Below are 71,216 nucleotides of genomic sequence, written 5' to 3' on the forward strand. Positions count from 1 at the left end.
TCCGAACCCCGAAAGGTTGCTTGCCTCCTGTTTTCCATTAAAGCCTCATGCCCGTTAAACATACGCAAACAAATATCCTATGCGCTTGCTTACAGCGTCTTGGGGTATGACCGGTATTGATAGTTTTTTTCTTCTGTAACGCCTTCTGGAAAAGCGAAATCAACTGCGTATAGAAATCGGTTCTTAGGTCTGCCCTGTTTTTTTTTTTTTTATTGTTCAAACAGACAGTGCCGTTGAAATATATTTGGTCATACGAACATTGTATACTGTACACGTCTCAACGTCACCTTCGCTTACGTGATCGTTTGTTGTGCTGAGTATCCGCACTAAGTACGGTGAGCGGTGTCGCGTACTTTTTATGTCCCTTCTATCCTCAACACCCTTCCCTCCGAGCTGTCTTCTCTTAGCACCCGTGCTCGAATTAGAGACGCTGTTCTTGAATTACGTGGTTGATGTATAGGTTGTTGGATGTATTCTCTGGTGCTTTTTTATTCCCCAACTACTTTTGGGCACATTCTTCTTACTTTATTTTTTCTTTATTCTTTTTTTTTTCGTTTTCTTTATAAATGGCATAACGTTTGTATCGCTACGTCCGTGATGTGCAGCAACTGCCGGGCACGGCCCCGCAAGCCTTTTTTTGCTTTGCTGGCCCATACATGTATGTAGGTGCCTTGAGAAAATAAAGATTATTGTTATTCTCTCCTTTGTGCCCGCTCCAAGCTGTTTGAGACAGCGCTTCACAGAGTCTTATCAAGTTCTGTACAAAACGTCCTTATACCTAACCTGCATGGTTTTATATCGGGAAGGTCGACAACAACAAATCTCGCCTGCTTCATGGAGCAGGCCTCCGCTGCAGTTTCAGAGAGGGGCCAGTTGGACGTTGTATACTGCGACCTGAGGAAGGCATTCGATGTTGTCGGCCACTCGTTGTTACTTAATAACCTTTTACTGTCTGGTATTGATGCACCACTCGTGGCATTGTTGTGAAGTACACCAGGAGCTGTACATCTCATATGCAGCCAAGATGCCATGTAAGTGGCAGCATAACTACGTTAAAGAAGAAGGGCGAAATCACCGATCCCTGAAGCACTCCACGGACGGGCGTAAAATGGTCATAACTAGCTCCACCAATCCGTACTGAAAATGATATTTTAGTCAAGAAGGTCCGGATAAAAGAGCGGACGCGGGACAAGTAGGCTTTGGAGAACTTCCAAGATAGCACTGTGGCTGACGTTATCATATGCCTTGTGAATGTCCATGGCAAGCAACCTCCGCACTTGGCGAGATCGGCCGCCAAGTAGCACCATTGATGATAAATGCTCAAGTCCATCCTCTGTCCCCAGACGAGGTCTGAACCCAATCTGTGCCGGGTAGTACCCCCGGTAAGTGTCCATCCACCACTGAAGTCACGTATACTTGCTTCTCAATTACTTAGCTCACTGGCGAACTGGCAATGATAATTTCAGAATGCAAAACTGCCATCAAAAACTTTACCAAAGAGGCTATTTCCTCCCTCCAGGCATTCAAATTTCTCTTCCAAAACGCTTCTACCACCGAAGTGGAATTGATCTTATCTGGGGAAGGTGAGATTCGTCTATTGTTTCGTCGAAAATTATGCTGAAATATTCAGCGCCAGCTCAATTGCTTTGAATCTTGACAAGAACTTCGTACCCGCAACATGCGATTAACCCGTTTTGAATTGGCCTATAAAATAAGTAGCTCTCGACGATGCTTTTTTCAGGTGGCTTTCCAGGACCTTGTCTCCGGACTGGGTTAAAAAAGCAGCAATTCACTAACGTTTAATTTATTAACTGGTATCGATACTGAAATATTTTGACGCTTGTATACTAGGCGCGGAAATAAGTTTCAAAGAGAAATAGGAGAGTATTTTAACACTAATATATCATGATCCCCGAGATGCAGAAGGAGTGGTTCCCTATTGCGTGGTCAATTTTAGGGTGAAGCTGCTTAAGTGAACCTCTCACTATAGCAGGGTGTTACAAATAGACCAGTGCGCCACTGCGCCTCGGTGCTCTGCGCCGTCGCCGAAGTCCCCAGTGTGGGCACGCCGTCACTCCACGGGAAGTTATCGTTTCTCCCCCTGCAGTAAATGTCTCTCTCGGTCTCCCAGCGGTGCTGAGAAATATAATTAACATCCCTCCTCGGGGGTAACTATGGGACCATGCAGCAGCGGCATCTGCAGTCTTTCAACGCGGGCGGTCTCTCACAAGCGCAGCCCGCTTACAGACAGGAGAGTTCCGAGGGAGCGATTAAGCTTTTCTGGAGTTCGCTGAATGTGCCACAACTCAAGTAGAAGCCTCTACCTACACGCGACAGGCACTCCGGAACGTTTTTGGGAGAGGGGAGGGGGAGGCAAGTCGTCTTTGTATGTTGTGTTCATTTTTTGTATTCACGTTGTGTTCATGTATTCGCGCCTTCAAAAACCCTTGGTCTTTTGAAGGCGCGAGCCAACGCCTCGCTGGCTCCTTGCACGCAAGCAACCGGCGCGCGTTTCGAGGATCCGTCGGTTAATGGTTTATGTTGATGACCGTCGTAACGTGATCCCATTCCACCATAAAAGGGAATTATACTTCCTGCCTGCGATCAGTTACTCTGCTCAGCCCGGGGAGATGTCACTGGTGGTCGGTCATACCTTCCTCCTCCCGTCCCCTGCTCCCCCGTCCGCACCACTAGGTTCCCCTTCAAAAACATTGCGCCTCCCTCTGTCTCTTTTTATTTTTCCGGGGGGCGCAGTGAGGAGTACATGAGCAAAGGAGTACGTCGATGGTGAAAACCATGGGGGAATGCCGGCGTGTGTGCTTCTGCGCTGTAACCCGCTTGCGCCCAAATCACTTAGGGATTCCGTGGTTTTCGGCGCCACTGAGTCGGTGCAACAGGTCGGTGAAGCGCGCATCTCCGGCGGTCACAAAAAAAAAAAAAAAAAAAAAAAAAACGAAAGTGAAGAGGCACGGGAGTCCACGTCGCTGAAATGGGATAACCCGAGGACCTCTTTGGGGGGAGGGGGAGGGGGGGGGGTTGATCGCCCTGTTGCTTCCCCCCCCCCCCCTCTAACTTGGGACCGCCACTGCACGACCCGAGCAAGACCCAGACATGTAGCCCGATCAGCCCGCGACAGCTTATTGAGCTATCAAAAAATTACCGCACATTACCGCACATTACCGCTGCTTCCGCCGAATTTATCTGCCAGCACATCGGGATCTTACTAACGCCGAAGAGCGTCTGTCATGTCACACACTGCCATGTCGCTCCATACTGCACCTATTCATCATCATCATCATCAACAACAACAACAGCCTACTTAGGCCCACAGCAGGGCCTATCCCAGGGTTATCCCATTTCAGAGAGAGAGAGAGAGAGAGAGAGAGAGAGAGAGAGAGAGAGAGAGAGAGAGAGAACCTTATTTCGCAAGTCTGGTAAAGTAAGTGCGTTGGGTGACTGGCAGCCGCAGCCTGCCGCTGACCATGACCTGCAGCTTGTTCCGCAAGACTGTTCTGAGTCTGCAAGTCCGGGCTGCCAGCGTCGCATCCCAGAGCTCGACTGAGGGGAAAGGGGTCTTCAGGTCTCTCTCTCTCTCTCTCTCTCTCTCTCTCTCTCTCTCTCTCTCTCTCTCTCTCTCTCTCCACGTTTCTTGCCGGTTAATAAAATTACCTAGCCCCACCCTGGCTTCCCTTGCCTGACCTGACCTGAACTGTGCTGACACTTTAAATGTACTGCAGAAATTTTGTGCAGCCAAAAAGGCAAGTACAGTCAAACCCGGTTATAGCGAACTGTAATATGCACCGTGATTAGTTCGATATATCCAATAATTCGATATAGCCGAACCCGTAACGATTTTTTTTTGTTACGAGTTCGCAATACGCGGGATTCACCCCCCCCCCATCCCCCCCCCCCTGCCATTCCCACACAGCGAAACGAACACATAAAGTATGCTATTACCTTACACAAAATAATCCGTTTATTGCATGCAATAAAACTACTTTCCGCCTTACCTGCCTACTTCGCAAGAAAGGGGGGATTTTTGTTTTCACTTTCGTTTTGGCGGCACCAACCAGCACTGCATTCTCTACACGAGACATCGTTTGCACCAATTCAAGTACGTGTCCTTCAATATCGAAGCAATATTGGCGGAGAACATAGGCTGGCAAAAGCGCTTCATAAAGCATCGGACGGCTTTACGTTGTGATATCCTCAGTCTCTCCAGTGCTTTCAGCAGCACCAGCAATGTTGGCACCAGCTGCCATGACATCGGCGACGGTGTGTGCGCTCGAGGGGCTCACAATGACGGCAACATCATCGTCAACACTCAGGATATCCTCTGAGGACACACCTTTCGGCACAGCATCTGGAACGTTGGCGAGCTCTTCCAGCAGTTCGCCGATGATGCCATCTTGGTCCTGACTCGCTGGCTGGATGGGCTCCGTCGTGAAACCCATGCGTCGGACAAACAGTTACGGAAGGTGTCGGGCGTCACGTCGGTCTATGCGAGGCTCAACATCTCAATCATGGCCAATCAGCACCTCAATCGCCGCTCCGAGACAACGCATTTCGGTGGCAATTGTAGGCGCGCCGAGTTCGATATATCCGATGTGAACTTCGTTAAGGAATATGCTTCGCATGCATTTCCGTAACAGATTTGCTTTTGTTCGATATATAGCGTAATTCGCTCTATCCGGGCTCGTTATTATCGGGTTTGACTGTATAGTCGTTATAAAGAAATCGCTCCATTCGAAGTATCGGTTGACACCAACGTTTGTTGACACAAAAACGTTGGTTGACACAAACTGTTTTGTGGTACCACTGCAGTGCACCTAGAACAAATCATTCCCGCCTTTAGCGAAGTATCGCTTGCAACAAAACCGAATGCCTGCCCCGGGGTCTTCGTCGTAGCCAGTGTTTTACTGTTTTGTATATGGTGATTAATTTTGTCATTAAATGAAAATTTTCATTATTTTGTTCATTTCTAAGCACACTGGCATGCGCTTTGTTCAGCCAGTTCAGCCACGATCGCTCGGTGCAAAGCAGTAACGTTTATTTGGTGCAAACGGTGTTCCTTTCAGTTGCTGTAGTTAGCGGAGTTCGCACGACCGGACAACAACAATGGGAGCATGGCGGCGTGCGTCGTCTTCTGTTGAAAAGCGTGGATACAGCGTGGACTCGCGATTAAAAAAGTTGTGGCTACATCGCTACAGTTCATAATCCGACGCGTAAAAGATACTCAATAATGCGCAATTTGCAGCTTCGTCATGCGTTAACGCAAAACCTGTCGCTGTCAGGAAAAAACAGTCGCATATGCTCCGACATTGATTCTGGTAACGTTTACGTCGTCAGTGGAAACATCATTGTTACGATCGGAAACGATGGAGATGTACGTCAATTGCTTTTATAATTATCTAAACAAAGAAGCAACGTTTCTGAAGTATCTTGCTCGAATTGTTCCGTTCCTTTTATTTTTGTGCAGGTGACCGAAACTGTTGTTGGTGAGCTAAACAACGAAGGTGGAGAACTACTGAGTCTCGTTTTTCTTTCGGAATACCAATCACTCTGCATTGGAAAGAAATCGGGGGATATTTTACTCTACGATGTGTCCAGTGGCAAGGTCAGTGCGTCTTCAAACCCGTTTTAGTGTTGTTAATTATATGGACCTGACCCTTGGCTGGTTGAACCCAGCTTTGGACACCAGATTTTGAAACGGGGACTCGAAATGACGTCGGCGCGTCCATTAATAATAGCAATATATCGTAAGACAAAAAAAAAGTTCCTTCATGTGTTTAGCCTCTAGTAGTGGGTAGAATGATTGTCAGCCGTAGTTTATGATAATGACAAGTACCGTCTGAAACAAGTTTTAGGACGGAATTTTGCAGTACTGGTGATGATGTTAATTCGCAGAACATCAGAAATGCTTGCTGCAGCGGAGTAAGTCAGAGTCCATTAGAAGTTCCCACAGCACTGAAAACAAACAAACAAAAATATTCAAGCAGTTTGGTGTGAACGTGATCAGTTTATCGTATTTGAGTTGTCACAGTTAATATTCCTGGACTTTATAGATTATTGTCATTATATTTCCATTATGCATAGTTTCGACTTATGTAACCTTTGCAAAGTACAACCTGTGATGCTTATTGTAGTTGCCCACTTTTCGAGGTATTGACTCTTGCATATGTTCCTTCACTTCCAGGTTGAAGCGGTTGGCTGTGTCTCGGGTGGCATTGTGGCCATGCAATGGAGCCCAGACTTCGAACTTGTTGTTATTGTTTCAGGTATGTAGAAGTTAACGCTGGAAACCTCTTTGTCAGATGGTGGGAGGCAGGGGGGAAGGGGGAAGGCTCGTTAAATTGCTTGTGGGGATATCAGCCATAGACTCTGTTGTAGCTTTGGATGATGATGCTCTCACTCAGGCAATCATTTGGTTAGGGTTCGACTACTTGAGCCCAACTGAGCACCAGATGCAGCCTTCAGTAAAACAAGACCGTCCTGGCAAAGTTGTCACGCCGTAACAAGAGCCACCTGGGAGGTAATGACTGGTGTTGCTTCAGGATGCTGATTAGGTGCATCATCATTGAACTCTATTTCGGATATTTCAAGCTTGGAAGGATGCAGGTGCCGCCCGGAAGGGGCTGTTTGTAAATAAAATAATTTTCCACTGCCAACTTCTTTCAACCTGTGTGGACGTCGCACCCGCCATACAGCAAATTTTCTCTAGGTAGTGTTAACTATCCCAGTGCACCGTCCAATGAGTTGTCAACGAAGATAATGCGGGGAATGCACCCTACCAGGTTTTACAGGGTGCAACAGGCGATATTCAAAGTTTCAGTTGTGGTTGGACTGTGCATTTTGGTATGGATGATCCCCCAAAAAAGTCGCGAATAGGGTTGTAGCAAACTGTTAGATTGAGTTCTGCCTCCTTAATCACTATTTGCACAATGGCCACTGTGCGTATGTTCCCAAGTGAACAAAAGAGAATGCAGGATATGAAGGAAAGTCTGGTGAGTTGCCCAACACAATGACAAACAAAGAACGGTTTGCAGGAACAGGGACATGTTTCTTCTGGACCAGGGCAAATTTTTCTTATACTGCGAAGTTTCTGAGAAGGCTGTATAGCTTTCTTTTGCAGCCGTACAGCTGCATTTCAGACGGATGTGAAATTTTCCCTCACAGAAACTTATTCCACCATGGGGATTTCCCCTATATTAGTTAAAGTAACATAAACAACATGATTTTTTGCATTATACAGTCAAACCCGGCTATAACGAACCCGGATAGAGCGAATTATGGTATATATCGAACAAAAATATTTCAGTTACGGAAATACATGGGAAACATATTCCTTATAACAAAGTTCACATTCGATATATCGAACTCTGGGCGCCTAGAATGGCCGCCGAAATGCATGATCTCGGAGCGGCGATTGAGATGTGGATTGGCCGCGACCACGAAGCAAGAGCCGCGACTGAGACATTGCGCCTCGCACGGAGTGACGTGACGCCCAATACTTTCCGTAACTGTTTCCGACGCGCGGGACTCACGACGGAACCCGCCCTGTCAGTGAGTTCGGACCAAGACAGCAGCATCGGTGAACTGTGGGAAGAGCTTGCCAGCGTTCCCGATGATGTCGCGAGTGAAATCCATCCGACGCTTATAATGAAGCGCTTTCGGCAGTCGATGTGCTCCGCCAACGCATCTTAAAATTTTTGAGGACGCGGACTCGAACTGGTGCAAACAATGTTTCGTGTAGAGAATGCTATGCTAGTTGAAGCCGCCAAAACGAAAGTGAAAACAAAAATCACGCTTTTTTGTGCAACTTAGGCAGTTAAGGCGGAAAGTAGCTTTATTACTTGCAATAAATGGATTATTTTGGTATGGTAATGGCTACTGTACTGTGTTTGTTTCTGCATACGCGGATGACGGAGTTGGTGAGAAGGAGGAGGGGAAGCGGGGACGCTCCCGCGGATTGCGAACTCGTAACAATAAGCTCGTTATAGGGGGGTTCGGCTAAATCGAACTATTGGATATATCGAACTAATCACGGTGCATATTGCAGTTCGCTATAAATGGGTTTGACTGTATAGAGTTCTAAATTAAGCTGTACAAGATTCATTCAAGTAACTAAATGTCATCATAAGCATCAGCTCATGTCCACTGCACCACAAAAGCTTCTCTGATTGACGTCTATCAGCGTGGCTTCACCCAAATTTATTCCGTGCACTCATATTTTCGTATCTCGTCCCCTGTGGGTAGGTGAAACTGATGGTATGTAACACCTTTCCATCAAACTTTAGGAGAGGAAAAGCTTCTGCTGATGACAAAAGACTTCGACCCAATCTCCGAAAAAGGTCTTCATCCTTCAGAGTTCGGCGAATGTAAGTTTCCAGGGTCTTTTTTTTTATATGAATGCTGTCCGTTCAATCTTGTGGACATACTTACGTTGGTTTTCAATGCTTGTAAGGTCTCTAGACTTCAGATAGATTTTACAGAAATTTTTATGCAAAGAAGTGAGACACCTATAGTGTGAGAAGTTTCAAGAGCAGTAAGTGTACCCTTCAGGACAATAGAGGTTACTGGTGCTAAACATTAGGTTTGGTGTTTCATTCCACTGTTAGAGGCAAAAGCAATACCTGGCACCCTTTTTTATATAGCCCTACTGTTGTAGGCATCAAAAAACTTGTAATCATGCCATGGACTTCAAGTGTCAAGTAAAGTCAAAGAAAGCTTTAGAGCAGTACAGTCGACTGATCACAAAGTGTCATTAAGCTATATATGATGGCTTAGGAGCGTAAAAGGAAAGCTTGCACGAAATCATTATTATTGTATTTTGTTCTCCCTGTAGGCATTCCAATCACTGCGGGCTGGGGCTCAAAGGAAACACAGTTTCACGGGTCAGAAGGAAAGCAAGCAGCGAAGGTTGAAGCTAGGGTGAGGTTGCCACACTGGTTTGACTGAACTAATTCAACGCGTTACTTCAGCTAATTTGAATTTTGAGCATACTCTAAATACCCAAGTATAGTGTTGCAGCCCAGCTGTTGCTAATTGCTTTTTTTTTTCTAATGACTTCCAGCATCGTAACAATTGTGTTGGCAGATTAACTGAGGTGAACTTGAGGTCATGAAGTTGCTTTCTAGTAACCGTTGCTGTTCTCATTTGGGTGAAATACTGAAGTGTGGTGAATGCAAGATGACTATGCACTTCGGAGAACTCGTGGGTTGGGATGAGAGAGGGGGACTCCGGCGATCTGCGAGTAAGTGTGCACCTGCTTCAAACCAAGCCGCAAAAGCGTCTTGATCTCCCATGGAGGACGGGAATAAAAATGCAGTTGCACATATTTTATTCAGTAAAGAAAATTAAAAGAAAAAAGAAAGAGGACAGCCTCGTGCGCCTCGTCCACTCCTTCGTCATTAGTCATATAATGTACGTGGCTGCCTACCACAACTGGCGGGTCACGGAACGCAACAAGATCAACGCGCTAATACGCAAGTCTTACAAGACGGCGCTGGGCCTCACGGAGACCACGAGCACGGCACGCTTACTTCAACTCGGCGTGCACAACACCCTCGAAGAGATCGAGGAAGCGCAGCTGACTGCACAGCTAGAGCGCCTCTCAGTAACCAAGACCGGACGCCACATACTCAAGACCCTCTGTTACAATCCCCGAGCACCAGACCGGCAGTCGAGCGACATCGGCGAGGACGCACGGGCCCACATACGAGTGGACCCGATCCCCAAGAACGTTCACCCAGAATACAACAAGGAGCGGCGAGTGGCGCGGGCCAAGACCCTCATCGAACAACACGCCAAGGACGAACACGCGCGTTACGTCGACGCGGCGGAGTGCCAACAAGAAGGTTTCGTCGCGGTGGCCGTCAAGGCTACCACGGGTACCACGACAGCGGCAGCCAGCGTGCGGTGCACGGGCGCCACGGACGCCGAGGAGGTCGCCATCGCTCTGGCGATCTCCGAGGCTGAGTGTCGCACCGTGCTCAGCGACTCAAGAACCGCCGTGCGCAACTTCGCCAAGGGTCGATTGTGCGCCCAAGCGGCCGCCATCATCAGAAAGACCAAGCTTCAAGACAGGGAAGTCCGCATCAAGTGGTTCCCGGCGCACATGGGCGAGTGCGCAACTACGTCCAACCACAACGAGACGGCTCACTCGGAGGCGCGTGCACTTACCTTCCGCTCCCCCGAGACCGACCGTCCGTGGTGGTTCGAGAGCAAAGACCGCCTAGCAAGCTACACCGAAATCACCAAGGCTTACCGCCTAGCTCGACGGGTAATGCCACCCCCCCACCAAGGACTGAGCCGGGAGGAGGCCGTGTTGCTACGGCAGCTCCAAACCGGATCCATCCTCGCGCCGGCAACGCTGCACGTGTTACACCCAGGACTTTATTTGAGCGGTCTGTGCAAAGTGTGTAAAGTGGGTCTGGCAGACCAGTGGCACATCTTCTGGGACTGTGTCCGGTTTCCAGACGAAGCCAAGTCAAGGACTTATCCGCCGAAACTCCAAGAAGCAGTGCGCAGTAACGACAAGGACGTTCAACTTTGGGCCGTCCAGCAGGCCCGGGGTGCGCTCGAAAAACACAGACCAGGCGACCCGGCAACGGGGTGCGTTGGCGCTGTGCAGAGTAACAGCAAACCCTAGGTCGACGCCAGGCCCGCGTCGCGGCGAGTACAAACCGTCGTTTTGCAGGCAACAATAAAGTTATACCTAACCTAACCTAAAAGAAAAAAGAAGGTGCACAAGTGCAAATTTACTTAGGGCTCTTGGCTACAATTGCTTCATAACCCTGGGAGCAGCTTTGGTTGTTTAATGTAATAAATCAATGCTGCAGGATTGCTAGCTGTATTAGGACGGGGGTTTAAAGGAGCCATGAAGACAAAGTACAAGTTTTTTTTATTCAAAAGATTTGGTGTTTTATATTGCCCCCGGCACTTGTCCGGCAGAAAATGATAGTTTATTCACTAGGAAATTAATCGATTTATGTTATAATTTTGATTCTCCCGCCAAATCCTGTGTAACGTGAGGTCGTCTGCGATGACGTCAGAAAAGCAGGTCTTGAAGTGAACGTGAATGCGGCACGAGGCATCCAGTGAACTACAGAGCCTTGTTTACCGTCAGTCCTCCCAGATGGCGTTACCATACCGTGGCTGACATTTGTCTGCCTTTGCTTTGTTCTTGACCGTATTTGCACCTGGCTTGTTTTTATTACGGTAAAAAGTACTCGTGTTGTGAAACATGGGGTATACTCGACAAACAGGGTCATGTAAGACAATGTCGCTTGCGCTAATCTTCCTGTGTCGTGTCAGACAACCCGAAAGCGTCATACGGCTGTACATCTATGACAAGCCAAGTGTGCGCAGTACCAACAACAGCACGCTCTGGTACCTCAATGTTTATGTGTACCATTGTAGCTTCCATGCTTACCCCACCATTCTTACTTCTATAAAATGAATATATGCTTTACATTCAAGCGAAAATATTTCGTAAAGGAAGATTATAAGCACTGCATAACTTGCATTTGCTTTTGCGGCCTCCGCCAATCGCAGAGCTGTCTGGTATGACATCATAGGTTCTGTTGCGGGAAATGAGCTAGTGAGTCGCATGGCCATTGCAGTTTTTCCTAATTATGAAGCTTATTTGAGCGAAGTTTACGTTAAAAGTGGTGTCAGTATGATTCTAAGGAGGCAATCTTTCGAATGAACCAAAGTCGTGTTCTGTCTTCATGGCTCCTTTAAGCTCTGTCTGTGTGGATGTGGGAGTGGGTGGGTGGGCTTAGACCTCTGTGCCTGTCCTTTGTTGCAGTCAACACCTGACAAAACTTCCAGTTTGCACTTTGGCATGTGGCACTGGCTGTTTGTAGGTGCTGGTTTACAAGCATTAGTAAGGGCTGATGCGACCTTGCAAGTTTTTTCCCTGTTTCACTCTGTGCAGCCCCCTGATCCTGCCTTCCCGTGGGACGACAAGCTGTCCCGGGTGTCATGGCGAGGTGACGGACAGTACTACATCACTTCCTGCATCAGCCCTGCAGGCGGTATGTTCACCTGTTATGTTGTGTTGTGTTATTTTATGTTATGTGCTGGTTCGCACAGGCCCTATTTCCGGCCCACAGAGGCTGTGATTTTTGGGGGTGGAGCAACAGGCTGCTTGTATGTATGATGTTTTGGGGCTTGTCTTCAACCCCAGGGGGCCTCAATTAATTGATACGTTTTCCTAACAGCACTCCTGCTATCCATGTACAACCTTTTGTGGTGATCACTGAAGAGTACACTAATTGGCTTCATTTGGAAACCTTTCACGGAGTAGAAAGATTTTCATTTAGGTCCTTAAAAGTCCTACAAAGGCATCTCCGTAGCCAACTCACTCAGCTACTCAAATATTTGCAATAAAAGAAAAAAAATTGTGTTGGCCTAATTATTGAATCTAGCTTAGCATTGAATCTAGAGGCTATTTCAAGGAAATCATGTCTGTAGGTGTTCAATAATAACTGTGCTGAAACAGTGCCATTTTTTTTTCATGAACACAGGGTTTTTGCTGCCCAGATTGACGTAGTGCCAAATGTTCTTTTAAATTAAGGGATTACGCAGTTCACCGACTTTCATTGCAGGAAACCGTAAGCTGAGAGTTTGGAGCCGAGATGGCAGTTTGCAGTATACAGGGGAGGATATGAATGGCTTGGAGCAAGCACTTGGTTGGAAGTGAGTACTGAAATTTTCATTGTTTACATCTTGTATCTCACCAATGCACTAAATTTATCATGAGGCTGTTTGCACTGTTGTTAAAGGTTGCTATAAAATGTGTTTTGATCATAGTGACACACTACTGCTATGTCTGTTAAAAATAGACACCCTTTTGACGACCTCTGTTTGCCAAAAGCCATTCAGAAAATGGCGAAATACCCGTGACGGTGTCATCCCAGCACGACCAAAAAAGTGGCTATTAATTGCAACGAGCTGAGGTCGTCAAGATCCCTTAAAAGGGTCTCGGCCCGGTGTGAATCATCTTGTGTGTGTGCCAACTCAATGCAAGCTGCAGTTACTTAGGCAACGTTGTGTGCATGAAATTGATTGCTAAAAAAAATCGATAGGCCTTCGCAGAACACCAAACAACATTGTGTCTACACACTGCTGGAAGCATTGCATGATTGTTCGGCAGAGAATCATATTTTTGGAGTTGTATTGAGTAGTATTTTATATTGTGCACATCGCTGTCGCAAAAAGCGGAAAGTGAAGGCTGTGATATCATGATTGTGCTCAATATGAGCGCTGAGCACGAGGATGCGGGTTCGGCGCCCGGCCGTGGCGGCCGCTTTTCTGATGGAGGCAAAAAGCAAAAACGCCCGTGTGTATGAGATTTCAGTGCACGTCAAAGATCCCCAGGTGGTCAAAATTAATCCGGAGCCCTCCAGTACGGCGCGCCTCATCGCCTGTGCTGCACCGGCGTGTTAAACCCTGCAATCAATCTATCAATCAATCAATAAATCAATCAATCAATATGAGCGGGGGAAGGGCTCGTGTTGAGCACAGTAATGACTCTGCAACCTCTGCTGCTTTCTATGGAGTAAAACGGCGGAGAGCTCCCCTTGAAGAACGACGAAAACTGGGCAGTGGGAAAGTCGTGTTGTTACTTTTACGAGCGATTTCTGTGCTGTGGAAAGTGTAGTGTGGTTGCCGTGTCACAACGGTGGGCTGGTGCCACAACATGCGTTGATCTTGCTTTGAGGCAGCAGCTAGGGTAGTGGAAACACGGGGTGGTGTTGTGTCACACCATCTACTACATTAACAGGAGGGTGGGGATTGAGGGGGAGCGGTTGTGTGTTACGTGTGTGTGCATTTTTGTGAATACACCCATTGTCACATTCTATGGTCTTGCCATTTGCTTTTTTTTCTTTTGTTCTCATCATTAGACCCTCTGGAAGTGTGATTGCTTCAACTCAGCGTCTCCCAAACAAGCACATGGTCGTCTTTTTTGAGAAGAATGGCCTCAATCATGGAGGCTTCCAGCTGCCCTTTGGGCCAAAGGAATTTCAGGTACCATATACCTTGCTCAAGGATGGCTTTTTTGTATGTGAATGGGGAGGTCATCTGGCGCATTTCTTTGAAGGTGAAAGAAGTGTCCTGGAGCCCAGACTCAACTGTAGTGGCTGTGGTTGGGTCAACATTTCCTTCTGGAGATGAATCTGTGCCTTCCACTGTCGACATGGGTAAGTTTGTAGCTGCACAGTTCAAGATGGGTGTGACACACGATCGATTCCCTGGAGTTTTTCTTTTGTTCTGTTTTTCTCTAAGTCTAAATAAAGAAGAAAAGCTTAATTGAGGGCTTGGCAAGCTGCATTTGTCTGGACCAGTGCTGTGTAGAGACAATTTGTGCTTGTCATATGGCCACCGAAGTCAAAATACAAGTTCCTCTATATCGCTAGATTAGCTCACCAAGAACATGAATGTACCACTCGCACATGAAGCTTCTTTTATAAAAAATGAAGGAAGCTCAAGCTAATGCGTAAGACTTGAAGGTAGCTTAGCTGCACGTGACCTTCACGACCATCACGAAGGTTTAGGTCCACGGTTGCTGCTGATTTGCTTCTTCTTTGCTGCTGCAACGATTTTTACTCCCTCGTCGTTGCTACAAGTGCGAGCTAGCTTCTTTCATTTTTTTTTGAAGTGGCAATTATTGGACATCACCTTGGAGGGGCGTACGCTATGATGTATCTTCCTTGTTCAGAGCAAGTGGTGCCATGATTACGGCGAACACTGAAGCTTTTTGGCCACTCTTGGCCCAATCCCCCTAAGTAACTATGCTTGATTGGACAAACATGTGCCAGGGATGCTGGGAAGCCGCCGTGAAGCACGCACAGAGTGCTCAGCATTTTCTTTGTCTTTTTTTACTGCTGGGCGGTCACCACAATCTTGATAATTTCCCTAAGTAGGTATGCTTGGCATGAAAAACGTGCGCAGGGGATGCTGGGTGGTCGTCGTGAGGCACGCACAAAAGTGCACTAGGCATCTTCTTGGTTTTGTTAACCGTCAAGCGGTCGCACGAGGCCTGTGCTCACGTGCATGCGCTTGGCAATTTCTTGGTATATTTGAACTGCGGACACGAAAAATTACGATTTGCTATACCGCTTCGCTGTTAATAAGGTAGAAAATAGTGAGAACATGAAGACCGTGCAGCCGCCACTGGCTAGATGTGCCACTTGCACCGTCATCTCTTTCCTGGCTGCCGCTGGATGGCACTACTCGTCCTAGTTGAGGCAGCGGTACCTCTTTTCGAGGATTTGAGCGAGCTACACACAAGCAGTTGCTTCGCCGCCAATATTCACAGGGCCTCAAAAGGGCAATGTTTCCTTAAGCGTAAATGCTGATCACGGGTCCCATGTGGGAACATGTTTCTTAATCGCCCGGAGCTGCAAAGGGCGTGGGAGTGTGGGAAAGCACGGCTGATTTGACCAAAACTGACCGAACCACTCGGTACATGGTAGCATTGTATTTGGTTGCTTCTATACCACTCTACATCACCGCTGCCTTGCTTGCTTCCGGTTCATCGTGATACAAACAGCTGCGTCACATTTGATCAGAATTTGAGTGGCGATTTCCCAGTATTTTAAAGCATCTTTCGGCCCCGAATCAATGCTAAAATGGGCTAAGGGAAGGTCAGACTTTCGTCAGACTCTATATATATGCCGAGGTCAGACAAGACCTGAGCATATATAGGGATTTGGTAGAGAATTATATTCAATTATAAAAATAATTGTAACTGCTTTTGTGAGTACATGGTGCCACCAATATTTTTATTATATTACATTTTGATTTAAAAAAACTGAGGCAGTATTGTGGAAGATCTGCGTTCTAAGTGCATAGGGGCGTGACCTGCTGTAGGGGCTTTCACGAATGAATGTGTACGGGGACTGCTATATTGAAACAACTCCCATTTGAAAGTTTGACCAAAAATTGCACAGAAGTAGCATGCTTTCCACCATTTCAGCTCAGTTCATCAGAATATTTGAGATGTGCCAAACCTTGCAGTGGAGCTTCACATCAGATGTTCCATGCAGTTACACGACACATCTGTTAGGATCTAAAACTCGACGAACCTGTATAGTTCAGAGTTCTGTTTCCATTGCGCAACCAGGTTTGTGCCTGAGTAGTACCAAAAATGAAACTTGTGTTTGTCGGGGACCTGCTCGTAACCTCTTGTGGCCCCTGCATTGTGATAATTGTTCCTCTGACTTTTTTCCAGTGCTTCTGTACACAATGAAGAACTACCACTGGTACTTGAAGCAGACTCTGCGCTTTGAGCCAAGCACCCAGGGGCAGCTTGCTGACCTTCACTGGGATGAAAGCAGTGCCCTGACGCTGCATGTCATTTCTGCAGCTGGCCAGTACTGGCGATACGCCTGGTCTTGGGCTGTCCACAGGAGCCAGTGTGGGACAGAGGACAGCACGGCCGGTGTAGCAGTCATTGATGGAGGTAATGGCTTTGGGCCTCTATCTGGCATCTGTCCATGGATCCTGATCCCAGTTTCGCCCAACCAGATTATGATGCAGTTTGCATGGCAAACTAGTAACTGTGCTTGTATGAGGAGGAGCGTGCCTGGTCTTGGCTTACCTCCTTAATATCTTGCTAATGGCAGACCTCTGCTAGTGATCCAAGTTGAACACACAAGAGAGAGAGAGAGAAGGCTCTTTATTGGAAAAGCAGAGTTTTGCCGGCGTTTGCAAACACCTACATGCTTCTCTGCTAGGTTTCGGGGATGTAGGGAAAATAGGCCCCAGAAAGAGTTGGGCAGAAAGAAGAAAAAAAAGGAAAAGCAACACGAGATAGTGGTACTTTATACAAATATATTTATTTCTTTTTTTGTGTGTGTTTGTTGCTTCCTGACTTTCCTGCTTTTTATGCTTGCCCCCCCCTTTCGTAGACTGCGTGCTGGCAACCCTCTTCAAGGTGGCTGTGGTGCCCCCTCCAATGTGCAGCTACAGGCTCAAGACAGCGGCAAACATTGACCAGGTGGCATTCGGAGTTGGACAGCGCGGAGATGACTTTGTCGTTGCGCTTCATGACCAGAGGAGTGTGGTGTTTGTGCTCCAGGACCCAGGTGTGTTGTGCTTTCTTTTCCTGCCCTTGCTTACTTGCAGTGCGGGTATGCACCTGGTAAACACCTTATTTTCATGGATATTTTCTGTTATTTTATTTAATTAGAAGTTGCATTACTTCGGTTACACCTTGTTATGTTGCGCTATCATTACTCGCATAATTTGTTCCATTGAACCTTGAACACAGATATCTTTTCAATTGTTCCCTCCCTGCCTCCGTATCCCTCTTTTTAGGGCGTTCATGCCCCCTCTGACAATAAAGATATTCCTCCTCCTTGACATGTAATATTACATTCACTTGTGTATCACTTGGATGACTGTGTGCACAAAGTTAAGAAAAACTGATAATAGTTGCAGTGAGAATTTCAAAGAAGTTACCTTAGGCATAACGAGGTTACAGGGTGGCGCGACGATTATTGGAACAATTTAAAATTTTTTCCTGAGCAAACCGCCACTCTGTTCGTGCTCAAACTTCACACGAAGGTCGCATTTTGTGGTCTATTTTGTTTGACACCGAGGGCAATGACAATACTTACCTATTTATTCTGAAAATAAATAAAAATGATTTTCGCCTACGGGAAAATGGCTGTCGATTTAAACGTGCGAGCCAGCACAAGCTGATCTTGGAACGACTGCACCACCTGGGGTATGCATAGCGAAACGCACGTTATGGATTCATGGTAGGAAGGAGCCAAATGATGTAGCAGACGATCAGAAAATGTCAGAGCAGGTGAGGAAAAAAATCCAATGTTTATTGCAGGGGTGAGACAGCTGGGCATATTGTGCATTTTTGATACAAAACTGCATTCCTGCGCCAAGCTGCCCGAAATGCCTGAGAATTCCGAAAACTGTGCTAAACTGCTCCAGAACAGAATGTAAACCAAGAATTTGGGTGCTCTTGTCAGTTTCAGTAAGGAAAAATGCCAACTCGACAACATGCTTTTCCAGCACCCCCAAGGTGATGCTGTTTTTAGTGGTTTGATTGTTGATCAATTCCTCAATAAAAAACACACGTCAGTAAAAATATCCCAGAAATATTTCTGAAAGTCACATTTTCGGGTTGCACATGTGATATTCTGTGCATTTCTAAAGTTTTTTTGTTAAAAACCATAGCAAACTGCCGTGGAAAAATACCTCTGTCAGCTGAAGTGACAAACTATACGTTCAAGTTGATGAAAAAATGGCCCTTTTTGCAGCGTTTTGTAAATTACTATTGTGGTGAAATGGGAGGGATTGAAATGGAAGGCTGTTGTGGTGCAGCGACCGTAATTTGGCTTTGCAAAACTTTTGTCCTGTCTCTACACTTCTGAATGTGTGTACAACAGTCTGGGATTACCAAAATAATTTCACCATTCAAATGATAAGAACGCCTTATAATTGCTTAGTTTTGATTGATTGATTGTAGGGTTTAACGCGCCGACGCAACGCAGGCGATGAGGCGCGCCGTAGTGGAGGGCTCCGGATTAATTTTGACCACCTGGGGATCTTTATCGTGCGCCGAAATCTCGTACACACGGGCGTTTTTGCTTTTCGCCTCCATCAGAATGCTTAGTTTTTCAACTGAATACGTTGAAAGGCACTCTACGCTGTCTATGCATAAAGCCTCAGAATTTAAAAAGTTTGTGAAAAGGTGTGGCTTTTCAAACATTGTGATACTAAGATAAACATGCTCCTAAGGCTGTTTCAGTGTTATGTATGTTCAAAACCAAATAAAAAATGTATTTGTCCTCCCAAGTGGCCAAAAATGTAATTTTTTAAGGCTCCTAAGATGACAAAAAATGTCGTTAACTGCTCCAAACCAAGCTTCTTCTGCTCCAAAATCCAGATTTTGCTGCTCTGAAAACTGCGCCCAAATCTGTTTCAGCTGTCTCACCCCTGTTATTGGCAACGATGAACCGTGGAAATATTTTATTATGATTGGTATCAGCTGTTATGCAAAGATGTGGGATAATCATGAACTAGGGACAAAAGAGATTTTCTGATCGTCTACTACACCATTTGGCTCCTTCCTACTGTGAATCCCAGACGTGCGTTTCGCTCTGCATAACCCAGGTGGTGTTGTCGTTCCAAGATCAGCTTGCGCTGGCTCGCACGTCCAAATCGGCCGCCATTTTCCCGTAAATGAAAATCGTTTTTATTTATTTTCAGAATAAATAGGTAAGTACCGTAGTTTTTTCAGGTGCCAAACAAAATAGACCACAAAATGCGACCTTTGTGTGAAGTTTGAGCACGAACAGAGCGGTGGTTCGATCAGGAAAAATTTTTAAAGTGTTACAATTATCGTCGCACCACCCTGTATAAAGGCCATGAGTCTGTAGCGCCTGCCGTGGGGGTGCTCTTCGGGGGGGGGGGACTACTGGAACAAAACATATCAGTTGGTAATGTATTAGAGGGGTCCACTGTATTTAAACCAGCAGTACAAGGGCACATTATTTGTCTGTTATAGTACAGCTAACTTGGTAAAAATTCTTGAGGGATCATGAAAGCCACTTTGTTTTTTTTTTTTTTTTTTTATACCTATAATAGTAGACTGAAGGAAGCAGATTTGAGTGCATATGTGGATAGGCAAAAATCATATCAAGCTCTTTTTTTTTCTTTCGTTTCCAGGGAGCTTTGTGAAGACTCCCTCTGAAAGCTGCACGTTTCAACTAGAGTGTGCGGGAGGACATAATGGCTTCACGGTTACGTCCCTTACTCCAGAGCACTATGGCCCTTACGGGTTTGTACCCTTGTGTTTGCTATGCACTTAAAAAGCCGCACCCTGCATTTGAATTGGGAAATTGTGTTCTGTGATATTGAACGCAAGACTTCGTGTTAGCCGTAATATTTTCATAAACTGTCCTGACCAGCAGCCCTTCTTAATACTACCTCGCCACGTATTGCACGGGTGTTTGCCCATGCTTACTCAGCGAGGCATTCTTCTATTGGGCAAGAAGTCAGAGGCTTTATTCCCAGTCAAACGATCCATATTTCTAGCAGTCAGTCATTGCAATAAACATGTCTTTCGGGTTGTTGTTTAGGCTGCTGGAAGACTTCTGGGGAGGAGATTTATCCAAATTGCACTGCTAGAATGAGCTCCATAGTCCTGGTGCGGTATTCTGAGTTTGTCCATTTTGAAAACGTCCATTTCCCATCCATTTTATTGTGATGTACATCCCACTGTAGGCTGGCTTTGGATTGACTTTTGCATAACTGTTTTTGCAAACAGATTCTAAACAACTAAACCTATTTTAAGCTATCTTTTATGTGTTTATTTGAACGTATTTTGAAAATCTAAACAAACATGACAAGATTTATATAAGATGAAGTTGACATTTTTCACCACAAGGGGACGAATGTCGAAACATGGCAGCTGTGGCCAGCTATTTCCTGTGGCAGTAAAGCGTAAACAGTGCTACGGCTGCTCAGCTTCTTTGCGCTTGGACCACGATTTGTATGTCCGATACAGTGACCGGAATAACCCTCTGTTACGTATTTTGGCATCGACGCACTTGTGGCCTGCTGACTCCAATTTTTCTTGGGGTTGCTGCGGTACTTTCCGAGTGAAAACCTGCATGAGTGGTCGGGATTTTCGTTTCTTAACTACGGGTCTTCTTCGCGTCAATTCGACAAACAGTAAGCTGGTATGTGTGTTCAAGTACCAGTAAAAGTTTATGAGTTCCATGCCTAGTGCTTGTAAAATTTTGTTCATCTGCTCGGCAGCTATCAAGCTCACAGACTGTGTGATAGTGACAGCATAGATACACCGGCTCAAGGAGGACTGCAACAGTTATATTGTGTCTTTGTTACCAACTGCTGACGGAAAAATACATACACCAGTAGCGAAGAAACAAAGGGCGCATATCACTTAGTCCTTGACACTGAGCCTACGGTGCCGCCATCCAAGTTTGTCTCGCAGCTCGTCGCACAGACAGTGCACAGTCCTCTTTGAGAGGCGGAATGCTTCTGCAGGCATTTCAAATGGTTCAACATTACTTGTTGTCCTCCTGTTCTGCTGGTGAGCCAACAACAAGGCGATGACCGGTACATTGATATTACAACTGCCAAAATAAATAGTCTGCTTTATATCGTCTGCTCCGAGAAGCCGTGGCTCAACACAGTAGCTCTGTGCTTGCTTGCATTGTGTCATATCCAAGTGTTCGCTGTTAGCCAGTCAGGGCTCGCTCAAAACGGACATTTTTGAAACGGACACAAAACGGACAAAACTTCAGAATACCACCCCTGGTGTTACGTTGCACATTAAAAGGGCTCACGAGTTAACATGGAAGGCCACCGTGGCCACAGATTGTAAAATATGGTGCTAATTTTTTTGTGTGGTTTGTGGTAACCCGAGTTCATTATGTAAAAGAGGGTGTGTCAGGGACACATTTTTTTTACTTGCGCCTTCAGATTTTGATAAATGTCTCAAAATACAGCAAAATAATTTAGCAATTACTCCTGCTAACCTGCACAACTGGTTTAATTCTTCTGTAAAAATAATAATGCTTAAGCAAGAATCTGTTTGGTACGATTCTTGCTTACATTACAACTAGATAAATTTACTAGATAAATTTAGATGCACAGCATCCAGAGATAGGGTAGTGTTGAATGAGTTATAGCTTTTAAAGTTTTTGTGTGTTGGTGAACCCTTTTAATTCACTAATGATTTAAAATTCTCTCTTGTGTTCACATGCTGAGGTTTGACAGATTATTTTAAGTTTAAGGTGCACAGCAGATTTTTTTGGCTGGGAAACCTTGTGTGTGGTCAGATTTCGAGGGTAAAGTTAGCAGAAAATCCACCTTACAGTTTTTTTTTTCCATCACGGGTCATTTTAACTACCTCAAATTGAAACTGAAAGTACGTCAAAAGCTCCTCTAACATACATGCCAGACCATGGTGGTTTTCCCAATTTCGCTGTCTGTACGCTTTCGGGCGAACATTCACAAGCCGAAAATAAGGTGTTGGGCAAACATTTTAGGGCAATTCCTTGTCAAAGTTAATGCAGGCCAGCTTGCATTTGACCTTTGTCTTTACAAACGGTGCTTATTACAAGCTTATGTGCAGGCAGGAAAGGAAACAGTATTCCAAGAGCTGTCTTTTACTGCATTGAGGTAGTTTCTGCACCCATGGATTAGCTTACAAATGTTGGTAACGGGCAGTTTTCGATGGCACGGTGTGCAAGTTGTGTGCCCTTATTAAACAGTTTTCCAGCCTTTTAGAAACAAAGAGATGCTTGCTGTAATTTTTTTTTTTTTTGCACACGCTTTTGTTAGCAGTATCAAGTGCTGTCATGCGTGTGAGTGCAGTTTGTTCAGCAGATGCCCACATCTCTCTTTAAAGGGGCCATGCAGACAAAATATGTTTGTTTTGTTCGAAAGATTTCGTGTTTTGTAGTGCCCCCAGCACTTGTCCGGAAGCAAACGATGCTTTATTCACTGAGAAATTAATCAGTTTAAGTTAAAATTCTGATTCTCCCACCAAATCGTGTGCTTTCGCAACGTCTGCAATGACATCACAAGAACCGCTCTGCAGCCGATTGCAGAGCCTCATTTACCATGAGTCAACCTAGATGGCGCCACCATACTGCGAAGGGCCGTTTTCTGCCTTTGCTTTGTTTTTGACCGTATTTGTACCCGGCTTGTTTTTGTCAAGGTATCAAATAATTGTTTTGTGAAACATGGTGTTCGCTCAACAAGTATGGCCATGTAAAACACCGTTGCTTACTCCAGTCGGCCAGTGTTGTCCAAGACAATCCCAAAGTGCTGCAGTGCTGTGCAGCTAAAACAAGCATAGTGCGTGCAGTACCAACAGCAGTACACATCGGTACTTTCGTAACTTCTGCTTTTTACCACACCATTTATACTGGTATAAAAGGAATGTGTCCTTAATTTAAGCGCGAATAGCTCGTTTGGCAAGCTCGTAAGCCCTGTATAATTTGCGTGTGCTTTTGGTGGCCTCAGCTAATCGCTGAGCTGTCGCATATGACATGATAGGTTCTGTTCCGGGAAATGAGCTAGTGGGCCGCATGGCCATTCCTTTTTTTCCTAATTATATAGCTTATTTGAGCTAAGCTTGTATTAAAAGTGGTGTCAGTATGATTCTAGTGAGGCAGTCTTTTGAATGAAAAAAACTTGTGTTTTGTTCTGTGCTTTGATTGTGAGAAGCAGGACCCGCGGCACTATGTGGCGCAATGGTTCACTCTTTGCAGGATTGAATTTGATGGGATCGAAGCACCTGAGCACTCGCTCAGCCTGCACCATTGGACGTGGCCTTCTGAAAACTACCTGCTCTGTGTGTGCACCTCAGAGGCCTCCCATCGACTTCTGCGAGTGGACATCAGTCATGGAGAACAGACGCGTCTTGTTGCCAAGTAAGACGTCTATTACTAAGGAAGAGGGAGAGGAGGAAAAAAATTGGTGCCCCTGCTTTGATTTGCTTGACAAACATGCTGTCATTCTGCATGCATGCTTTACTAAGCCGATGTTTAGGTAATTGTTAGCCCCTGTTGTGTAAAATTGGGTAAGGGTTAGTTGCATACTGCAGCAATTCAGGATTCACGTGAGCAACAGTTGAAAACTGAGGTGCTTGCTGAAGTTTTCTTGGTTGTTTTTTGGTGCGTTTAGTTTGGCGCACCTGTATGCATTCTTTGTGTCTATGTACTTCGTCTTCGTCTGTTTATCACCCCTTTTATTCTTTCCAGTGAACATGAACCAATTACCTCAGCAAGTTTTTTTTTAGTTTACAGATGCGTCAAGCCTAGTGTTACAAGCCTAGCTATTTCTTCCACTTTGTTCTTAATGCCTTGGGTCAGGCTAAATGTCACGAAATTTGTAACAGAAGTGTAAATCAGATGCATTGTTGTAGTGGCCTTCGTGAACGGAAGGGTATGGGACTGGAGCTGACACACTGATATAGTTTAGCAAGGGAATGGAAAATGCTGTTGCTGTCTGTTTGAGGTTGTGAGCAGGTCACTTGTAATGCCAAACATTCAGCAGGGTACAATGAACGTGGCAAAAGCATGTTTCATTACATGCATTCGCGCATATTTTCGTGCTTGCTTTCAAAGGTTGGCCCCATCTAGTTTCTCTTACTTTGAAGTGTCTCCCAATCCCTCGTTTTGGTTTATACATGCACTTTGCAACATTTACCTCGTTTTGGTCTATATATGCACTTTGAAAAGTTTATTTTTGTCGGGTAAGAGGAGGAAGAAGTACATAAGAAAAGGAGATCACTTCAGCTGTACTTTCATAAGGAACAGTGCTGTAGGCTGTGGCTGCATGGAGCCACCAAATGGTGATGTCTGTTTGGACGTTGTGGCTTTTGTCTCACAGGGCTATGACTATGACTATACTTGACTATGCAGGCTATTGTGCACCTTGGAGGACTCTGTGCTTACGCTGTGCACAAGTCTTGATGGGTCTGTCATTTGCCTTCAGTATCAAGATGGCAGCTGTGCCACACTAACTGCAGGTACGTGAACAGGTGGAAACTTGTACCGTATTTTTGCGCATATAACCCGCCCCTGCATACAATCTGCATCCACGCTTTCAGCCCGCCGGAAAAAAAAAAAAATCCTTGCGTATTGCCCGCACATTTGATACAGGAAAAGCTGCACCAAAGCTACTGCTCAAGGATCACATACTGTGTAGACAGAAAAAGCATATATTTAGCAAGTAGAATACACTGATTGCAAGACAAAAGTCACAATTCACTAATAAAATTCAGTTGTTGAGTGTGCTTGTCCCTGTTTTTTCTTGCGCAATCTCTGCCATGGAAGGCTTAGTCAGTGTTAGTGCGTAGGAGCTTCACGGCACTACGCGCATTGCCGTGAAGCTGCGCTAAAGGAAAAACCCCACGTATTATCCACACCCCTACTTTTCTACTGAAATTTTCGCATTTTTGGTGCGGGTTATACACACGAAAATACGGTACCCAATGTGTAGTCATCCACTGTATATTACTGTGGTATAAATTGCCATTTCAGCCCTTCAAACAGATTCTTCAGAGTAAACTATGGGATTGAGTGCATTTTCACAGCTGCCTCCGTAAGCTGTATATTTAGAATGTGCCTTTAGTCATGCTATAAAGTTTATTTTAATGAACACATCTCAAAGTCTCATCTTTGTAAAAAAAAAACCAAAAAACCAGTGAAACGAGTGCTCATCCTGTAAGTTCTCTGTCATGTTTCAGTGTTCTGTTTTGCTATTTTTCGAAATTACTTGGGAACCTTTCAGCAGCCTATTCTGCCTCACTTGCATCAGAAGCAACATGTATGTACGTGGTCTTCCATGCGTTCTAGAAGTGCGTGACTGGGGGATACCGTCTCAATGCGATCAGTTATCACAAAAACCTGGGCTTGCCATTACCGTTCAGGCAGTGTGTCAAATTGATGCATATGACCATAGGACTTGTGTTACTTTATTTACTTTGTTAATCTTGGCAAAGAAAGACAAAAATTGTGCATAGTTTAATGAGAGATTGTTTGCTTTCGAATCTATGTTGTCTAACTTTGGAATTTATGAGCCTTCCAAATCTGCATCAGTAATCAGTCGCCATTCCTTGAGTGCATTTTTGCAGACAAGAGTGTGTTGTATTTTGTACTTAGCATTGAAAGCATGCTGTGACTGTAGGTGCTCTGTGCACAGCCAGGCTGCTGCAGTAACAACTCCTTGTATGCGTGCAATGTGGGCTGTCTCGATGGCCACTGGATTTGTGCATCCCGTGTGTTTACTGTGGCAGATGGTACATTGGCTCCATGGCTTCGTTCAGACGGCACACAGCTGAAGCTTCCAAAGCCTTGCCCTACAGTTGCTGTCTGTGAGGTCCTGAAAAGGGTAAGATGAGGTGGGGGGCATGTTGGCCTGCCTCTGCCTTTGAACCTACTTTAAAGGTGCATGCATGAAGTTTTTATAGTTAATAGTTGATTATTATTGATTTGAATCACGTTCACGAATAATATCGTTTAAAAATTACACTGCATGTTTGTCGTCCTTAAAAGTTGTCGTCCTCAACATTATTGTAGGAATTGGCAACCTAGGAATTTTTTGTCAAGAAAAGAGAGGGGGGGGGGGGCTGCTGCTGAGTGTGATGATTGACATGCAGTAAATAGCAATGTGACTGTGGCAGGTATCGGCCACGGGTAACCACTCTACTTCACCATGGAACACTTTGACGCTTAGAGGTTGGAGACTGTTTTGGAAGTAGTGTTTTGCTGCTCTCCTCTCTCCTTTCCCCAACAGCCGACGGTGATAGGCCTTTCCCAGCGTTTCGAGTTGTTCTGCAACGACGTGAAGATCTGTGATGACTGCACGTCGTTCAGGCTTCACGGCAAGTTTCTGCTGCTCACCACGCACAGGCACATACTGCGCTGCCTGCTGCTGGACTTTGACCTTGCTGGTGAGTCGCGAGTTGCCGTTATGGCAGCGGAAACTGAGTTCCCATTATCATATTGAATGCAGTGCGTGCTTCTTGGGTCTGAGCGAAGATTTGCTTGTATGACACAGTGCTTCATCGTCATCTTCGTCATTTTATCATTTGCTCCTCACTGATATCACAAGATGGCGATGAGTGGGGCGTAGGGCAGTGATCTTTGTGGGAAATAGTGGCAGATGAGCAGATAACTGAGTGGGAGGATGTGGCATTTCACCTCCTGACGAGTTGTTTATCCACTCACCTGAAGGGTGTGTGGTGAGGAGTGGATGGAGCAAAAGCTCGTTGGTGTGTTTGCATGCGTGTGAATACACACCCATCACCTGTCATCGTATTCCAAGCTGTTACTAATCCCTTTAAAATTAACCCTGCATTTTGTTTTTACGCACTGCAGGCAGCACTGAAATAAAAGGTGACGTTGGGGAATGTAGGCCTGCAAAGCGTGTTACTCGATTGAAATCTCGTCAAATTCTGGGTGGCTGTGAGTTTTACATGATGCAGTTCAGTCGTAGGTCATAGCATGTAGCTCGCGCACAGAAAAACAGCGACTATTATTTTGTCAAATTTACGGCAACATTGGAAAGCTGTGCTGCTCTTCATGCTTTGACTGTGGCTTTGCTAGATGTTACCATGATGTTCATTTAGTTTCGTGCTTGCTGCAAAGCTTCGTTCCCACAGAAACTGACGAGATTGTAGTTGTCGTATGTGTTGGTGTGAAGCTACTCACACCACATCATTATAGTGGTACTACAGAAGGCATGGGATGCCTGTGTTTATACTGTCTGCCGCTTGGTGACGAGCCTGTCTAGACAGGAAGGCATTTGTGTGTGTTTTTTGTTGTTGTTGTTGCTGTCTCTCATAGTGGCTCCATACAATATCTATGTCCCGCATGTGTCTACACCTAGCTTGTGTAGGAAGCCTTATGGAGGCTTTGCTTTAGTCACGTACCTCATGGAGTTAAACGTACAAAAGCACACTCGAGCAGGGTCCTGGTTGCTGGTAAGTGCTGCAGGGTCCCTTTAAAGGCATAGATGCCAATGGGTACATAGTAAAATAAAAAGCTCAATTTTTCACCCAGTTTTTCAGTCCACATGGAGCGAAATGTTATTAATAACATGGTTTCGTAACTAGGTGACGTAGTATGCTAGTCTGTAGGCAGCAGCTCAGCATGGAATCTCCGTAAGATTGGTATGCACTTTGTAGGCCTTCTGAGTGGTGGATCCATCGAGGCCTTGAATGACGCCCCTCGAGAGCTGGAGAACGGCTCGCTGTTGGTGACCAGCGTACCAGACAACGGCCGCGTGGTCCTTCAGCTTCCGCGTGGGAATCTGGAGACCATTTCACCAAGAGTGCTTGTGCTGGACAGGGTCTGTGAGCATCTGGACAGGTTGGTTGGATTTTTCTTCCTTCCTGTGTTTTTTTTTTTTTTTTTTTTATTGCACAACATTCTCTTGCTAGTAAACGGGGCTTTTTTTTGTGGAGTCAACCCAAATTTCCATCCCTATTTTTTTCGTGGTGTTAATGCATTTCAATGCATTTTCTACATGGAGAGGAAAGGCAACAGGTGCGATGGTGTTGTAATACCCAAGAATGACGATGTGATGCATTTTACTATGACCGCCTTCGAACGCATCCTACTAACAAACGATGCTGAAAACACAGTGAGATGTGGACGATTTGTGTATGCCCGAAATCAAATACAGAGGCATTAACGCAGCTCTAGTATTTATGTGCAGTATATCCAAATTCCAATTGGAGAATTTGTGTCGGTGGGTCTGATGGAGGCTGGATTCCGTGTTACGGCATTCATGGCAGATAAACGCAGCAATCATTGTGCATGGAGACTGTGGCATCAGCATGTATAAGCCGATGAACCGCTGTAGTAATTACACTCAATTATGACGTCAGGTTTAGTGTGTTATACCATTGATTTCATTGGTCCTACTTTAGACTGTACACATTCATGTAAACTGCTAACACCTACAAAGAACGCTCCGCACTACATGGCAATTCCACAATATATGCCTCAATTTTTTTTTTCTCTGTCTGCTTGGACTCGGTGAAGTTGTTTCTATGTGTTTCTTGCACCTCATACTGTTCTTTGATTACCATTTTTCAGGGGCGAGTATGGCGATGCATTCCTCCTGATGAAGATCAACCGTATCAACCTAAACCTCCTTTGTGACCATGACCCTTCAGTACGTTTCCTCTTTGAATTTTCAGTTCAGGGCTTACTTTAAGAACGAAAACAAGCTATTCCTTCTGTGTTAGAAAAGAGGCGAATAATCGTGCTTTGTTGGGCACATGGCTAACAACAGTTTTAAGAACTGATTTGTGCTGATTTTATGCTATGTGTGTGACTTTACCCATACATCCTTTAGTGTTGTTGTAGCAGAACTTGAAGTTTCCTATGGTAAAGATGCTCTGCATTTATCAGCAGGAAAGTTGTATGTTACAGCAGGAAACACTAGAAATACTTGGCAGCTGTATGCTGAAATAATCTCAACTTTGCCTGTGTGCCCCACCAACAAGCACGTAATATTTCTTCTGCAAGACTTTGCCAAGATTTTGGCTGCGTTCCAATTCTCAGACAGCACAGAAAGCAGTCTAATTAGACATCCAAATAGGTGTAAAAGCAACGAGTATTGGAATATACAGCCACACCGCTGCAGGCGAAAACATCAAAAACACTGTAACACACATATCAGTAAGTGCAAGCCAAATTTTTGTAAGCAAAAAAAAACCATGAAACTAATAAATGCAAGGCTTGAAAAAATAACTAAAAGCAGTTGAAAGTCAAGTAAATTGCAAAAATGTTTTCAGCCTAAACAAACCACATTGTTTACATTTTACATATAAAGCTGGCACTGGCGTCGTTTTTTAGTTGGGCGGCAATGTAAGCAGCATTTTTGCAGACTTGGGACAGTGTCTTCTTGAGCTGCCTACCTTGATGTCTTCGTGAAAATTAGAACAGGGCTCAAGATGGCTGCATACCTTACCATCTATTAGGGTAAATGGATTACACCGTTAGGTGGTCCTTAAGTGTAGCACGTGGTTTGTGATGCACCAACAGTCACGCTACTTCTGAAGTCTCATCATGTTGTGTTGTAGCTGCTCATTCTGGAAGTCTGTGCATGCAGCATGCGTAATGTGAGAATCATTTGTTCCCACTTGGTGCTCCTTGTTGATGCAGTCAGTTGTTCTGTTTTTTATAGGCCTTCTTGGGAAACCTGACAGAATTTGTGCAGCAGGTGAAAGAGCCTACAGACCTTAACGTCTTCCTGTCGGGGCTGACGTAAGTTCACTGTAAAGCTAGCTACTGATGAATAGCAATGTAAATTAATCTTTCTCGTAACCTTTTCTTCCAGGGACAAGGATGTCTCGGTCACGATGTATGCATCAGCATATCGAGCTCGAAAGCGAGTACCTTTCGCTTTCAAAAGGAGCAAAAGGGATGAAGTTTGTGATGCCATGAGAAGTGTTCTTGAACAACTGGACTATGACAGGTAACATTGCTCAGTCAGCAAGAACCCTGTGCATTCCTCGCAATCTGACAGCCAAGAAGGGAGAAATTTGTGGGGTGTTTAGAGAGATCGTAGCACAGACTAACCAGGCAATTGTGCAGGGTCGCCAATTCTGTCGTGTGAGGCTTTATCTTATAGCATGTTGACAAGCAACTTTGCTTCATTTGTACTAAATTTATGCTGCTTTTTTGTGTTTTTTTTTTTTTTTTTTTCATTTAAGTATATTCATCTCGCACCTGTTTCTCAACTGTAGGTAATGCCATGAGCATAATGTGCGAGCTTACCTCAGATATTTAGATTGCTTTTTTTTTCTGTAGATATATCTCCAGTAAAAAAAAAATAATGATACCCTAACTATAGATTGGGTATCATCTGTATTGTTAGATTTTGGTTATTGTTGCACCCTTCTTGTTAACACAGCAGCAGCATTGGTCAAGTGATCACCCATAAGGTAATCCCGCAGCAACCACGGCAAGGCAGGAGTGTACAATTAACAGCTGCGCTATAAAAATGTGCCTTTGGGATTAAATAATAATGATGGTCACATGCTCATAACTGGCATGCAAAAATGCTCCCATTTGTTCCTGCTGTTGGTGCAAGTAATTTCTGCTGCCAGGTACCTGCTGTCGATACTGACATGTCATGCCAAGAAGACGGAGCCGGAACTGGATGAAGCACTCTCCAAAATCTACAAGCTTAAAGGTAAGTTGGAGTGACATCACCCACACTTATCATCCTTTATGCGAGAAAAATGGATTCAACAGCAATTCCCAATTGTTTTAATAGACCACCAGCAAATTTTCAGGCTGCTGGCTTATTACCTTCTGGTGTGTACGTTGAATATCGTAAAGTGACATTTTTGTCTTGTGTGTTGTGCGCAGGTGCTGGAAACAAAGCAGGCATAACGTGTGAAGCAGCTCTCAAATACCTCTTCTATCTGGTGGACACAAAGGACCTGTTTGACGTCGCTCTGGGGACGTACAACTTCGACATTGTTCTCATGGTTGCTGAGAAATCTCAAAAGGTACTGATCAGCAATGTAAAATAAGAAACATCATATACTGCTGGTCCAGAGCTGGCGTAAGCTGCATTTGATCAGTTCTGGTCCATGTTTAAGTGCTTCTACATTTGAATTTTTAGTTACTGGGAAGCAAAACAAAAAGACAAATAGAACTTGAATAGCCCCACTTGTGACACCCATTCCACCATTTTTTTTTCTTTTTTCTGCTGACAATGTCACTGCACATTGTGTCACAAGATATGAAAGAAGAAGTTATTTCATTGTGCAAAGCACATCGAAAATTCCTTCAATTTTTGCCATGGTATTGGGTGGTCCGGTCAGCTTATATTTGGCTGAAGTTTACATGCACCATGGTGCCAGGGTTGTGTACCAAGTTGGTTCAGCTATGTGCTGTGGAGTCAGGGCCGTAGCCAGAGGAAGGGTTTGGTGGTTCGAACCCCTCCCGAAATCTTTTCCAGGCAGCACGTGAGCAATACTTACTGTTGCTTTCGGCAAAACTACCCCCTACCCAAAATCCATAACGCCCACTGAAAAAAATTTCTGGCTACGGCCCTGCGTAGAGCTGAGTCTATCTGTGCCAAGGACAAGAAGAGAAGACGAGGCTAGGATCAGGCGTGCTTTGTGATCGGTCTGAGCATTACCTTTGACTGTGCTTGTAAATATATTTAAGTATTACTGAGATCTGTGAGCTTCCTACCAGCATCTTTGGTACAGTATTGAGCTCAAACTTACAGATGAGAAATAATTTTTTCCAACTGAAAGGCATAAAAGAAGAAAAAAAAATGCGTGGGACATCAACCCTAGTGTCTGTCTCTTGCAGTGAATTCCTGGCTTGTGCTAAAGTTAGCAACAAGACCCACAAGAGCATCAAATGCTCAGTGGCACCTGAAATAAAAGCTGAAGTGTATTCTGTGCCGCAGGGGACTATAGGACTAAAAATATCCATAGGAAGAATGGCTGTAAAGCTTGGAAGTAGTTGATTGCTGGTAATTAATGCTTAGTAAGCAGAATAAGGGGAAAGTGAGTTACAGTTGTACATGTATTTTGGGGGGTGAAATTGATTTAAGGATATTGCTTTGAAATAAGCAAGTGTGAAAATGGGCTGAGAGGATCAAATAGCTGACCAATGTTGAACACCAGCTTGGTTCAGCTGCACTGTGTTAGGTTAACTTTAGATTTTTTTTGTCTTTGATTCCAGGATCCCAAAGAGTACGTTCCTTTCCTGAACAAGCTCAACAAGCTGGAGCCCAATTACCGCCACTTCACTATAGACATGCACCTAGAGCGATATAAGAAGGCCCTCAAGAACATCAGCCTTTGTGGCAAGTAAATTTACCTCCCACACTGTTCTTTTTTTTCTTTTTTTTTTTTCTTTTTTTGCCTGAACTATGTATACTCTTTGAGATTATTGGTCCGCAATTGTAGTGCATTGTAAAATTTTTTATCTGCACTGACGTGTTTTAATGCATGTGCTGACCAGGCCTTCGTTAATTTTATTTTCACCCTTGCTGCTATCCCACCAGGTTTCTGTACTTTTAAGAACAGCATGAACATGTCTAAGGAGCTTTCTATCTAAGACAGCAAAAAAATTTGTAGTCTGCGAGAGAAATTTAAAATTTGGTGGGTACCTGCCAGAAAAAGTAATGCGAAGTTGTCTAAAAAAGCTGACAGGATGCTCCACCTGGATAATTATTTTACAAAAATTGCTTGGAAGGGCTGTGCTTTCCCAGAAGTCTGGAAAAGCTTTGCTTCATAAAAGATAACTCTTACTCAGAAATCTCGTATCTAAAATAAAACTCTAAGGGACCAGTAACAATTGTTTTTGTTGTCTGTTCCTGTTTACTGCAATTTAAGGTCGCTGGGGGTCTATTTATAAAACAAAAGAACAATAGCTACGGCAATGTTGTTTTCATTGCCTTGATGAAGAAATTGTAAGCATGGAAATAAAAAGAAAAAAAGCCTGAAAAAGAAAAGCAGGCAGGCCATTTTACAAAATCGTTCGTTCACCGTTAGTTTATTTCAAACACAAAGAAAACGAACTGCTTAGAGAGTTCCCTCTGTAGCGTACAGTGGGAGACTATATAGGTATTGTACACATAATCCAGGCTCGTTGAGTTGGCATTTGGCCAGTTCATTCACCTCCTCCCCCTTCTTATCCATCACTAGACAGAGGTAGTATGTTTTGCAGTCATGCTGCTTCTGTGTTTCCTGGGATTCATCCTTCTGGTTCCAATTGCCTGCCTCTGCTCTTACTAAGATCATCATCAAGTGTGTATGCGTTTGAAGCTTAAAGTTTTGCCATATTTCGTCTATACATGTTTTCTTCGATGTTGACATCATCAGTGATTTATTTATTTACTTATTTATTTGTTTGTTTGTTTGTTTGTTTGTTTGTTTGTTTGAACTGCTCCCCAACAGCGCGAGGGCTTCTCGGGTGAAGCATTGGGTACATGAATATAAGGCATACAGGAGACAACATATAGGAAGGGAAACATTTCAAAAATGGGTAAAAATAAATGTGTGGATATATATACATATATGTAGATAATGGTGACTACTACACACTACCCCTCAGCAAAACAAGAAAGAAAACAAAACTTTGACCTGGCTATAATTTTCGCACTGTCTGTCAAATGGTGCAACGTTCAAAATCTTAGCTGAGAGCCTTTCAAAGGGACACAACTGTTAACCATGGGAAATAGTCCATAAGAAAGTACATTGTACGTAGACAAATGACGTCCAAACAAAAAATATGAATTGTAATGCGCAGAACCCAAAATTATGGTTTGTTGACATCATTTGACAAGTGGTATTGCTGCTACTCATTTTCATGACGAAGCCTGGCATGCTATAATTTGACTTATGTACGAAGAAATCATGTGGTTTGTGCTATCTGCTGCATACTTTCATGCCTGCGTTTTATTTTTCTGTGGCTGTACATGTTCCATAGCCATAGAAAGGTAAGACTTAGGGTTTCTAATTGGTTTTCAAAATAGTATTCAGTGGTGTGCCTCCCCACTGTAAAATCTGCTTTATCAGATCTAATACCTGTGCTACACATGCGTTTGAAAGGACATTGCAGTCGAATGACCTTCAAAATTTCACATGCCATTCGAACTGGAAGGAGCTCCGCTAATCTGCACAACAATTCTCAAAGGCAGTTGAAAGATTCCACGTGCGCCCGCCATGTCCTTGGTGTCACCACTGCTGCCCTGTTTCATTGTTGACAGTAATTTAATTTTAGAGTAAAATGAGCAAAAAACTGTTATTACCGATCAAATTGATAACAATCTTCAGGCGCGCACAAAACATGTGCTGACAGCCAGTATTTTTTTTTTCTTCGCAGCGCCGGTGTTGAGAGTACCAAGTTACCCTGTGATCATAGAGCGAGAGATAGAAAACAAAAGCAAGTGAGAACTTATGAAGATTGTGCACTTTAAATCCCAATTTTTACTTGTAAATAATTGTTTTTGAAATTATGGCTTGCAGAAACTGCTTCTGAGGGTACGACCATTCGCATTTCGAAGGCCTTTGAGAATTTCAACGGTCGGATGTCGTTCTCCTTCGACTCAAATGGCATTTCAAATACCTTTGAAAAACGTCGTGTAGCAGCTCGAAGGTGTCATTTAAGCCAAAGGACATTCGACTCAAAGGCCTTCGAAAGGCACATGTAGCACAGGTATAAGTCGCAGTGAATAATTTCATATGGAATACCCAGGGCATGAAGATCATGATTGCGCTTGCAGATCAGTAACTGCTGGGTGCAATTTGCTGCGTGACGCCGTCTCAACTGCAATGTTCATAGATGCGGCTCGCAGCATCGTGAGCTACCAGTTGGTGTGCATACGTGTCAGCAGATTCTTTCTCCGTGGCATCGCACTTCTGATACTGAGTGGATAGACATCTCACTGGAAGGAACAAAAACGAAACATGTTGTTTAGCTTAGACCTTTTCATGCTGTCGTCATTGTTCCAGTGCTCACTTGTGCTCATTTGTGCATTGTTTGGGGTCTCACTCAGGTCCAGCCCATTTTGACGAGTGCCTCAAGCTCATCAAATCACAGCGGTTGTACACAGCAGCCCTCAACCTCTTCCCTGAGGGCTCGCAGGAGAACAAGGTACCAACCTGTTTGAGTGGGCACTTGCTGAACTCTTTTCGTGCCACCGAAATTTGGCCCATTTTTAAGCGGCCCTAGCAATATTTTTCTTTTTGTTGAAGATGTCGTGTAAAACGTGTTGCAGCTCATGAGAATGTAGCCCTACAAGTGCTCATTTCAGTGAAAAAAAAAACATTCAGGAAAGCTTTCACTCACGCGCAAGACTTGAATGGCGAAGCTGCTGTAGGTGAGCATTGCTGGACATACTGTTAAGTTTCAGAATCATTGTTTATTTGCGTAGTTTCGGTGCTGGTAATCATCGTCATATGCATCGAAGAGGTCGTCGTCTTCTTCGCAGCGAGTGGTGGATACAAAGCCATCCTCATCATTTGTGGGGACCAGGGTTCTTACGGCCACCTAGCTCGCACTCGAGCCTCGGCCGCAAGGCTAGCTCCACTGAACACCACCATGGACCGCCAATTGACGTAGCGGCAGCGAACAGCAAGGAACACACAAGACACAGAAATTGCCAACACCGACGTTTATTGCACTGCAATAAGGACGTCGGGCGCGTCGCTCTACCACCGCCAAGACCACTTCAGTCAGGACAGGAGAAACAGGCGCGAGGGCGGACAAAGGAAGGTCAAAAAGGAACAACACGTACTTACAACCGCTCCCAATGATGGCTGGTATCCAAAGAGCCTTCCTGCGTCGTCCGCACCAGACCAGCCCGCTCGCAACTCCTAACAAACCGGTCATGTGAGGGGCTTGGCCGCGCCCCCGCTCTCGCAGGCATCCTCCCGGGGCGGGAAGCGCGCGGCCGCAGCGGAGAGAGAAATAGGGAAGATGGCGAACCTCCATAATTCCCACACATTGTAGGCTTGAACCATAGTGAAGCTACAGGATTTCTTTATAGGGAGGTGAAGCTCAAGTCTGCCGAGCAAGGGCAGCACTGATTTTATCGTGAAGCGGCAGCTTTGTCCTTTCCCAGAAGTCAGAGGGGTTCCCGCCGCACTTTCCACATGCTGGGTTGGGTGGCTCATGGTCTCCCTCAATTCGGGAGTGCGGGAAAGAGCAGACGCTCCCACAGTCATTTCACGATGTCTACAGTGGCAAAACTGAAAGGCAAGGCAAACCCCCAATATTGTTGCATGGTCGGCTGCCACAACAGTAAGGCAAAAGAGAAGAATCTATCCGTGAAATTCCACAGACTCCCTGGAGCAAAAGTGCACCAAAAGGAAAGACTGTAAGCATGGCCCACTGCGGCTCAAAAAGTTGGCACTTCCCGTCTTTCAGAATGCGAACTAATGTTCTAAAATTATGCCGAGTCTCCCTTCCATTTCCTTAAAAAATGCGTGCTGCCAATGATTCTTTCCTGCTATAATAAACAACTTGGGAGTTGTTTAGCTGGTGCCATTCGATAACATCCGTATGGCACTATAGCTTCACACCCTGCATGGGTGGAAAACAATAGCTTCTACCAGTCTGCCTGGCTGTGCTAGCTGTGTTCATTCTTGGTGCTATAACATGTTCTGGATAGGATTAAAACGAATTGATTGCTGTTTGTTTGTTTTTTCGCACATTTACTAATAGTAGTAAATCAAAGAGTTATTCACCATGTTCTGTGTATTAATAGTAATTAAGAGTTATGCACCGCAAGCTGCTCCGTTGTTTCCGTGAACTGTCACTCTAACCCGTAGTTGCACTTTACATAGTCAATTTCTGTGACGAGCGCTGCAAACAAAAATTTCCTCAAAGAGAAGCAAAATGGAAATGCGGCTTTGTAAGCGCACCCCATTAGTAGCGTGTGCCTTTTTAATGCGTCTTTCGTATGAGGGTCAGAAATGATACATTAACCAGAATCAGTCATGTTTATGTGCCCCCTGTGTCGCCCTTTGGCAGGAAGTGTGGGGCATCTACGGGGACTACCTCTTTGAGAAGAAGCACCACGAAGAGGCTGGCCTGGTGTACCAGCGCTGCGGGAAGCTGGAAAAGGCCCTGAGAGCCTTCGAGACCTGCCTCAGCTGGAGCCTGATGCTTACGGTGGCGTGCCAGCTGAACTACAACCACGACAGCCTGCAGGCCCTTGCCAGCAGGGCAGTGGGTGAGTCGGGGGGGGGGGGCTAATGCTCTGCTCATCTGTATTTCATGCGGGCCTCAGAATGTGACTATATTTCCTGGCAAAGGCAGTAGTTAGTCGGGAGTAGACTCGGTTCCGTACACATTGGGTTTTTCTCTGTGTTGTGAAACCCGATAATGCCTGATACCGTTTCACCCTTTTGAGCGACATTTATAAAACTTGGGTTAAATGCAAGTTCTCCGTGAAGATATTCCAGAAATCAAATAAGTATGGTCGTGAAGTGCAACTGTTCTCTGAAACAAAGTTATTCTGGCACGACGAAACTGGTATGATTATAAGCATAATTTCTAATTGAGGCTATACTGTGAATCTGCGCTATTCAAAAATTCTTCCTGCTTTGATAGCGCCCTTGAAAGAATTGCTTCAAAATGTGTTTCAGCTATAAATGTTGGAAGAGAATCACAAGAACACAAGTGCATCTGACCCATTGATAAGGCGTTGGTCAGTTTGATTTTATATCGCAGTTCAGCTAGATTTTAATAACTCTATTGAGTATCAACTGTACAGGCATTAAAGCAGATGATTTTGGATTTTTTTTTATGGCCATTTTGAGCTGCAGTGTAGGTAACTACTGTGCAGGTCAACCTAGCTTCACTAGATAAGGTTACACAGTATCGGCACTCTTTTCTCCCATTGTTCCGTGCCGCCACCATGATCATTGGTCAGTCGGCCTAACGTGACATTTGTTTACACTGCAACAGTTCGTGGGCGCACCACCATTTTGTTGTTTATGCGCTTTAATTGGTTAACTCTGGCAGTCTTAGCTTTTCCTCCTATCTCTGCGGCTGTGCGCAACTGATGTTGTTCCTAACGGGAATCAAAGATAATGCTTGTAGCAGCATTTCAGCGGCAGAAGCGTGTCTGAATATGCCGTTTTGCTGAACCTTCAGCAGTGTTGTTAACAAACGACCCGGTCAAAGTTAGCGGCGACGCAGTTGATGCTGCAATCTCACAACACTGATAAACACCAAAATGGCCGCAGTGCATGAGCGGCGGTACTCTCACTCCTTATCTAGGGACACAGGTCAACCCTATTAAATACTGCAGGTACAAAAGCACCGATGTGCAGTGGGGTCTTTTTTACCAGCATTAGCTCTTATTTCAGTCACCAGGCCACAAATTTTTGGCATTTCGTCTTACTCAAAACTCCGCTTATGTTGAAATTGTCAGTGGTTTTCATGACTTCGAGTTAAGGAGGGATTGCTGTACTTTTTAAAATAAATTTTTATTAAACGTTTGCTGTACCCGGCACTTCGAGTGTCCTTGCATACAGAGGAAGCCTACAGCAGGTTTTTACAGGCTTAAAATTTGATGTCACAACCCCTTTAAGCATTGCACCTGCCTTGTGAATGTTTTCTTCTCTAAATTACTTTTGCAGAGGCATTGTTGCTTGCCAAGCGCTACAAGGAGGCTGCTGAGATATGTGAAACATTCTTAAAGGTTTGTATCTGTTTTCCTTCCTAAAAGACACCTCAGCTTATCTTGCTCACCCACTCAAGGACACATGCTCAAAAGAGGCGAAATTTTCTGTCTTTGTAATGTACCAAGGGAAATGTCATGCATAATTTACTCGCAGTGCACAGTACAGCAAGCAACTGTTGTTCATTGTCCGAGTCAAAAACCAGCATCGCTTCATGTCGAGCAATGTCATTCTCAGTACACAGCAGTAGCTGTCATTGTTATAGGATATATCTGAGCACATTAGATGGCAGTTGATAACACTGTCTCGCAGTGTTGGTACGCTCATCTTTATATTCCTTTTCGATCTCTCACACAGGATGAGGACAAAACGCTACAGATCCTACTTGACGCACACATGTGGGACACTGCATTGTCCAAGGTATGTGGAAATGAATACGAAACGGGGGTACTCTGCAGATTTGCAAAATTGTGGAATGTTACTGCCACGTGGGCTATCCCAAATGCTGCGGAAGCATTCATCACTAAAATTCTCAGTTGTCTCACCCTATCGAATGTTGAGTGCAGTTTCATGCACTGTTTAATCAACAGTGATTGATTTCTGAGGCAATTTAGGTAATCTTGCCATATGCCGTTGGCTGCATTACATTGAGGCATGAGAAACTCAATACAGATCAGTACAGAGGCTGTTCTAAATGCGAATTTAGCAGAGCTGGATGACCAAGTGGGATTCACATGATGTCTTTTCACCAAGCTATTGGGGCACCGTGATTAGCATTGCTAGTGTGTACCAATATGAAGCGCCTGTTTTGAATGCACAGCACATTCATTTTTTCAAGTTTCCTGCAAGAAGGCATCAGGTCCATAGTGCAGCATATGCAGGGCAGTCTGTAGACTGCTTCACCTTTATACTATACATATGAAATCAAGCATTGTAGTCAGTTGCAGTGATACTTGGTTAAAATTTCTCTATCCCAAATGAAAAGGCATCACTTTAAACACCTTAAACCCGAAGCAGTTTTGCTGATAGCACCCTAGAACTTTTTGAATCGGAATTTTTAGATCTACCAGCCCTAGGGGTCCCACCAAAAGGAATGCTAGCAGCCATGGCGGTGGTCTGTGCGGCAACACACCTTTCACTGCACGTGAGATTAAAAAAGGTATTTAAGAACTTGTCCCCGGCTAAAACAGCAATGATGTTCAGTCTTTCCTATTCCTGTATGTGGTTTTTGAATCACGCGTTGAATTCGATAGAGTTGTTTGGTCATGTAACAAGTGTCGTATTTAGACACTATGCGTCGCAACCTTTTGGACTTCAAAAACTTTAGTGCAAAATTTAAATTATTATTGCCTTTTTATTTAGAAATTCCTTGCAGTTAGCCCAGTATATAAAGCGCTGGCTTTCATATGAGCTGGGTGACATGCACTCCACAAAAATCAGTTGTCTGTCTGTTCAAGCCGAGGCCCATACTGTTTAGCTAGTGTAATCAAATACTTAAAGGACAGCAGCCGTAGCTTTAAATAAACTAGGTGGTAAGCTTGACTAATGGTGATAGGTATAACTAGGAAGAGAGTGTCATAGATTAGGGAACAGAGTAGTGTAGGAGGTGCCTTAACGCAGGCAAAGAGAGATAAATGCACACATTTGCAGTGACGCATCAGGTGAGAGGCCGTGACAGTTAATGTGGCAGGTTTACAAACATGTCCCACGGCTGTTTCCGTTTTCGTGTGCCAAGCTGTGCAGAGATGCCTAAATACAAGACAGACATGGTGCTTACTTGAACTCTATGAACATAGGCTTATTAGAAGTCTTTGAGGCACTCTACTTTGATGTCAATACTTTTGTAAGAGACTCTGTGTACGTTTTGCATAATGCGTGGTCGGCATTGCACAATTGTGTGCGGTTTGCCTCATGCCAATGGACACCATCAGATCCCTTGGTCTTTCACTTACGTACACAGGGATGGAGGAGGACTTCAAGGTGATGCGGTATGCAGTTGTATTAACTAGTGGTGCCAGTGATGGTAGTCCTGAATTTTTTGAGAACGTCAACATGTTACTAGAATAGCCGACCGATTTTCTGGACCTGGAGGGGAACGAAAAATAGTCCGAATAAAAGAGCAGTCTGAAAAATCTGTGAGCCAATGCTCCTATGGGACAATTGGTCCGTTCCTCGGGAAAGTCTGGAATATCCAGCAAGTCCAAATTTTTGCAGTCCGAAAAAATGGTCGGCTACTGTATACATGGGCTTTTGGATTATAGTGTAAACACCTTTTGCTCTAACTGTGGGTGCAGGCCAACCGCAGAAGACTGACCACATGTGGACCACCCTAGCAACAGAATAGATATCAACAGAAGGACAAGAAGTAGGAGTTAATGAAGCTCACTGAAGGGATGAGGTAGCGAAATTTTGGGCCAAAGATTGTCCTTGGGTGACATGGGATAGGTAGTTGGAAGTCTATGGTAAGAGCCTTTAGTCTGCAGAGGACATCAACAGACTGCTGCTGCTTATGATAATGATGAAGTGAAATCGCGGCTGGTAGTACACTTTTTTAATCGCTGCTTCCTATTGGAAGAATTGTTGCAGGGCTTGTACTGTGCACAATGATGCTACAAAACGCCCCTGGTGTGGCTTTCTTCGTCCTCTCTCTCCAGATCCACCATTTTGGGAGGGTGGAGCTGGTGGAACGGCTGTGGAAGCCAGCCGTCAGGAGCGAGCACGAAAGCCTGCTGGACACGGTGAACTCCCTTGCGGGCACATGGTCCAAGCACGTGGCGAGGCTGATGCTCGTCCGCGAACTCAAGGCCAAGCAGGAGGAGCTAGGTGAAGGAGACGTGGACGATGGTGCTTTCTCTGATGTCGCAAGCGTAACTTCTAGGACTGTTGGTGGAAGTGTGACCGGCAGCAGTGCCATCTCAGGGTAAGTGGGACTGTCTTAGTCATGTGAAAGTGCCATCCTCAGTGTCTTGCTTTCATTATGGTCAATGTTGATTGATAGCATCAAAACTGTCTACATGCACCGTTTATTTGCCGGTATCAACATCTTGAGCTCTGCGGTGAGCCTTCAGTCATTATTTGGCAGCTTTGATGCGAGGGCAATAATAAATCCCTAAGATAATAATACATCCCTAAGCCAGCCCAAGATAATTTCGTGTGTATAAGCTGCACCAATAATTGACTAATTTTGGGATAATTGCAGCAAATTTTTCTCTGAGGTGCAGCTTGAACACAAACACATCACACCGTGATGCATGCGTCGTCACGGCCACACGTGCATTCTTCTTCTTGCTGTATTTTGGGTGGGTCACTGTCAGAGGCAAACGGAAAGTGAAGTCTTACTGTTTAATCTTGGACGCACCATTATCCTGTCGTATCTCGAGCAAACTTGCCCGTCCAAGTTCAGAGGCCAATCTTGCTAAAGTGAGAGTGTGGACGAGGATCGGATAACAGGTGCCATCCCTTGGAACTTGCCAACTATCTGCAAATCAGCTCAGAAAAAAAACAACAATATTGTTTTTTGCTGCAGTTTTATTTCCTTCCTGAGTGGGGGGGAGGTAATGCACTATTAGCAGAAAGAAGAAAAACCACTGTATGGTATGTTCGCTGACTGAGTAAACGTGAACGCTTTTATTACGTGGCCAATTGTATGAAAAGTATGAGGGGATTTTATTTATACATTCATTTATTTCCTGTGGGTGAAACAGGGCGTCGGGTTATATTCAGGGTACATACAAACACATGGTAGTTAAAATATTTAAATGTGTGGAGTTTAATAGAAATTGTTTCAGAAAGCATTGCTTTGTGCTGCTGTTTGCAACAGTTGCATTAAACTTAACTACAGCTTCTGACCTGCCGTTCCAGGTCCATAGCCACAATGAGGACATCGAGGAACCGCAAGAAACAGGAGCGCAAAAAGTACGTGCTAAAGGAAGGCTCCCGCTATGAAGACCTGGCACTCGTGATCGCACTCGGAGAGGTGTTGTCATCGGCTGACAAGCTACAAGGCAAGGAACCATAGCATGTTGCAAACTTTTTTGCGTCCGTTCATTACCAAGGGTAATGAAGAAAAAAATTGGCGCAGTTTGCACTTGTGGTGCAAAGCTGGAGATACAGTAGAGCTAGCGGCCCCTCTTCCTTCATCGGGAACCCACTGTTGCATCATCATCAGCAGCAGCCCACAGGACGAAGGCCTCTCCCATCTACCTCCAACCACTTCTGTCCCGCGCCGCTCCAGTCCATGCTTCACGTCCGAATTGGCCATCGTATCTTGGTGTCGACTCTGTTACCCTTGTAGTCCACCAGTTGTCGTTTCTCCTTACTACACGGCCAGCCCAAGTCCATTTCTTTTTCTTTATTTGGACTGCTATATCCTATACTCTAGTTTGTTCTCTGATCCCAGAAGCTTGTTTCCTGTCTATAAGTGTTACTTCGATCATTATTCGTTCCATGGCCCGTTGAGCCGACCTAAGTTTGCTTTCAAGTTGTTTAGTAAAGCGCCAAGTTTCCGCTCCATATGTCATCACTTCACATTTATTTCTGAACTTGCCGCTGAAAGTTCTCCATGACTGGCAGGCCCAGGTCGTTTCATCTGCGGGCTTTCACATCTCTCCCGAAGTGGACCACGCCGGGATGCGCTAGAACCCACGGCTAAGTACAAAGCCAATGCCTGTGCTACCAACCCCCCAAAAATTCTTTGTGCCCATAATGCGATGATAGCTCAGTTGGGTAGACGCTGGTTTCATAACCCGAGGGACCCAGGTTCGATTCCGACCACAGGAAGCGTTTTCGTTTTCTTTTTTCTTTCCAATTGGCCGCACATGTTATTGTTCTCCTCTGCTGCTAACCCGTACCCGTCGGGGCTTTGGTGTGGCCTGGTGGTTAGGATGCTGGTTTCACTGTGTAATGGTCCCAGGTTCAATTCCCTAACCACTTCTTTTTCTTGAGGGTTCATCGTTTTCTGTCTACGACAGACGGATTTGTGTCGGCTTAAACAGCTCTGTTGTTAACATGCACTCACCTGCAGCGTAATGCCGAGTAATGTAATGTCCCTGTCCCTGTCCCTGTCCCTTAATGTCCCTGTCCCTGTCCCTGTCCCTGTCCCTTAATGTCCCTGTGGGAAACCTAACCTTTAAGGGGTTTGTGATATGGCTTGTCACCATCAATAGAAATAACTGTGGAGCTATGCTTACGGTCTTTCGGACAAAACACGCTTTCTGATCTACTACATGCAGACAGAATCAATGGCACCATACGTTCCTGATGATTACATTGCATTACACTGATTCCCACATATACGTGGGATATGCCACTTTTGCTTCAGAAATACGCTCAATTGCTGGTAATTGAATCCACAACTTTGTATGTAGTACTATCATGGTTTAGTCACTGTGCCGCCACACAGTATTAGGAAAGTAATTATGTAACGGTGAACAGATTTAGCAGCTTATGCATATATATATGTTTGCCGGTATGAGGCATAAACCACATTTTGCAATACAAAATTGGCATTAAAGAAAAATGACTTTTACCAGTCTGTGTGCTTCAACTAAACAAACATAGCTGATATGTAATATTTAAATGCTTTAAGGTTACAGATGGCAGTGACGTTATCAAGGAGAAAGACCATTCCAAAGCTGTGATGAACATGGCAGGCCTGAAGAGTTAAGAAGCTGTGCAAACCAGATAGGTTTAAAATAATTGCAATAATTGTGCGAGCAGCATAAGTGCAATGGTGTTCAGAAACAAGCGCATTTAAACATATCTATAAGGTGTATGAGCTGTTACAAGGAGAAGTGAAATCATGCATAGCCTGTAAAGATTTCCTGATCTTCCATCACCTACTTTTATTATCAACGTTGGCATTACAACACTGCAGCAGTAGCCTGCTTCGTGGGAGCTTATCTACTTTAGTGTCCCCTTAATGCCACACTGTTTGTTGTTTTAAGGGGGGACACTGCTCTTAAAAAAACTTTTTTAATTTTGGAGTAAACTCTGTGAAACTTGTCAGACTTGTTGCTTTTCCTCCACTGATTTCAAATATGGCATTATTTTTTTTGTTGGTCAATTAGGTCCCGAGATAATTAGAGGTAATTAACCATTTTTGGAGGAACAATAGACAAAACTGTGTTGGTCAGAAAACTGTAATCTTTACATTTTCCAACACTACGAACCCTGGTGAGTGCAATAAGACAATCGGTTTTTTTATGCGTCGCTTGGAACTAATTTTACAGCTCATTAAACCTTGGTGGCAACACTGGCAAGGAGCCATTTTGAGTGCCAACTTCAAACACTGAAGTTTAATGAGCTGTAAAATTAGTTCCAAGCGACGCATAAAAAAACCGATTGTCTTATTGCACTCACCAGGGTTCATAGTGTTGGAAAATGTAAAGATTACAGTTTTCTGACCAACACAGTTTTGTCTATTGTTCATCCAAAAATGGTTAATTACCTCTAATTATCTTGGGACCTAATTGACCAACAAAAAAAATAATGCCATATTTGAAATCAGTGGGGGAAAAGCAGCAAGACTGACAAGTTTCACAGAGTTTACTTAAAAATTAAAAGAAATAGTTTTAAGAGGGGTGTCCCCCCTTAATGTGCAGAGGAGTGCAGGGACCTTCTGCGTGCCCTGGTACTGTGCGGCCTAGACCAGGAGGCCAGGAGCCTGCAGCACACATTCTCCGTCCTGCTCGAGAGCATCCAGGCGGACACTGTTCGAGTTTGGCCACCAGAGACAGCTGACAGCTCACTGGCAAGTGCACCTTTGTAGGATCAAGCAGGTTTTCCGGGTCCGGGATAGCAACATTCAGTGGCTGCAATAATTAGGCCTTGTGCTGTGGATGCCTTATGTGGAGTAATAGGATTGTGCTGGATCTCAAACAAATTTAGAGCACAACGGGCTAGATTCTTTACTCATCATCTTGTACTTGCAAGAACAGCAAGAGACGTGGTAGCACAGAGTTAGCGCGAGCATCTGAGCTTGTAAATTGCAAGACAAGAAAATGGCTATTGCCGTAAGGCAGGGGTCGGCAACCTGCGGCATTTGTTAAAGTCGTACACCAAGTTAGCAGCATTTCTGTAACTAGCCTCGTCTTCCCATGAGTTTATGTGCCAGCTACGACTGTGCTGAACTAAGCTGCCACAGTGACGTATATTTCTTTTCGCCCAGCCCCTTGGCCCGCACTCCTCCTCGACACTGATTGCCGAGGCAGTACAGAAACAGAAGATCATGGAGCATGTAATATCAGGTATGCGTTTTGGGGGCAACAAGGAACTATTTTTGTAAGCGCATGGACGCTGAATTCACGATTAATTTCAGATCCAGCACTTCGCCGCCCGCCCTTACTTCGCAGCGGTACGTCCTGGAAACTGCAGATGCTCAGCTGACGAACTTCAAGTTGCCAAAATGGTGTATGGGAAATGTTGTGCATAATGGCTGGACATAAATTTTTAAAACAACTGTTTTGCGTGGTGTGATGAGAAAGTTGGCTTCCTGGCTTCCAATCTTTCTAACACAGCATAAACTTCTAGTGGTAAAAGTCGCCTGGTGTGCGTCTAGGAACAGGGAAGGCATATAGTCTCTTTTTATGCAGTTCTAAAGCGCTTCTGACAGCACTTGTCACATGACAAGCAGACCGAGGAACCACAAGCCTTATTGTTTCTGCCTCTGCGAAGTTCTGGGCGAGAAATTCTTGTACAGTTGAACCCCTTTATAAGAGACACGTACCGGGGAGCAGTTTCTGTCTCTTATACGAGATGTCTCTTATAAGCAGGGTACCATGTTTTCACTTACTAATCAGACCCTAGTTCAATGTGGGCACCCTATGACTAAAACAAGCTCAAAAGAATGCTACAGCATGTTTCAAAAGATTCATTCTAATTTATGTTTGGCCCCCAGAATTTATGAAACAGTTCTGAATGTTTGTTTGCTTCATGACTGTATTTACACTGTATATTTTACAACCGATTCTGCAAGCTTTTTTTTCTTTCCTCGTTTGTGGAAGATGAATCGTACATGTTGAGTTCACAAGCCTAATGAATAGGCGGAGCGCACAGCTTCTTCCGCTGTGTGCTCAGGCTATTCATTATGCTTGCAGGACTCAACATCTGCGATGCTTTTTGATTGGGAGCTATGCCAGTGGGAGAACCCGCATGTGCGATCGCGCTCCATCCAATGGATGGCAGTAAGCTTCAACCACTTCTGCAAGTTGCATTTCCATTGGCAGGGCTTCTCATCGTCATTTCATAGCTGACTGAACCACTGTGTGTTTGCTGAAGTGATAATAAATAGCGACTGCAGGCGTCTGTCGTCCACCTGTGCTTCCAGGATGGAAGCAACTGCAATTAGTGACTGGTGGCACTGTGTCTGAAGTTAAAATGTCTATTACAAGTGAGATTATTGATTAAAGTTCAAGGATGACTTGTCCCTTATAACCAATCTTCTACATCCGATGTCTGTTATAAAAGAGGTCGATTTAATGGGAAAGATAGGGCAGCCAACCATGTGGGTCAATAGTGTCTCTTATACCCATTTGTCTCTTACATCAGTGTCTCTTATAACGAGGTTCAGCTGTATGTGCCGACCTGTAAGCTGGTTACTAAAGCAAGTACTTCCCTCTTCCCTTTCCCTAACTAGCAAAGCATAAAAGCCACTGAGGCAGTTTTCTTTCTTGAAGTTCCTCGTGGCCTCTTCTTTCTACACCTCTGCTGTTTTTGAAATTGTAAAAACCACACAGTTACAAATAAAGATGATCACAGCTGGATTTGCTGGCAGTGGTTATGCCAGTACGTGTTGTGCAATCTCCAGGGTGTTTGTTTTCATACTGACAGGCTTGCAGAGAAATCTACTGATTTGCTCTATAGTATAAACATCTGAGGATACAAACATCTAGGGGTAATTGTTTAAATGTACATATCTTTAGACAGCAATTAAACTAATGGTTGTTTTTCTTTCCCCTTGAAATCTGCACAGGTTGAGCTTCGCTTGTGGAAGGAAAGAGGAAGCACCAAATTTCCCAGAGAAGCTGTAATGCCCCTGGGTGATACAGCTGCGCCAATTGCACCAGAGTGCTAGACTTGCAGCGTGCTGCTACAAGATGCGCTGAAACCACAAAATAGACCCAAATTATGCCTGTACTGGGCCAAAGCACAAAAAGAAGGGCAGGTCCGCCCTTCCCTGGCAGAATTACCTACCAGGGTTGCCACTGGTGGCTGCTTTTTGCCAAATTGGTGAATTTGAGGGGCCCATAGCGACCTGAAATCTTGAATGGTGACATGGCGAATTTCTAGCGATTTTTGACTAAGGACTCTCTCGATCAAGTTACGAGTTCCAGTCGTGGTTGTGATCCTCGTTCGCATCCCTCATTGGCTTCTTTTTCTCCGTCCGTCTTGGCAGCAGTGCAAAGCTGTGCGCGGGATGTGGCATTGAGGGGTTGTTTGTCTCATTTTGCCCGAGGCACAGTACATCTAGGCGGGGATGTGGTGGTAGGCATCGGGGAGCGGAAAGCAGGATGCAACTGGCACAGCGCACGTGAAATTGTCCACCACTGTGTCTTGGGAGCCGCATTGCTAGCTGATTTTCAAGTGTGCTTTTGGGTACTTAGCCATCTAAGTGCAGACACTGTTTTTTTTTTTTCTGTTTGCAAGATAATGAAGACATGCTGTGTCGCTGTCAGCGAAAACAGCTTTGCTGATTTGCAGGCCAGTAAGCGCCCCAATTACCGTATTTTCGTGCGTATAACCCGCACCGAAAATGCCAAAATTTCTGTGGCAAAGTAGGGGTGCGGATAATACGTGGGGTTTTTCGTAGTGCAGCTTCACGGCAATGTGCGTTGTGCCATGAAGCTCCTACAATGGCAGCGATTGTGCAATACGTACATACAAGGACAAGGAAAAAAAACAAGGACAAGAGCACTCTAACAAATGAATTTTATTAGCGAGTTATGACTTTTGCCTTGCAGTCAGTGTATTCTACTTGCGAAATATACGCTTTTTCCGTCTAGATAGTATGTGACGGGTTGCTTGAGCAGTAGCTTTGGTGCAGCCTTTCCTGTATCAAATGTGCAGGCAATACGCAAGGATTTCTCTCCCCCCCCCCGCAGGCTAAAGGTGGGGGTGCGGGTTATGAGCGCGAAAATACAGTACCTGGAAATGCGGCGGTTAGAGGGAGGGCAAAGGACACACAACTGAAAACTTCGTGCCCAAGGGCAAAGGGTCTGGTGTGTCCCCGCAGTCAATGACGAGGTGACGCAGGGGAACACTTAAAAAAGCGGTTTATTCCGAAAAAGAAACAAGCACTGCCCTTGCTGGGGTGGCGTTGGTGAGGGAAAGTGTATGCATGCCCTCATAGGAAACATTAATTGACATGGGTTAGGGGGGGCCTGAGTTAGGGGGGGCCCGAACCCTTGCTCACACGTTGCGATCTCGCACAGCATAGACAACATATTCCCCCCCCCCCCCCCCCTTTAGAAGATGGCCTTTCAGGGGTCAGGAGGTGGTCACTGACTTGTGGACCCGCATTGGTGGGGTGCCATGGGGGCCAAAAGCAGCCGGGAGCAGGCTATCTGAAGGTGCAGCTGGAGGTGTTGCTGTGACATACCAGGCTCTGTTGAAAGGTGCTGACACACTTTCTCCGGAGTGGCCTGTTTTGCTCGAAGACGGCCGGAAGGTTGAGGTGCAGGCGCTGTGTCGTGCCGTCAATTTGGACTGAAAGCATCACTTGTGCCTTCACCCAAGACGTATTTTACCCTATAAAACAAGTTTTCTTTATGGTACTCTGCTCCTGTGCTGCCCCAAAACTATTTTTTACCCGTGCGAGCTACTCCAAAACCGGGTTTACGTGCTCCGAAATGAAGTTTTTTCCTGCTTAAAAAATTGTTCCAAAAGCTGTTCCAGCTCTCCCACCCCAGCTTTGTGCCAAATATTTATTTGTGCTTTTCCAGTGGTGCCCATCTCGCCTGCCAAACAAACTGTTGCAAATGTTTTTTTTTTTTTTTTTTTTGAACAAAATTATGTGTGCTTAGAAAGCCAAAGTAAAGGAAGCTTAAAGGAGCCATGAAGAGAAAATGAAAGTTGGTTTTATTCGAAAGATTTCGTGTTTTATAGTGCCCCCAGCGCTTGTCCGGATACAAACGGTGCTTTATTCACTGAGAAATTAAACAATTTAGGTTAAAATTTTGATTTTCCCGCTCAATCGTGCGTTTTCGTGATCCCAAATGACATCACAGGAACCGACCGCTCTGCAGCCTAGAGTACCTTCATTCACGCATCCGTCGTACAGGGTAGAGACACGTACACGCTGGCGCCGCCATTTTCGGTTGCTCGCTCGCCACCGAAGCAAGTCATTGTGTCAAAACCGCGCTAAAATTATCGACGCAACGCGGTTTACTGAAGAAGTTTGAATCATATTGTCTGTTTCGCGTTGCTAGGTCTCGTGGGAAACGAAAAGAATAACGCGTTGAGCCCGTTGGCCCAATTGCGGCGGCACGGGACCGTTCAAAGGTTGTCTCCACCCTGTACAGCGGTGTTGGTTTGTTCCCGCGTTTCTTTACGTTCCGTAACCTAGATGGCGTCACCATACCGTGGCAAGCGTTTGGTGTGTTTTTGCCCGCATTTAAACCTGGCTTGTTTTTGTTCTGGGAGAAAATATTCGTTCCCTGAAACAGTGCTCGCTCGACAAATGGGGTCACGTAAGACACCGTTGCTTGCGTCAATCGGCCAGTGTCGTCTGAGACAACCCCAAGCCCCGTAGTGCTGTGCAGCTAAACCAAGCATGCTGTGCGCAGTACGAACAGCAGAACGCATCAGTACTTCTATGTTTACATGTGCTTTCGTAACTTCCACTGTTTGTCCCATCATTCTTATTGCTTTGTAAAGAATGTGCCCTAAATTTAAGCGCAAATCGCTCGTTTGTCTAGTTTGTAAGCTCTACCTAATTTGCGTCTGCTTCTGCCAGCCTCCGCCAATCGCAGAGCTTAGCTCATGTGACATCATAGGTTCTGTTGCGGGAAATGAGCTGGTGGGTCGCATGACCATTCCCGTTTTTCCTAATTATGTAGCTTATTTGAGCGAAGTTTACGTTAAAAGTGGTGTCAGTATGATTCTAACGAGACAATCTTTTGAATGAACCAAACTTGTGTTTTCTCTTCATGGCTCCTTTAATCAATGGACAACACTGCCAAAATTCTTGACAAGATTTACGACGTTACAGGTGGAGGGAGGCGAGAAACGTGCAGGCTCTGAGTAGGCACCAGCAGTTGAAGATTGTTAGCAGCGTCCTCTTCAGATCAGGGTGTAGGCATGTGCCAACTCAACGCGGGTTTTAACACATGTGCGCTGAACTCGGCCCTTCTCATTTTAGCTATAGTATTATGAGTGGTAGCATTAACAGGCAGCAGTAGTTTTATGCTGTATTGTCCTCCTCTCATTTCCTCCACCGGTATTGCAGATACATTGTAGTCCCTTCTACAGCATTGTACATAGTTTAGTTTGTGTGTGTTGCCTTAAACCCTAGAATTTTAAAGCTCTACCTTTTACAAAGCTCTCCATTTTCACAATGGCCAAAGCACTACCTTTGAAGTCATCATAAAGATTTTCCGCTTTGATGTCACACTTCTCTGCCAGATACATCTCTATAGATGTTCTCGATTCTATTTTTTTTTTTCCTTTTCATATCTTCCTTTCCATCTCCTTTGCCTTTTTCTGATCATTTTAGAATACCTTACTCCTTTTTCCACACTTTATTCAGCATTTTAATCTCGACATACCTTTGCACCTTAGACAGCCACTTGCAGTGATCCAGCGTTGTTAAGCTCTCCTCAAAACATTTCAATTTGTGTTTCTCAAACTTCAAACAATGCCCACCAAGTATCTCCCTGTACTGCTTTGTTCATCGTTTTAGGGTTTAATAGTGCCTTAGGGTGTGAGAAAGGATCTGGACGAACGAATACACCTTTATGGTAACGCAGAAATATGAAGTCACAAATGCTTTATTTTCATGGCTGAACATAAGAGTATAGCAGATGCTTACGAAATGAGTATAGTTGCTGTAAAAGCTGTTTTTCTCCATGTAATTGCAGCAGTATACATTTTCACTTGGAATTTCAAGAAAAGCTTATGGCCGTTCACAAGTGTACTCTATCTTGTGTAAAAGCTGGCTTCTATAACTGAGAATACAGAGAATCATAAATAGAACGCACAACTGAATACTACTGTATTTTCTTGATTCTAAGCACCCTCCCCTACTTTCGGAAAAAAATTTTGAAAAAAAAGTTTGCATGCGAATCTAAAGCACCCCCTTTTCTAAGCAACCATCGCGAGGTAGATTTCACAAGTGTGGAAAGGGGCCCATGCTGACGTTGTAGAGAAGTATTTTATGAAGTGTTCAATTACAAACGACTTCGAGGAAACAGAAGACGACCTGCTGTGAGATACTGAGAGCGACGGTTCAAGCAGTGGGGCACGCTCGAGTGCCAGTGAGAGTGACAGAGTATCAGGCGTAAGCAGTCGGTTCACTGTCTGCATGTAGTTTTTTTTTAAAAATCAGCCAACTAAAGCAATGTTTCTTGTGCCCATCTCGTCGAGATGCAGCCGTGAAAAATGAAAAGGGGGGAGAGGGTAATTTATGTTTTTCGAATCTATACACCCCCCCTAACTTTGGGCATTGCGATCGTGAAAAAAAGGGGGTGTTTAGAATCAATACGGCACATCAAAGCTAACTAACATTTCTTACAGTTTAAAACACCTAGTTTAGCATAAAAAGCCACCAAACACAGCTTTCTCTCAAACTTCGCAGACTACCTTCTCAACAAGGACGGCGTCGACTTACCAATAAGCAGCAAACTGTTTCTAATCGCTCTAAGAGCCTTTATTTTGGATTCAACAACAGTCAAAAAGAATACATACTCTGCCACCAGTTACTTCAGCTTGATGTGGGGCGAGGGTGGGGCGTCTGGGTGCCACTTGTAGATCTTGACCCACATGGGCACTTCCTTCTTCAAGGCTTCCCACAGGATGAAGCGGCAGTCGTACGCCCTCAACCAGCGCGTCAGCTCCAGCTGCCTGTCTTCCTCGCTCCGCTCGTCCACACCCAAGTACGGACGGAGTTCCACTCCGTCTGGAGTGCTGGGCCGACGCAGGAGGAACCGAAGCAGGTGCTTGAACACGCCGTCGTCCAGACCCTTGAGCTCTCCTCCCTCGTACGCCTCGAAGAGCCGAAGATTGCCCGAGGTCCAGCAGAGGTTGCGACGCGGGTTGCTTTCATAAAAGTCCATGTGGAACTGGTGCGTGTTGAGCTGGTACACAGCAAACGTCCAGTTCTGCCCGTCCGTGTTGATCACCTGGCCCACCAGCGGGTACGTGGGCTCGTCATAGAGCGTGAACCCTGCAACATTTATTGCAAGCACACTGTACTCCCATGTAACCCTTGCGGGCTTTTGTGTACATCCACAAGTCCTTGCAGTACTGCAACTAAGCCTTGTAACCCGAACTACAAGCTGCAGCCACTAAGTACCCTTGCGTAACACATATTCACGACATACCAGTGACAAATGTAGTCAGTCGTGTAAGAGCAGTCATGTAATGAAGCGGATGACCATTCTCGAAGAACCGCTGTTCAAAACCGCTGTACAGTGACCTAGAAAAGGCTCACCTAGTTGTGCTGCCACGCCGTTGAGCCAGCCAAAGCCTGTCAGGAGTGCTGCAGCATTGGTGGCGTCTTGAATTTCTTCAGGTGTGCGGAACGGGGAGTTGTAGCAGCCGGTGAGCTCGCTCCGCTGCCGAATGGTCACAAGGGGAAAATTGCAGTCGTGGAATGGCCACGTGCCTGAAGGAAAAATTATCAGCTTCCATCAGAAACATGCACAACTAGAGCAGGTGCAGTTTACAGCCTTGGATGCACTTTTTTTTTCTATGATTCTACAGACGGCGGCTTGCCCATTGTGCCGAGAAAGCCGAACATGTCGACAGTCAAGCTCAGACTTGCCCCCCCGCCCCCCCTCCTAAAAAAAAAAGGGGTCAAGCTGCACAAAATCCAAATTAATAAACTCTGAGCACTAAATGTTTCACACACAAAGGTTAACCGTATCCCCCGCAAGGGTTCAAGCTGCACAAAAACCAAATGAATAAACTCTGCGCACTCAATGTTTCACACACAAATGTTAACCATATCTTTCTCAAACAGTATAGTTCTTTTGTTGTAAGGTAATCATTGGCGTACGCAAAGCTGATTACCAAGAACTACAAACCTCTTGGCTGGCACACTGACCAGGTGCAAAAAGTTAAATCTCTACACAACATGCTATCTTTTTTTTTTTTCTTTGAGCTGACGTTTTTTTTTTCACTGATGGCAAGCAATACTAACTTTTCCTAGTCCACACAGGCTTGGCATCCAAACACGTGGGAAGCAAACCTGGGTGTCAAACAACTGCACTTGCAATTGGCTATTTTGTATTTGAAGCTCACCGTTAGTACTCGAACGTTCATGCAGCCTTAGTTATGACCTCTACTGTGTTGTTTGTGGGTAGGACTGCACCTCGCTGCATTCTTCCACCAAGAAAAGGAAACATGCATGGCTGAATGCTGCCTGTCATGGAATCAAAAGGCAGCACTTTTTATTATGTGCATGGTGACTACGGGTTAAAATAGCACCACTCCTGGTAAAAGCTGTTGAAGTAGTGCACAGATGCGCACGGCAGCGTAAGGGTAAGTTCAGGCACGCGAACGTGACAGTGTGGCACAACTGCTTGCTCCCAGGGTGCGAACTATAAAGCCAATCGTGAACTCTCTGTACAGTAGCGCTCGTGCCAGACATCCAAGTCTGATAAACATCATAAAATTGGTACAGTATGAGAAACCTGCTCTTAAACGTCAAAAAAGTGTGCAGTAAAACGATTAAAAAAAAAAAGAAAATCCAGGGAGAACGCTCCTCCTTACCAGGCAAACTGGTTAGAATTTTGTTCCTCCACTTGAACTTCATGAAGGATGGGTGGTACGGGAAATCTGGTACTTCCTGGCTGCATACCAGAGGATCATCCAGGCCCACCACCTGCTCAAGAAGGTGAAATGGAGTGTAACCACCACCACCACACTTCCTCGATGGTTGGGGGCATATTTTTAAGCACGAAAACAGCAAATGGAGATTGCTGTTTTACACACATTGTTTTAAAAAACACGTTGTTTTAAAGAAACCACGCAGGCAACAGAAATGTAGTGTTTCGTCAGTGGTCCAGGCCAGGTAGGCAATGCATAAAAAAACATACACAGCTGCCACATAACTTGACAAGAATTCAAATTGCTCATTTTCAGGCATACCAGTGCCTCACCCACTCACTCATTCACTCACTCACTCGAGAATTGAATACAAGTATTAAATCAAAGCTTACCGACTTTATAAAACAAATCCACCTGTTTCCTTGGCCAAGTATATTTGACCTCCTCGCCAATCGCTAGGTTTTCTAGAAGGAAATGCTGCTACTATGACAAACCAGCACGATCCCTACATAACACTGTGTGGATCTGTGCAAACACTCATTAATGCAGGTAGATCCTGTGAATACAAGCAGAGATAAACACTGACTGCTCACATCTTCATCTAAGCAGTTGGCACTGCAAATGTAGTTCAGTACTTTCTTAGAGCTCTTTGTAGCAGACTGACAACATGCACAAGGGGACACAGATGCCACTTCTTGTGAAACAGGTGGATTAGAAATATTGCACGCAGCTAGAGATGTGTGTCACAAAAGTTTGCCATCAAATACATTAGACTTCAAGCCTGTATCATGCATATTGTGTGAATGCAGTGATTCTACTGAAGCCTTATACTACAGGGCAGCATAACTTACCCCACAAACATCCCTAGAAATAAGCATTCCACGGCTATGCCTTGGTGACAGACGCAGAGGCAAGCCAAGTTTTTCTGGAGCAACCTGCACTGCACTGCAGTTTGACCCCTAATAAAACCGCTTCTACCCCCACAATGATTATCACTCAAAATTTACAAAATGTGTCCGTTCAATGTTCCTAACAAGGTTTTTTTAACCTCTATTAACTCTTTCGTGACCACGCCATATGCCATCGTTTTCAAACCTCCCGCAAAAAGTAAAAATGGCGCTATTTGGACAACCGACGCTATCTGGCTTGTTCATTGGACACCCTTTTAAAGCGAAGTTTTTTAACTCTACCCCCCAAGGGTTCTGTCGCGACCGTTGGTGTCAACAGGAAACTCCCGCAAACAAATAAAAGAAGTTACTGGCACCACCAGGAATCAAACCTTGAACGAAGAGGGAGACGCAGCAATAGCCCGTTGTCTTACTGATTGCGCTACGACCCCACGCGGATACAGAAGAGACAGACGGTGCAATCACCGAGCGCATCTGTGGGTTTACCCCCTGCGTTCTCGCTGAATGCCATAGAGTTTCCTCTGATGTGCTTCACCAATACAACTCAACCAACCACCGTTCATGAATCATGCATGGATTTAACCTTAGTAAAGCATATCTCTTTGAAGTAATAAATGTGGGGTTAAGAGCATTTCACTTGTCTCTGGTTTCACTCTTTGAAGAGCCACATGTGTTATAGTCAAGTGACGTCGCATGGGTAATCGTTGTGGGTGTCATTTACAGCTTCACTTTCCAACCACCTTCACAGGGTGGATTGGTGCCAATTCTTTTCAGTTTCGCTGCCGTTTGTTTACATTTCGCGTGGGTAGATGGCGTCGCAAGTGAAATTTGAACCCAAGGTAGCAGAGAGTTGGGAGGAAATGGCGTTCTGTTTCACTGCACGCTCTGCAAAGGCGGACAGCAGTTTCAGGGACTTCGGCAACTGTTGCTGCTATTTTTTTTTTACCCCATCAGCAGTGATGACTCCAGCAACGATGTGGATTCTTCAGATTTTAGTTCTGATGAAGACTCCTGCATTCAACAGCCTCAGACTTCAACAGGCGCGCTGCCAGGGAAGGTTCGTTTTTGACTTAGTGCTGTATTTATAAACAAAATGTGCCTAATATCTGACTGCGATATCTTTCATGCGTAGCGTCTGGACAACATGCGGCGGGGATATTTTGCCAAATGCTCCGCGCTGTATCAAGTTATCGCCTGCAATATATATAGCCAGGCGCTCGTGTAAAATAGCGCTGCAAAGTGATGCACCCTGCTTCTCAAGAGTGCTAATTTTTTTTTTCTCATTTTTTACCACCGCAGTGATAACAATTTGGTGTGAGAACACCATTAAGCATGCTTGGATGCATGTTTTAGAGAAACTGACTGACTCTCGAGTGGCTTCGCAGAGTGGCACAGCCATCAGGCCATTAGGTTGGTGGGCCTGCAAAAATCCAGAACTTGGTGTACGGCGTTGATGTATATATTGCATCATAGCTTAGGAACGTAGAAACATTTTGCTCCTAAAATAATTTATAGGCTCAGTAAAATCGCCTGTTTGTGTTTTGTGTATACTTTTTTATGCATTTTTTTTGTTTCGTTGACCAATAAACTGTCCATAATTACACCTTTTACAAAACTGCTCTTATCTGTTAGAAAGAGAAGTCTATAAGCTACAATTTCATGCATAGCAATGCTAAATGTGCCCAATAGCTCAAGAAAAAAAAAAAGTTTTCTCAAAGCACTCAAAATCGGCCATTTTTCCGTGGTCACGACTGAGTTAATGAAGATAATGGACCTTTTTCCAGCAGCGATCCACACATGCGCAGGCTGCCGGTCCACCATTTTTGGCAGTAGCCTTGGGCGAAATATATAGGGTGCCCTTTCAGCTTGCTGCTTGGGGAGCGGCTGTGCTTCCTAGGGCTGCACGTTTTTATTTCCTCTTTTCAGACAGTTCACAGCGAGTTCGTACGTGCACGCAAAAAAGGCCTTCAATGGAAAGGGGCAGAAATGTTTGCGGCTGACCACGGTGCGAGCACTTGGCTACCAGTGAGGGAGCAACGAAAATGAAGAAAAAAAAGAAAAAGGGGCGGTTTGGTTACTGCAGATTAGTCATGTGAGCATGCGTCTGCTGCCGTGACAACCATGTGAAAGGCACAAGGAAGGGTGGGTGCGGCAGGAACTGCAGGATGAGAGCATTTCGTGCACCAGTCCCCCGAAAGATTTTGGGGGGCCTGCCTTACTGCCAGTAAGGTTCGCCGTGGCCGCCGCTAAGAGGACTAGTACTGGAAAAAGGTCCATTCTTCATTCAGCATACGCATACCCGGCCACACATCTGATTTAATCAAACCGCTAAGGAGTCAAAAGTGAGCAAAAGCAGTGAACTTGTAGCCGCTTGTATACAGCCAGTCTAGCTCGCAAAGAGGGCACCACGTGTAATGAACTCCCGGTCAAAACTGTTTGCTTACAGGCGTGAGGGGTTCCGTGACTCTAACTTGAGCATCGGGTTGATCACAGTACTGGAAACGCATTTGTACAGTATCTTGCTTTCTGTACTTTCTTCGCATATTGGGGTAATATCGGCCATGCTCCCAGTACGAGTCGCAACGTGGGGTCAAGTCCACCTGGAAACAAGAAAAAAAAAAATGCGTTACACATTTGCGCAACTGCTATGTCATTACACAATGAAATATAATGGGCCTTAGAACTTGTACCACTAGAGAAGGTTCACTAGTTTAAAAAACTACACTAACCACAAGTCGCAGAAACAGTCGACCTCGGTTTTAGTACGCAGCTTTCTTGACAGACAATATGATAAACCGAGACCGTACTGCACGTTTATTTGCCTACAAACTTTAGGCCTGTTCATGCCTCAAAACTAAATAAATCTGAAGTTTCGACTACTACACTACGTTGCTTGATGTTACTGGGGACAGATGAAAAAAAAAAAATATATACTTCTAGCGACTAAACAGTTCATTAAAGTACGAACGTAAGCATTTTGGAGTCGAGAAATTGCATTTTTTTATGGAATAATTCTCCTTGGAAAGGAAAAATAAAGCACGTCATACGTCACTGCAGCGCGGCCGTGTATGTAATGTCATCACATCTGCCTTTTAATAAGCCTCCTGTAACCCTTACAATTTTTGCAAGCAAGCTCAGATCTCTGCTTTCGAGCTTCACCAACCTGCGAGGTCTGGAGGTGAGGAACGTCCTTGGCCAGGCCTTTCAAGAGCACTGACAGTAAGTTAGAGATTATGTTTCTTTGCTTTGTTGACTCCGAGCTTTGTTTGCGACCTTTATCGCCACTTTTGTGCATTTCCAGCTCGGTGGCGACAGCATCGACGAGGTGCGGTTTCAGTCGAACGTACGCTTCCTCGACGTCCATCTCCGCGTAGTCGGCTGGCAGTCCATCAATCAAGTGCGTCCGCGTTGCATACTGGTACGCCGGTAGGGAGTTGTAGTACAAGCAGTCTGGGTACATCACGTAGCAGTACCGTCGGCCCTTTTCCGCGATCGCCAGGAGCTTTTGCTGAACAGTGGGCAATGCCTTGACGCTCTCTCGCCATTCGTCTCGCACGCGCCTTTTGCAAGCCTCGTAAGAAGTGTCTAGGATTGGGGGATAGTTGGGGACCTCGGTGTACGCGTACTCTGCTTCGATGTCCGGGTTGAGGAGCTTCGGGTAGTGGCTGGTGAACCTGATATTTCTGAGAGCGCATACGCGCCGGCTTGTTAGTATTTTTGTCGCCATTTTCGCCGCACATGGGGGCTGTCCAGTGTGGCCAGAGCAAGTTGAGCGTTCATGAAGTTGCGCTGTCCGTGGCCATAGCCTCAGCTTTTGTCGTTTTGTGGTGGAACCACGAACTCTTGTTTTGCAAATGTGTGCTTTGGAAAGGTTTAAACCAGGGACGTTTACAGACTAACTTTTCTTGTCTCGATACCACGCGTGCTTTCTAACGGGAGAGCATTTTTGGCGCCGTTCGAAACTGACGTCATGTTGTCACATGACAGCTCCTGGTGAAGTCACTTGGTGGCGCCAAGTTTGACAATTGGAGAAATACAATCTGTGATACAACCGCGAAAGAGTATAAATATTTGGGAGTATGGCTGAACTACAGCGAAGACTACGCGCAGGTGCATGAGGCTAACCTTGAGACGAAAGGAAGACGGAACGCGGCTATAATGAAGCATAGAGCCCTCTGGGGCTACAAAAAATACGAGGCGGGGAGGGGAGTCTGGACAGTGGTCATGGTACCAGGATTAACTTTCGGAAATTCGGTTCTGTGCATGAAACCAGAGACCCAAGCGGTCCTGGAGGTAAATCAGAGGATGGTAGTCTGACTGGCTTTTTCGTTTTCAGCCGATGTTTTCTGCGTTGAGTTCACCTTTTTTTTTTTTTTTTTGGCCGTAACGTTCACTATTTCCGCGAACTAGTTCACAGAACGCGCGCGGGCTGACACTGGCGCGCTAGCGAGTTCTTGATGGCGTGCTGTTGCCGTAAGCTCCGACTGCTTGCGGGCAGTGGGCACAGGCCAGAATCAACAGAGCCTAGACCTGGTGCGAACACGCTTTTTACGATACAGGCATGAGTGAGGCAAGCTCCAAATACGGGGGAAAAGCGCATGGCATTTGAGCGTCTGCGGTGACGCGGAGGGCGTTCATCCACTGCGTAGGCCTCGGCTAGGGATTGCAAGCCGTCCTGGGAGGCTTATCTTACGCATTTTACAGTCGACAACATGGCACAAGCGCGGTACGACGATTACTGAGATATCGAGAATGCCCATCCAACGATTCCATCTGATGTCAAGCATGTTGTTTTACAGAACCGAAACCGAAACTTGTTTGAATGCTAACCTTGGACATCGTCCAATCACGGTGCGTCTCCTCCCGTCGTCACAGCCTTTAGTTGGTGCGGCCGCCGCAAACCGCGCATTGTAGTTTTTCTTCTTTTGCGCTTTGTAAAATAATTACCGACTTGTCAACCGGATAAACGATGAAAAGTGTGCTAATTTGAGCCAGTCTACGCAGTGCAAGCAAAAACGGGAGCTTGACAAATTCACTTCAGTGTCCCTTTAAATGAGGAGCCCGTTCCGCCGATTACAACCCATGATGTAGCGATGGCGCTCCAAGCAATGAAGAAAGGCAAAGCTGCAGGAGATGGCATTACGTCCGATATATTGTGCCTCGGAGAAATGGCGTTAGGGGTAAAATTACAACCGGGGCCCAGAAAATGTGGCACCCCCTTACATATACGAAACAATTTATAATAATAAACAAGCATTATTGTTATCAATAATATTAATGTCTTCCATCGTTACCCTATTAAGGCTCGTTTACACTTGCGACTGGAGAAACCAAAAGCGATTTCTGTCGCTCTTGTCACTCGGCATCGCTCTCGTCGCGCGAAAAGAGCGATTGGACTCGACCAATTTTGTACTTTTCATTTAGATAACAATGTAAAAAAAAAACTTTTCACGAATACTGGATGTGTAGGCTACAAAATACCAATGCAAGCATGCATAATATACAACATACGATGCGAATGATCGAAGTCACGGGATAATTGATGACGTGTAGTTATTTATAAACAAAGGGAAATATATCAGGAAAGAAAGCAGCAAAATAAGAAGCCGTTTGTTATTTGTGCAAACTAAGCCATAAAAGCTACACGAGCTTGGTTTAGAGAACCCCATATGCCGGCTGGGGTGCAAATCACGAACACCGACTTTTTCAGTGAATTAGGCATCGATAAAAATCCTAACAGTAAAGTGCACCGTGATGGGTCACTCGTAAGCACGAAAACACCGTTAGCAGCCAGGAAGTGACCAAGAGATACTTGCGGCAGCACAGGGTGTAATGCGCCAAACCAGAGCGAGGTAGGGGGAAAGTGAAAGCTGATACGCGGCCGCATGAGAGTACCACACCGTGCAGTCGATACCAAGCGAATGGGTGCTTGCTAGAGCACGGAAGGTGTGAAAGGAAGTCTCGGGCCTCGTCAGGTAACGACACTATCGTCAGAGAGATTCGAAAAGCTTTGCAGCCCGCTGGGCCGACTAAATCGTGCAGACGTCACGCGGGCTTGGAGGAGGGTAGCCAGCAACGATAAGCAACGTTTAAAGGCAACACATGGAAGAAAACTAGTCGTTTCATACAGATGAATTTTCGTGTGTCTAGGATCCTAACACACCTTAAACAAATGAAGCTTTAAGGACCAGAGGAAGGGGGGGGGGGGGGGGGGGGGGGGGCTGGTGAAGGAAGGCTGGGGGAGAAATAGAAGTTGTTCCAGCAATTAAACGAAAGTCAGACTGGCTTAAAAAAAGACATTTCCAAATATTGTGCAGGAAGAGTGGTTTACAATTTGAAAGCAAATGACCGCCCCAGAAATTCAGAAAGGACGCCTCCTGGAATCGTTCCTCCTGGTTGTCGTTGTTTCTTCGCGCTTTCGTTTCACCATGAACCCTCACCAACTCACCCAGCTTCCTTTGTAACTAGAAATATTTCTTTACTTAAAACTCCATGGGACCCCCCCCCCCCCCCCTTCGAAAACCATGATAAAATAGACAAAAAAATGTGCACAATGGTATTCGCTTCATTTATGTGCGCAACACAGAAAACACGTAAATGCTCATTTATTTTGCTTTTAACTTACAAGAGAATGAAATTTAAAAAAAACGTAGATTTACCTGATTAACAGTAAGGTAAATACAATAAAGGCCTACATAACTGTTCTATTTCTTGCATAATTTGCTCGACAGGCTACTGGTCCGTTGTTTCTTTCTTTTAGCTTAATTGCATGGGGCTGCATGGAATACGCCCCTTCCATACGCCCCTTCCATATACCGCCATTTTCGTGCAATCGCCATTCACTGACTGCGTCGCTGGGCACAATGAACGAAAGTCAATGATTTAAAAAATATGAGCTATCAACACCAGATTTTAGATCCTTCGTGATTGCTTCGATCAGGAATTGGTTGGTTACTGCAACCATTCAAGGACTCTGGCGCAACCAAGAGCCATCGCGACAGCTTAACTGTCTCACCCATTGCTGGGCACCTGAGCTGCTCCCCCTTCCCCTTGCGGCCCCCCCTCCCAACACAGACTTAATCTGCACAGTTAGCCCCTCCTCACGAACATTCATTTCATGCTTCACACTTACTTTCATTTTGCTTTAATTCGTAGTCCCTACTTCCTCAAGATTCAATCTTCCCCCCATTTTGTTTTTCAAGTCATTTTCACCTTGGTTTCCTTCTGAAACCAAGGCTACCATGAAGTAGCAAAGAAAGCTAGGCGAGTTGGTGAGGGTTCATGGTGAAATGAAGCCGAAGAAACAACAACCAGGAGGAAGAAATACCAATACAGTGGAACAAATCAGCGCTCCCTCCCGTTGTATTTTGTTCCTCCTTGTGTTGCCGTTGTTTCTTCGCGCTTCGTTTCACCATTTACCATGCGCCCGTACACATCATCTCATGTGCAAAAAACAAAAACAAAACAAAGAAATGGCAGCATCTTCACTCCGTGGATGATGGCGAGGGTGCGGAGTACGGGGACTCGAAATGACATGAAGTAGCAAAGAAAGCTAGGCGAGTTGGTGAGGGTTCATGGTGAAATGAAGCCGAAGAAACAACAACCAGGAGGAAGAAATACCAATACAGTGGAACAAATCAGCGCTCCCTCCCGTTGTATTTTGTTCCTCCTTGTGTTGCCGTTGTTTCTTCGCGCTTCGTTTCACCATTTACCATGCGCCCGTACACATCATCTCATGTGCAAAAAACAAAAACAAAACAAAGAAATGGCAGCATCTTCACTCCGTGGATGATGGCGAGGGTGCGGAGTACGGGGACTCGAAATGACATGAAGTAGCAAAGAAAGCTAGGCGAGTTGGTGAGGGTTCATGGTGAAATGAAGCCGAAGAAACAACAACCAGGAAGAAATACCAATACAGTGGAACAAATCAGCGCTCCCTCCCGTTGTATTTTGTTCCTCCTTGTGTTGCCGTTGTTTCTTCGCGCTTCGTTTCACCATTTACCATGCGCCCGTACACATCATCTCATGTGCAAAAAACAAAAACAAAACAAAAAAATGGCAGCATCTTCACTCCGTGGATGTGGCGAGGGTGCGGAGTACGGGGACTCGAAATGACATCCAAGTTGCGACCCGAGTGACATCCGATTTGCGCCCCTACCGTCATTCGATTTGAGCCGTGAGTTGCACCTTGATTATTCCCTAGATGAAACTGCAACTCACGGCTCAAATCGAATTTCGCTTGATTTTCGCTTGATGGTGGTGTGCGCACGGATGGACGCGGACAGACATTGGGAGGTCCTAAGGTACTCCGCACCGTTACAGGCGAGGCAGTAAGCCGTTTGACTCTCGGGTACTAACTCACGGTCGTAGCCCAATGGGTAAGACGAATGACACTAACTCTGTCTGGTCTACCAGACACAGGCTCGAATCCTGCCGGCGCCTGTGTGATTCTTTGCGATTGTAAATGCACGGCCCCTCGGTCAACCTTGCGTGCACTTGATCAAAAGGCCGTGGTGAATGCTATGCACACGGTGGTGGACGGACATTGTGCTGCCCTAAGGTACTCCGCACTTTAAAAAAAAAAAAAAGCCACATGGAAAGCCGGCGAGGACACATGCCCAGAGTCTCGTTGGCCCTGATGCCTCCCCTCGTACTCTTCTCGTCTGCCGCCCGAACAGTAATCCTGGACGTGATGAAGGGGCTCTGTTAGCTCCACTGTCGCCCCATTGAAAAACAAGCTGGCTCGTTAGACCCCTCCGAGCGTCGCAGTCATACCGACGGCAACATCTAAGGAGGAGTCGTTCCTTGTTCGCCTCCGCTCACATCCTCGACTCACACGACATTCCTGGATGCCAAAATTTTCCTCGCTCTCTTCCATCATACCAGGAAGAAAATCTGAATAAGCTGGTGGCGACGTAAATTGAACAGGCCAAAACTGTGGTTTCGTTACAGCTGCCTTCCAGTTTTCGACGTCCGCATTACACATTAGAGAGGCACAAGTGACACCCCTCTCCCTTCACTGCCGAGGGGCTGGTACCCGGGGCCCAGGGCAACCCCGGCCCCCCCTTAGCGACGCCACTGCCTCGGAGGCAACGTTGTCCTAACGAAGCTTTCAGCCCTATTCTCGCAGTGCTTGAGCTCCCTAAGCGTGCCAAAGGAGTGGAAAAATGCAAATTTAGTTCTCCCACATAAGAAAGGTGATGCCAAAGAGCTTAAAAATTACAGGCCCATCAGCCTCCTCTCCGTTACCTACAAATTGTTTACTAAGGTAATTCTTAACCGCATCAGTGCCACTTTGGACTCTCAACAGCCACGAGAACAGGCCGGTTTCAGGAAGGGTTTCTCAACTTTAGACCATATTCATGCTATCAACCAGGTAATCGAAAAGTGCTCAGAATGTAATGCACCGCTGTATATGGCATTCAAAGATTGTGAGAAGGCATTTGACTCAGTGCCCAATTCAGCAGTAATAGAGGTGTTCCGTGATCACGGCGTCGACGAGGCATATATTGATATATTGCGATATTCAATGATATATACGAGGGTGGTACGGGAACAATACGGCTCCACCACAGAACTTGCAAATTTGGGTCCGGCAAGGGGACACAATATCACCACAGTTATTTACAGTATGTCTAAAGGGTGTGTTCAGAAAGCTTAGGTGGAGGAAAGCAGGGGTGAGAATTAATGGGGAATATCTCAGCCACCTACGGTTTGCAGATGACATTGTCCTGTTCAGTCAGAGCAGGACCGATTTGCAGCACATGCTTCGCCAGTTGCGCTCAGCAAGTATGATTTCAGGCTTTAAAATAAACACGGAAACGTTCAAGGTAATGTCGAATCGGCACGCCAAGGTACACTTCCAGGTAGGCAGTGAGGTTTTGGAAACAGTCACCGAATACGTATATCTTGGGCAAGTCATAGCTGCAGATCCAAACCATGAACGGGAAATTACCCGCAGAATAAGCATGGGGTGGGCTGCGTTTGGTAATAACTCCGACATCCTCACTGGTAAGCTTCCCCTGTCACTCAAAAAGCTTGTATTTAATCAATCCGTTCTTCCAGTAATGACTTATGGGGCAGAAACTTGGGGTCTCGCCAAACGACTTGAGACCAAACTTCGATCGGCACAACGGGCCATGGAACGTCGAATGCTAGGAGTCACGTTGAGGGACAGGAAAACAGCCGAATGGATTAGGGAACAGACTAAGGTGGAGGACATTCTAGTTCACAGCGAAGAAAATGGGGATGGGCTGGTCATGTAATGCGAATGAGGGACCATCCGTTTGACAGACTGGCTGCCAATAGACCGCAAATGCTCTAGGGGTCGGGTGAGAACTCGTTGCCGAGATGAGCTACAAAAATTTTGGGGGAAAACATGGACTTAGCTGGCACTCGATAGGCGTGGCTGCCATATAAATCTTTGGGAGACTTTCGTCCTAAAGTGGACACAAACAAGCTCATGATGATGATATGATGATGATAATAATAATAATAATAATAATAATAATAATAATAATAATAATAATAATAATAATAATAATAATAATGATGATGATGATGATGATGATGATGATGATGATGATGATGATATGATGAGCATGGACACGCGGTGGAGACAGAGGACAGCTGACCAAGCGGTACGGAAAGTCGGTAGGGGAAGTGGGGTTTATACAACAGTTCAAAAGCAGGTTAAGGCAGCAGAGACGACGAAGTGGGCACAGATAATGAAAGCGAAAAAAAACCTGGAGACTTATAGGACAGAGAAACTAGAAATTGGGAAGGAAAGTTTCTATGGCAATACGAGAGACAGTGCATTGCTCTTCGAAGCACGGGCGGGATGCCTGAGAACCCGGGCGTACACAGGCATATATCTACAGGCAGCAGGATGAAACATGTGCATGCTGCGGCACTGATCGGGAAACTATAGACTATACAGTCGAACACAGATATATCGAACTCGAAGGGGATCGCGAATTAGTTCGATATATGAAAAATTCGATATAAAAAAATAAAGGCCCGACCTTACCTGTGGCGGACGATCACCTACAATCGGCGCATTCAAGAATGACAACTAATTCCGCACACACGATGCAACGGAATGCTTTATTTCCGTGAAAAAAATCGCTTATCTTGGCCTGCTTCTTCGTCTTCGAAATGAAGTTGAAGACGCTGGCCTCGATCTTATCGAGACTGTCCAGGTGCGACAGCCCGGTTCCCTCCATGTCGCCACAACAACGGCGAATCAAGCCGAACGCTGCCGCCACTTTGGCAGCGGAGTACGCGCGTGTAGCCGCCGCCTCGTTCGGACGATCTTCGTCGCCACTTGAGCTGTCGGCCTGGGCATCCTGGGTCCCTGCGACCGCAGCTACAATGTCCTCGTCAGCGAGGCTCGCAACAGCCTGAACATTGCAGTCCACTTCCACGAAATCGTCCGCAGACACTTCGGGTGGAACGGCAGCCGGGAAGAGTGTCGACAACTCGCGAAACGCGTCGTCTTTGCGCTCTTCGCTGCCGTCTTCACCGGTTTTTGCAAGTTCCGCCGTCCCGAAGCCTGCCTTCCGGAAGCAGTTGGCCACTGTGTCCGTCTTCACGTCTCGCCAGGCGCCCGTCAGCATTTGAATGGCACCAAGCAGGTCAACCTTCAGCTCGGTGCCCATGCGGAGGTTGACCAGCAGCCTATCAAGGAGTCGCCTCCTGTAGCCCACCTTGAAAGACTTGATGATGTCCTGGTCGAGCGGTTCCAGCTTCGCTGTCGTGTTGGCCGGCAGAAACTTCAGCCCGATGTTTTTGAGCTCGCAAGTGGTGTGGTGGGCCGAGCAGTTGTCCACGAGAAGGCAAGCGCGACGCCCCGAATTGCCCAGCTCGACGTCCCACGCTGATCAAAACTCACAGAACATCAACAACAAAAAAGAAAGAAAAGGCGAAAGGAGGAGGACGCCGGCGCCCAACAGCGCAGTCCGAGCCCCCGAGCCCTTACGTTTTTCAAGCGTTTCGGGTGTCGGCGGAGGCGCTGTGCCGCGTAGGTGGCGAAGGTCGCGGGGCGCAGCGAGTGCCGAAGCGCACCTTCCAGCTCGCGCGGCGTTCGATATATCCGATGGCGGGTAAAAATACCGTTCGTTATAAACGTGCGAATTTCTATACTTTTACAAAGGATTTTCAAGGGGATAATTTACGCGTTCGATATAGCCGAAAATTCGATATATCCGTGTTCGATATATCCGTGTTCGACTGTATTGTCGGGGGCTGCACAGACGTACGACCACCGCGGGGGGAAACGACGTTGGCGGAGGCTTAGGGATTTAGGGTGAGGGGGAGCCTCAACTTCAGGACCACTGAGATGGCGAAGAGGCGACTGGAATGGTGGTGGAGGAAAAGCAGGGAAGGGATGGGTACGCAGCCGGAGTAATCATACGGATAAGAATTTAGAACAGCGGGGGGAGAAAAAAATGGGGGTGGGAGCGATGATAGTTTAAAACAGGGGTGAAGGGGAGATGGGGTGAGGCAAATCTACTAGGTTAGCTAGGAGTAGGGCAAGGAAGTGGAATAAAACAGGCAAGTCGGTTGCTGACAACCGGCGCCCCGATTCAAAGGGAAAGCCACTAACCACAATCATCATGAAAGAGCGGCCTTTGAGTTGGCTTTCGTTTATGACAACAGCGCTGTGCAAAAAAGCCTCGTTTGATTGCTAAAATAGAAAACATTTTTTGCACGCATTCAAACGATGCTGGAATAAAATGACGCCGCGATTTCAACTTATGTTATGGCAGTTCATTTTATATTTTGGAACATTACTTATTTCACAACGCGGCACAAAAAAATGAACGCAGCGATGCCCTCAATATCCTAGGTTCCTTTTCATCATTACTGTCCCAGGCTTTGATAACATTATCAGTCATACCCATCAGCAGGCACCGTGTGCTTTAACTAAGGGTTGAAACTTCCGAGAAAGTAAAAAACAACAGACTGTTGGTATCCCATAAAAAATAGCTGCAGTTACTATCCACTCTTCTTTCATTAACCTTAAATAAAAAAGAAACCAAAAATAACTAAGTAAAGCACAACTTAAGACTGAAAAAAAAAAAAACTGGACTCTCTCAAGCATCAAAAGTACATTTTTCTTGTAGTCACGGTGTAGGAATCCTACACCGTGGGCTCGGCGAAGCCATCGAGCGCGAAACAATGCACAGCTGCGACAGGGGTCGCTAGGCAACGCGAGGTGACGTCATCGCTTCGCGAGGTGTTTTGGTGCGACGGAAGGATAACGCGCGGCTTAATTTAAACAGTTCTGCTGTTAAACATGTAATTGCAGGCACGGGCCGTGGAAGCCTTCCGGATACGTAGTTTACGCTACCAACAATTAATTATTTTCTTAAATAATCACTTTTCGAAAATTGGCAGATGCCGCGTACGCATATGCGGAAATCGACGTAAAGCGAAGCTTTCAATGAAGCTTTCAGTGATGTCAGTGTTCTCAACTGCACAACAACGTTTGAGTAGCACCGCTTGAAGTGATCGCACGGGCGTCGTGCCATAAGTGAGTTGAGAGTCGAGACGAAAGTGCGTGTGGAATTTTTGTTCCGCTTGTCGCCTTGGACGTAGTTCCTACGACGCTCGTCGTCCGCCACGCGTAGTTGCCTGGACCCAGGTCTTCGGGTCAGCATACCCAGCATACATTCGCGAAGGTGGAGGCGCTCACACAACAGGTACGAAAGTAGAAAAAGCAGAGACGACGCGGCGCTAATTTTTTCTACTTTCTACTTTTTTTCTACTTTCGTCCCTGTTGTGTGAGGGCTTCCATCTTCAAGATGAACAGCTACCAACTTGCCCAATTGTCCGTTCTACTGCAATACGTTTGCGGTGCGCGCCACGTTTCCCTGCGTAGCGAAGACGTTCCTGTTCCGCGTGACACTTCTTTCGGGCCTGCAGATGCCCATGGATGCTGCGGGAACGCTTCTGGGCAATTTTGCTTGCTGCGCTCGTTTACGTGCTGTTCGGAAGCGTCGGTGGCGGCTGCATGGCGTAAGCTCCCTGTGCCATCAGTTCGTCTTGTGAGAAATCCGGGATGCTCCTTCTCGCCATGGGAGCCGTGGGCACGAGCGGTGCATTCGGCCAGGGGACAGCAGCCAGCAGCAGCAGCCCTAAAAAGGCCGCGACAAATGCAAATAAAGCTTCGCTTTAAAAAACCTTGTTGCCTAATTTCTGTACAGAGGTCACTATCCCTTCTGTGATGACAACGTGCATTGACTCGAATTTTCGGAATAACGCGCCTAACAAACACACGGGTGTTTGGAATACACGGGAATTTGGAATACCCGGTGTTCTTCAACGTGCGCCCGGATCTCGCACAAATGATAATTTCCATTTAGCGCTTCTACGAGAAAAATGACCCACGCGGTCCGTGGACAGAATTCGCTACCATCGATCCACGGACTTTGTTGCGTGCGAAGTGTAATATTTCCCGGCCACCAGCATGTACACTGCCCGACCGATTCTGCAGCAACAACGCTTTTATTTCCATCGCTGACGCTGAGCGTACAGCGCGGTGTGATCCGCGGCGGCGGGACAAAGCCCGGCAGAAGACAAAAGGTTCACTTCCACACCGGCGGCGATCGTCTCCTAACGAGAATCGGAAGACAATGGGGCCACTGGAGAGCGAAGTGAAGGGGGCCCGGCGATGTTAAAAGTGGGGGTTTAGAGCCGAGCTAATAACAAGCAGCAGCGATGAAGGGAAGTCCGCTTCCGGGACGGATGCCCTTCCCGCGGCGGCCGAACCGAACGAGTCACGAATCACACCGCGGCCTGCAAATCTCGTTTTCGCGTGTTTCGGGCGCGCCCTAATGCCGAATGCTGCCTTGAAGCCGCACGGCGGCACTGCGATGCTGAGCCCGCCTGACGCGGTGTCACGACTATACAGCGTGAACGCGCTACTGCGACGCACTATATATCGCAGTGCCGCCGTGCGGCTTCAAGGCAGCATTCGTCATCATATATATATATATATATATATATATATATATATATATATATATATATATATAACATAATAGGAACGTTATGTTATCCTTTAATAATCGTACGGTTATGCGTTGGTATTAGAGGCATTTTTTTTTACCTGAACTGGCTGCACTGGTGCAAGCAGTGCAGTATATGTTCATTTTTTTTACTAATTGATATCCCCAGTAGCACTCTGCACTGGTCTGCACGACACTGCACTAATCTGCACCAGTTCAGGTAAAAAAAATGCCCCTATTAACACGAAGCATGTGGCCGTATAAGATTGGTATGTTATTTATTTTCCTTTATTATGGATGCATCACTGTAGGTCACTGTATATGATTATTTTATTTATCTATTTAGTAAGACATATATATATACCTTTGCCGTTTGTAACTTACATCATGCCATGAGCAACGTCAATGGCCAGCCTCTGAACCTGTCTGTATACCATAGGGTTCGCACCCAATTTTTTAGACTATGCGCATGTTCGATTCACGAATGCACCTAAATCCTAATTTTGACCACTTAAGCAACTAAGGGAGTAGCTTTTGTGTGGCAACGCTCTTGTGTGTGAGAGAAAAGCATGTTTTGGAATTCTTTGAATATCAGTAATG

The 71,216-nt window shown here is 45.5% G+C and overlaps 2 protein-coding genes across 2 annotated transcripts; one reads left to right on the top strand and one right to left on the bottom strand.

The window, feature by feature from the left end:
• The first annotated feature begins 5,100 nt into the window (after positions 1-5,100).
• On the top strand, positions 5,101-46,166 carry Elp1 (elongator complex protein 1). Its single transcript, XM_077700124.1, has 32 exons — positions 5,101-5,386; positions 5,480-5,617; positions 6,197-6,278; positions 8,298-8,378; positions 8,846-8,931; positions 11,942-12,041; positions 12,615-12,705; positions 13,914-14,037; positions 14,111-14,210; positions 16,244-16,474; positions 16,923-17,099; positions 19,705-19,816; positions 23,286-23,447; positions 24,441-24,547; positions 25,817-25,911; positions 26,317-26,473; positions 27,710-27,893; positions 28,626-28,704; positions 29,722-29,801; positions 29,875-30,012; positions 30,647-30,732; positions 30,912-31,054; positions 32,250-32,373; positions 35,071-35,168; positions 37,050-37,251; positions 38,666-38,727; positions 39,065-39,127; positions 41,362-41,627; positions 42,569-42,711; positions 45,310-45,458; positions 45,876-45,954; positions 46,026-46,166. Exons 1-32 carry the CDS (start codon positions 5,243-5,245, stop codon positions 46,091-46,093), a joined length of 3,951 nt encoding a protein of 1,316 aa, XP_077556250.1. The 5' UTR covers positions 5,101-5,242; the 3' UTR covers positions 46,094-46,166.
• A 6,380-nt stretch (positions 46,167-52,546) lies between these two features.
• Positions 52,547-59,377, bottom strand: Mrps30 (mitochondrial ribosomal protein S30). The gene is made up of 5 exons (XM_077700125.1): positions 58,766-59,377; positions 58,047-58,202; positions 54,638-54,749; positions 53,355-53,528; positions 52,547-53,087 (listed from the first exon to the last, which is right to left on the bottom strand). Exons 1-5 carry the CDS (start codon positions 59,327-59,329, stop codon positions 52,621-52,623), a joined length of 1,473 nt encoding a protein of 490 aa, XP_077556251.1. The 5' UTR covers positions 59,330-59,377; the 3' UTR covers positions 52,547-52,620.
• Between the last annotated feature and the right edge of the window lie 11,839 nt (positions 59,378-71,216).

The sequence above is a fragment of the Haemaphysalis longicornis genome, unplaced genomic scaffold (genome assembly GCF_048455015.1).
Source record: "Haemaphysalis longicornis isolate Haplotype H1 unplaced genomic scaffold, Haemaphysalis longicornis Haplotype H1 scaffold_2, whole genome shotgun sequence".
In the NCBI taxonomy this organism is placed as follows: Eukaryota; Metazoa; Arthropoda; class Arachnida; order Ixodida; family Ixodidae; genus Haemaphysalis; species Haemaphysalis longicornis.

What these genes read in the sequence shown, in the direction of transcription:
- Elp1 (XM_077700124.1), top strand. Translation starts at nt 5,243, where the DNA reads ATGCGCAATTTGCAGCTTCGTCATGCGTTAACGCAAAACCTGTCGCTG. An exon ending in CAAAATCTACAAGCTTAAAG is followed by an intron (nt 30,733 to 30,911) that starts GTAAGTTGGAGT and finishes TGTTGTGCGCAG; the next exon opens with GTGCTGGAAACAAAGCAGGC. An exon ending in ATCGGCTGACAAGCTACAAG is followed by an intron (nt 42,712 to 45,309) that starts GCAAGGAACCAT and finishes CTTAATGTGCAG; the next exon opens with AGGAGTGCAGGGACCTTCTG.
- Mrps30 (XM_077700125.1), bottom strand. Translation starts at nt 59,329, where the DNA reads ATGGCGACAAAAATACTAACAAGCCGGCGCGTATGCGCTCTCAGAAAT. An exon ending in TCACGGAACCCCTCACGCCT is followed by an intron (nt 54,750 to 58,046) that starts GTAAGCAAACAG and finishes CTTCTTGAGCAG; the next exon opens with GTGGTGGGCCTGGATGATCC. An exon ending in AATTCTAACCAGTTTGCCTG is followed by an intron (nt 53,529 to 54,637) that starts GTAAGGAGGAGC and finishes TTTTTCCTTCAG; the next exon opens with GCACGTGGCCATTCCACGAC.